This window comes from Pomacea canaliculata, linkage group LG4 (genome assembly GCF_003073045.1).
Source record: "Pomacea canaliculata isolate SZHN2017 linkage group LG4, ASM307304v1, whole genome shotgun sequence".
Taxonomy (NCBI): Eukaryota; Metazoa; Mollusca; class Gastropoda; order Architaenioglossa; family Ampullariidae; genus Pomacea; species Pomacea canaliculata.
The window spans coordinates 17,015,197-17,087,040 of NC_037593.1; the positions used below are offsets into that span (position 1 = coordinate 17,015,197).

At 41.6% G+C, this 71,844-nt stretch overlaps 4 protein-coding genes across 8 annotated transcripts; 2 read left to right on the forward strand and 2 right to left on the reverse strand.

Moving 5' to 3' along the window:
- The first annotated feature begins 1,156 nt into the window (after positions 1-1,156).
- Positions 1,157-8,351, forward strand: LOC112561792. Of its 5 annotated transcripts, none has more exons than XM_025234514.1 (4): positions 1,157-1,265; positions 2,570-3,030; positions 5,560-5,709; positions 7,261-8,351. In XM_025234514.1, exons 2-4 carry the CDS (start codon positions 2,599-2,601, stop codon positions 7,387-7,389), a joined length of 711 nt encoding a protein of 236 aa, XP_025090299.1. In that variant the 5' UTR covers positions 1,157-1,265; positions 2,570-2,598; the 3' UTR covers positions 7,390-8,351. The 5 variants fall into 5 exon arrangements, with proteins under 5 accessions (XP_025090299.1, XP_025090295.1, XP_025090297.1 ...); XM_025234510.1 differs by having other exon boundaries at positions 1,175-1,306; XM_025234512.1 differs by having other exon boundaries at positions 1,175-1,296.
- Positions 8,352-9,838: 1,487 nt separating this feature from the next.
- Positions 9,839-16,282, reverse strand: LOC112561791 (14-3-3 protein beta/alpha-A-like). Its single transcript, XM_025234509.1, has 5 exons — positions 15,875-16,282; positions 14,886-15,021; positions 13,244-13,404; positions 11,894-11,989; positions 9,839-11,685 (listed from the first exon to the last, which is right to left on the reverse strand). The coding sequence occupies exons 1-5, from the start codon at positions 16,187-16,189 to the stop codon at positions 11,626-11,628; spliced, it is 768 nt and encodes a 255-aa protein (XP_025090294.1). The 5' UTR covers positions 16,190-16,282; the 3' UTR covers positions 9,839-11,625.
- A 365-nt stretch (positions 16,283-16,647) lies between these two features.
- Positions 16,648-22,573, forward strand: LOC112561789 (mRNA turnover protein 4 homolog). The gene is made up of 8 exons (XM_025234508.1): positions 16,648-16,774; positions 17,755-17,813; positions 18,231-18,340; positions 18,874-19,023; positions 19,515-19,666; positions 21,449-21,525; positions 22,020-22,152; positions 22,345-22,573. The coding sequence occupies exons 1-8, from the start codon at positions 16,747-16,749 to the stop codon at positions 22,470-22,472; spliced, it is 837 nt and encodes a 278-aa protein (XP_025090293.1). The 5' UTR covers positions 16,648-16,746; the 3' UTR covers positions 22,473-22,573.
- A 418-nt stretch (positions 22,574-22,991) lies between these two features.
- On the reverse strand, positions 22,992-49,491 carry LOC112561807. The gene is given in 6 exon segments (XM_025234546.1): positions 22,992-27,253; positions 27,256-28,848; positions 28,851-29,494; positions 29,692-29,896; positions 30,735-31,844; positions 48,666-49,491. Coding segments are annotated over 5 exon segments (3,660 nt in total). The 5' UTR covers positions 31,612-31,844; positions 48,666-49,491; the 3' UTR covers positions 22,992-26,912.
- Between the last annotated feature and the right edge of the window lie 22,353 nt (positions 49,492-71,844).

The window sequence follows — 71,844 nt, forward strand, 5'->3', positions numbered from 1 at the left end:
GCTGTATATATTTTATTAACACGATTTATGTCTTTCTTCACATTAATTTCATTTCCTTATTTCTTATAGTGCTTATTTTGATTGTGTGGATGCAACGGGTTGCGATAGCGGTGGTGTAACTTTTTGCAAAACTTTTCATTGCACAAACGGGTCCGTGACAGTCTGGTGGTCTTTATCACATCACAGTCGCATTTAGTTCTGAGACAGACCGCCGCAATCATTACTGGTGATATTTCATCCTAGCTTTCTTGTTTGAACTGCGTCCATTGAAGACAGATTTAAACAGATTCAGGAGCACAGTGCATTATTTGGATTTCTTTATGATATCCAAAGCATTTCTGAAAAACCAAGGAAGGACATTCTACTTTAATCTACTATCTTGCGAGGTCTTGGCAAAGGCACTAGTGCACAGAGACAGCAAAGACATTGACGCGGAGGAACTCTGTTCTGAATTACAGGTTGTGGCTAGAAGACTTCCCAAGCCTAAAATGAACCCTAAAGAAGTCTTAATATTCATAATCCAACATAAGCTATTTGATATTGTGCCAAATGTTGTAGTGTCTCTCAGAATTTTATTGACCCTTCCAATTTCTGTTGCCAGTGCAGAACGAAGTTTCTCAAAATTAAAATTAATTAAAAACTATATGAGATCAACAATGTTGCAAGAGAGACTGACTGGGCTGGCCACCATGTCTATTGAGCATGACTTGGCAAATGCACTCAATCTGAAGGAACTGATAACTCGTTTTGCACAGCAAAAAGCAAGAAAAGTGAGGTTTTAAGCATCAATTTCATGAATAGGACTAAATAAATTGCAAAATAAATGATATAACATGGTTCACTTTTTGTGAGGTGGGGGGGGGGGGGGGCGCAGAATTTTCTTTCGCCTAGGGCGCAACACAGCCTAGCGCCGGCCCTGCCTACCCCTTGATTACTTATTGGAATCACTCCCTTACCAGTCCGGGACCAGCAAGGTATGTAGATAAAGACTTTCGTTTGTTTCGTAATAGATTTACCACAAATTTCCCTTATTCATTTATTTCATATAATATATACATGCGTTGTTTCTGATTCTGATATTTCGATGCATAAAAATAGATAATCTTTTCTTATCATAATTGTAAGCGCATTCGTGGGGCAGAGAAATAACAAATGCTCCCCCCATATACGACGTCATCGTAAGCCCTGCAAACGGTTGCGGCCATCTATTGGACCACGTGATTGGACTGTCTGCCGCACACTGGCACTTGTCGCTTGTCAAAATTGCGAGTGACTTACCATAACTGGTTATGCTTTGTGTGTAAAAGTAATAATTATACAGTCCTAAATTATTTTAATTTCAGATAGTGAATTTATACATCATGATGCAGCCATGCCTGAGAAATCATCTGAGACACTGAATTAGTTTCTAAAATACTCTCTGCACCTGTGCACGTCATTGAAACTGGAAGATAAAATGATTATGTCAAGCATATATTTGTAAAACTCTGGGTTAACCCCATTTGCTAATTTAATTGATTTTTCGATCAAGCGACCAATCCTATTGTGTGGGATTAAAATAGAACATATATTTTTAGAAGTGGTGACAGTCCCGTCGGCCATTAATTTGTAGATAGAATTTGCTCTGACTGTAATTATAAAACATACGGTAATTTTTTTTCTTTCCTTCAGCAGTCAGTTCATTTCTTTGATTGTCAAAATGAACGAGACACATAATTTGAGTTCTAAAATAAAGGTATTGATAGTTTTCGTGTCTGCTTGAGGTGACTCCAGAGATTGATCATCGTCCTAAAAATATGAAAGTGTCATGTTAGAAACTATTTGAGTACAGACATTTCATAATAAAGACATTTGATCAGGGGAAGGTACTAATGACCGAAATATCCTATTGTTTCAAAACCAAAGCTTGCACAGATATAATTACATTTTGAAATGCATGTACTTGCTGAGGCAGGTACTGATACAGATTATTGCTAGTAAAAGCTGCCTCAATCAGAGAGAGGATTAGGGAGGAGGCATGGTGTATAACCCGACCCCTTACACTACCTCCATCTTGATGCACAAATCAAACTATGCTATTGGAGAAAATAAAAGTATTTCTAGGATAAAACAGAATAGGAAGCAAAGACTTCAAGAGGCACTTTGATTCTACATTATAATATATTCACATCTTCAGTAATAAAAAATGCTAAATTTGTAAACTGTATACTCACACTTCTAAGGAGCATGCTATTAGCACATAACAACAATGCATGGACAACACGTGAGGAACAGAAAAATAACACATAAACTAAGAATAAACAACAATATTAATGATTATTGAAAACAAGTACAGAAAATACAAAGAGGAACCGAATAACAAGTAAACTGCTTGACTAAAATGGTGTTCTACAGCTAAGACTTTTTTTGTGCTGCAGAAACTAATTTAAAGAGTGGTCACTTTTCATGACAGCAAAGTCAGCATGAAAGAAAACTATGTTAGAAGATTTTTAAGTATTTTAGTAGGAGCTAGGTGATTCAAAAGCCTTCTAAGCGTTTACTGAAAATTATTTTTTTTCTGCCATTGCAGGCTTGTGAAACCAGTTAAATGCTTCATCCATGGTCAATAGGAGACGTGGAGTTGTTGATTCTCAGCAAGATATAAGACAGATGGAGCTTTTTCCTAACCCAGGTGATACAGAAGCATCTCATGCTGTCACGTTTTGTGCATTTTGTAAAATTTGTGGCTGTAAATTTGGCTGCTTGAAGGAGACTTTACCAGCATCCACAGTCAATAGCAAGTGGAAAGGAGGTTCTTCATGGTTTGACAGTCACTTAATCAAGCAACCAGACGACTGGTCTCCTAGCTTAGGGCCTTGCTGTGAAGACTGTTTTGAACATTTGAAGGCAAAAGTTGTGACTTATAAACACAAAAGTGGACAAGATTTGACAGACAAAAAAGATGCAGATGAAAAATCAGCTTTAAAGCATTTGTGGGAGATGGTGTGTGGACTATTGAATACTATACAAGGGGCTTTTGCTAGACGTCCGGTGAGTAAACATTGTAGCAGTATGTCTTAAAAGATGTGTTTCATCTGAAAAAAACAAATTTTCTTTATCTGGATGTATTCTTTACATCAATTCTGTTCTTATAAATATGCTAAACGGTATGATCATTCTGTGCAGATAGTGGGCTATAGTCATGTCTGAGTCTGACTGTATCAGATACAATAATTTATACAATTTTCATTTATCCATAGTAAATGCCAGAACTGAGAAATATTCCTTTAAAAAATCAGTGATATTTTCTTGAACCATCTACATCAAAAGAAAAATGCCTACAGTAGAAATGCTGCTGATGACATGAAGAATATAAACATATATTCACTCACTAGTCAAGAGGATTATTTGAAGGGAAAATAGCACATAAATAGATTATAGTTCTACCATTGCCTCCACTATGACAGACATAGCTGAGTATAGTTATATAAAGTTTGTGATATGGTGTCTGATTTAGCCAGTCTTAACATTAATCCTAAAAACAAATCCTAAACCTAAAAATCTTGGGAACCTGACTTCAGCTGACATATTGATGCTGCCACAGACAGCAACTACAATCAGATGCAACTATTGACCTTGTGCACAGAGCACCAGTTATTACAAACACATTCTAGAAATGTGATAACAGTCAGACATGGTAAAAGTGGAATGACTTCACCACAAAGTCACAGATCGATAGACCGATAGACATAATCCTGGCGAGAATTGCATTGAGATCCTAAATCAGAAATGCAAGGGCTGTACTGAATGCCTGCCTACACACAGAACTATAATCTTGTCCTACATTCTTGTCAAGCAGATTTAAGAAAAAAGCAAGCAGCTATTCAAATCAATCAAAGAAAAATGTAGCATGTTGAGTTTTGAGAAAAGGTATAAGAAGAATTGAAAAAATTATAAAATTTTCAAGTCGACAGACTGTTGAAAAAGGCCTCACAATAAAACAATCTATTTGAAAACCCTAGAAGAAATGCATGGTAAGAGAAAAATAGGAGAAGGAACTTATAGATGACCAATGGATGGAATAATAATGTGAAAGAGGTAGAGAGACTGTTTGAATGTGGGGTACATTCCAGAATGAATGAAAATTATATGAAGTACATTTTGAGAGTGATACAGACACCAAAAGGTCAGTCATGGACTACTATGAGGATAAACTATCAACTCTAAGCCAAGGATCCCCACCAGAATTTTTATAAGTGTGTCAAGGCAGTGAGACCTAGAGACAAGTCTTATCTCCCTACAATAGTTATTAGTGATAAAGATGGCAGCCCACTGAATGCAGAAAGCAAGATCAAGGAGAGGGGTTTCAAGTAGCTCCTGAATCCAGTCACATAACCAGCAAACCCATCACCTCTTCATCCCACAATACCTAGAACAAGAGGTACCCACCACAACTAAATCGGAGGTCAGGCAGGTAATTTGAACCATCATGAAGAATAAAATACCAGGTGGACATCAGAGGGGCTGGTAACCTGTGGAGAAATAAACATCACATATATGACATGGTCCCAACTGGAAAGGGATGCAAACAGTGTCACCTATCAGTTGGCTTCACTCCTTAGACATCCTAGCATTGCAATAAAGACAGCTAATCAACACAGTATTCACACCCACCCTAACAGATATATTCAAGTCCTGGGCATTGATCAATAAAAGAAAAGTAATTATATAATAGAGGATGGGTGCGAGGATTCCAGACTACCAGCACATCCAGCAACAGAGTCAACCACTCTCCAGGCCTTGTCTCCAGGTTCCCAGATGACTAGCAAGCACTGAAAGCCTGCATTTGAAGATGCTCTGGCGCCCAAGCAAAATGATGACTCCACAGACACTGGATTTAACATGTGACAGAGACCCTCTCACCACATACCCATACTGTTACCGAGGCCTCATGCCAAGCCATCAGTCGCCATCTCCACCTAACTTTTCCTGTGACACAAGACAGAGAAGCAGATGCATTTTAAATGCATGAAATAAAGTTATTGATACCTCCTACTTTTTTTTTTTTTTTGGAGGACAACAAACTTTAAAACTGTTTCTTTTTCTTAGAGCTAGGGAGCTAGTGGAGACATAAAAATTTGAGGTCACCTTAAGTGCTAAAATACTCCCCTGTCTAATGCTAACCAGTGAAAGGGAGATAAGTGAAGCCAGCGAATAAGCAGGAAAAGATCCTTCTAAAGGTGGAATAAAGATTAGTATAGCAAACATAGTACATCTACTGCCCATCAGCTAAACAGCACTTTTACACTTCAGGCCTAGAACTAATTAATGCTGTTCCCTGTCATATTTCCCAAAAAGGCAGTTGTTGAAGTCCAAGAAAATGTAAGGAGGAGGATTTAAAGCATAACTATTTCTCACAGTAAAAGCGTCAGGTGCTAAAAAATATTTTCTGCAGTTTGTAGTTGGGAAAGTTTTAAGTAGTCATCACAGTCAAACCAAACTCTTCCCCCCACCCTCTGAAAAAAATCTTGATGTCTTTTGTTTTAAGAAAATGTATTTCCTTGGTGGCAAATTCATCAGGTTTTCATGATGGATGGGGTACAGCCTGAAGCAGAGGGTTTCTTGGAGGTTCAGATTGTGATCAGCCACCATGGCTCAATGCAGCATTTAGAAATTGATTTTCCTGCAGATATACGAATTGATCTTCTAAAAGAAGAGTTGGCAGCATTGGTAAGTTGAGTTTTTTATATGATTGGCTTCATGGGTTAATTACATCATCGACTCATAGTAATTGCAGGTCAACACGAAGCAAATTTCCAGAATTGTTACTTTCAGAAGTCATTATTTATTAGTGATTGATTAACAGTTTCTTTATCTCCCTTTAGTATCTGAACTTGTAGAATCAGTTTGTAAAGTCTATAGAGATTTATAGGCAACATATCACATTCATGTAGGATTTTTGAATCAGTTTAACAGAAGTTGACAGATTGTTCTTCTGAAAGGGAAAATGAAAATAAAATTTTCTTTTAGAATATAATTATTGTATTATTCTTTGTCATAAATATCATACATGGTCTCATGTCAGAGAATGACTGTCCGTTTTGTCAGTAGTACCATTTCATCTACACTATTTTAAGCTATATCCTATAAAGTTTTACTTTAAAATTTTCATTTGTGCAGTCTTAAATCTGACAATGTTATCATGTCACTCTACATCTAGTTTACATATTAGTATCTAGATTGTCTTCCAAACAATAAAATCTAATGCAGTTGTGCATGTTCTTTTTTACATAATTATAAAGCTACATTTAAGCAAACATTATTTCCCACAAATGATTATCTCATAAACCTAGGCAAGACCTAGAAGTAAAACAATTTTCCCCTAATTATTTCAGTTATCTGAACAGGTAAATTCATGCGCTATACTATTAAATTGTTATTTAACATTTTATAAACAACCATTAGAAGCACACACTTGTAACAATATTATTTTTACCTTGATTTTATGTTGTGACCTTGTAAATATTTTCTTCCTTGCTGAGTTTCTAGGTTTGCGTGGCTTTACTGTTTTATAAATTTTTTGTTTCTTGTATTTGTAGACTTGTAAATATTTTGTGCTTAAATGAAGCTGCCAGCAAGAAGCATTTCTAAAAATCCAGGAAAATTCCTAAACTGAAAAAAAATCATAATATCTAGCAAAACAAATAGTACAAAACTTCAGTTTTTATCATTTTAAGAAACTAATTTTAAGCATGAAAAAAAATAATCTTAAAACTACTCTTATCTACTAAATAGGTGGTGTAAAATTCCCAGAACCACAGGAAATTGACAGACAACCATACTTCTTTATATTTAAAGCCAAAATAGATTCGAGTTGGTTTACTTGACAAATACCAACCTTTAAGCATCTTTGTATTCTTATGCTATTTCTTTCTTGTCCCTCTGAATTCCTTATGAGTGAGCATGTTATTTATTTGGTTGAGTGAGAGTGCAGTTGCATACTTTTGATCTTAATTTTTGTTTTTAAATTAACACTACTGGCTGAGTCCTGTGAAATTTCCCTTGTCTGATGGTGACTTTGAAGGTATTTTGCTATGCTCACCTAGGTGCCAAAACCCCTCCATAAGTGTATGTATACACATGCATTCATGCATGGGACATGCAATTATTACACAGCTGCTGCTTAAGCTGAACTACTGCTATAATAGTTTAATAAAAATATCTTGGTGAATCATCAGTCACAAAGGTGGTCCATATTGATTTTGATTTGTGTTTTCATAGATTGATGTTCCTGGACCTGCTCAGCACTGGTTCTATCTGGCAGTCGAATTAGAAGGCAGTAAAACTTTGGAAGAAGCACATGTAGATACAGGCGCTGTAATTGAGGTTAAATGCCTTGACCCAAGTTGATGAAGTGTTTTTACCACTAGTTCTTGAACATAGTAGTGCTTCTGAGTGATGCATATTCACATCCTCTCTGTAAAAGTGGAAGTATGGACTTCTTTATATTATTGTTGCTGTGATGTTCACTCTACTGTGTTTCTATTGATTAAAAACTATATTGAGGGTAAATGGTGTACAACAGAATTAGAGAACGTTGGGAAAAAACTTGCATAAGACTATTTATCAAATTGTACTATTCAGACTTCTGCTGTCATCAGATTATTTGGAAGAATTAAAATTTAAAAGAGAAACAAATGTTTTGTCCTCTTTACACGAAGACAATGCGTGCTGATTGCATAAACCTTTTATTCCAGTTTTTTTCATCCAGATCTTTACAGGGAAACTTTGGTATGTCTAATAGTAATAAGAGGAGGAATCACATTATCATCTCACAGGACAATAAAAATTAACAGGAAGAGAAAGTCTTCTGAAGTTACAAATTGTATTAATTCTTGTGATGAGCTCTATCAAGAATGCAAAATCTAAATTTTCTCACAATTTATTATCACACCATCTCTGTTACTGTGCAAATAGCTATATTGTTGTAGTAATAATAATGTAATTGATAACATTAATAATAAAAATGTCGATAATTGCTTTGTTTGGCTATTATTGTTAACAGTGAAAGAAATTATCAACATTAGGATCATGGGCAAGTGAAAAATTCTTTGTATTCTTAAAGATTTGGTATTTTTTCAACTTTTTTCCACTACTGTATTGTGTAATGTGAAAGCTTATTATTAGTATCTGAGCTCATTTTATTTTCTTCTATTATAAAATACTTATTTTATCACATACCTTTAAAAAATATTGGTACTTTAATACATAACTGTATGATCTTCACATTTTGCTGGAAAAGTGTTAATTTTAATGCAAATTGTTCATTTTTAAATGTGATTGAAGGAGCTAATTAAAACAAGGGAAAATAGTTTTGTGCCTTATTTCATATTTATTTATTATGGTAATCCATGTAATAAAAATCTTAATCCACCTTGGTCGTTACGTGTGAGTCCATCGACCGATTTCTTGCATCGAAACCCAACTGGTTTTCGCTTGTGCCCTTACCCTGTTCAGTATTCTAATTTCTATAGCTTCCAGCCTTTTTCCCCCTTTTTTGCTCGATTCTTTCATAGAACGAGGTCAGAGTTTGAAAACTTCAAGACCTTTGAATAACCGTGGATATTTTCACGTAAGCATTTCCTTTTGATTCTCGAATTTTCTAGAATCTAGAGAAAAATAACACTTCAACCACGAACTAGAAATACACGTCCATACTTCTACTGAAACCACCTTGGAAAACACGAGAAAGGTTAGGTGTCAAGAACGAAGGGTCAAGGCAAGTACAAGGCGGGAATCGATTCGTCTCCACAGTCAAGACATTACACGAATAGGTTAAACGAGTGCAATTTTGCAGCTTTCTACAACGAAAACTGGCATATCAAAATCTTAAGCATGTAAATGAAGTTCATTTCTTCGCTGCCAAATCTTGAAATAAATAAAAAAATTACATTCGAACATTACGCATGGCAGGGAAGGGAATTTTTTTTTTTTTTTTATGCATATTGATCATTGTAATGGAGTACGTGTAGTTTGTGTAGTTGCCGTTGTCTCTCCCCACACTCCTTATGGGAAGTTGGATTATTTGTATACTCGCAGTAGTAAAGGTCAAACAAACGCTCGAGTTTAGCTGAGTTCTCCATAAAATGCGCAGACCGTGCAACGTCGTTGAAGAAATATGCTGCAACGTCACGCGCCTGCGCACAGGTGAGAAAAATGTCAGCAGTGCTAGGGTTGGGAGCAGTTCGTGTGTGGGCGTGCGTGTAGGGAAAATATGTCGTCGTTTGTCATTCGCGCCGTTTATTTTTGTCACACCAAATATCTTAATTGCATCAACTTGAAATTTGGTATGCATTATTATGCTTTTAGTGCGGACCACCTACACTTCGGTACAATTCGCACACAAATAATTGCATGTTAGGAACCGATATCGGTACTATAACCGTATAACGTTTAGGTATTACCTATACATGTCCGTCGTACTATTGTGACCATTGCAGGGGGGACCACATGCGCATTACAACTCCTCTTGACAAATGGGAGAGGCCCTCTACACCCAGGCCTTTCAGCCTGCTTTTTGTGGCGGAAGCATTTACATCCGTCACACCTAGCCGATAATTTGTTGTAGTTTCACAAGGATGCATAATGCAGCATGACTAGCTGCTTCCCAAAAACTTGAGCATGGTATTTGCGCACCTCAGACACCTCTGTCACTTGTTGCAGCAGGTCATATACACATTTGTAAACAATATGGAGCCTCATCTATAAAATGTTTGTGCTGCTCAATGCATATCTTTCACATTCATTCACACAAACTACACACATGCATGACCAGAAAACATGTCCACAAAGATGCAAGCAGACTTCCAGTTCCTGTATTTATTATTTTGCCACAATATTGTACGTAATAACCATAATGATAGTAAAAGATAGCAACTCGCATTATGTGGAACATTAAGAAAAAGAAGAATTTCCTACGCAAGGAACTTTGCTACAACAAGGGGTATGAAATGGGCTGTCTCAAGGATATAAGCAATCTAAATCAAATGTTTGCTGCTAGACAAATCTAAAGGGCCAAGAGCAAAGATCAGACTCAATTCATTAAGTGGTAACAAAATCTAAAACTTTCAGATGAGCGAGCCAAGTGCCAATGCCAAGGCAAAACTAAGTAGCCAACGGTGGAACACTGTTCTCACTGAGATTTCCAGAGCGACAAGACGGACAGTACCAACATGACCTTCGATAGCTGAAGGAAAGAATAAACATGCCAACAGACAAGAAAGGACAGCATTACAGTGAGTGATAATTAAAAATAACAAAACATGGCAAAAACATACTGTTCATTCATACATACAGAAAGAGTAAACCTGACCAACAGGATACAAGTGGTGAAAGATAAAACATGGGAACTGAAAGAAGTGTTTTTAAACCTACTACTAACCCAAAACAAGGAATTAAACTTTTATGCTTCTAAAAACTCAGATGTTACATGCCTTTTCTCTGCATCCAAACAGTCTTTATAAAACCTACTACAAGCCAAGCCCCTCCAACCTCCATCCTGGCAGGACTTAATCAATGTGATGGAAAACAACCCTACAATTGATCAACAGTAGCTTCATAAAGAAAGCAATCTTATAGAAAGTCAAGAGTGAGAGGCAGCAGAACGTTTCAAGTATCAAAATGGATTTTAGCAGACAAGGATGAAACAACATAACTGCAATGAGTTAAGAAGCCACAACAACAGTAACATCATCTCGCAGAGAAAGTAACAGTTTGGCAGGCTAATCATCAAAATGACATGCATCTGATGTACGGACACACTAAATTAAACATTACATGAATACAGTAGTCACATGTCAATTTCTACAAATGTATTTGCTTTTCTGTTTTTTTTCCATTTCTTTAAAATCAAAGCTCAGTACCATATATCGGGTATGAAACAGCTTTCTGCCAACTGATAACAATGGTAAATTCTTTGACCATTACGTCATCAACGTTTCAGGCTCAACTCAGAACATCACTGCAGAGAAAGAAAATTCATCTCACTCCAACAAGAAATGAAGCGTACTTCTATCCAAGTTAAGTCATGCTGATCTGGGACACACACAAGAAAAAAAAATTAAAATAAACAAAAAAAAATTTTTTTTTGCAGCACGACTTGTTGACAAACAGTGGAGCATGCAAAATCTCCACCCTGTGTCCCGCTAACACGCACCTTGACTTCTGGAGGTGATAATCCAAAGCACCAGCAACTTATCCAACCAGTAGATCCACAGATAAACCAGGCGACTGCATGAGAGCCAGCCACTGGAAAAAGGACATCACACACCAAATGACCAGCTACAAAAATTAATCAGCCAGTCAGCTATGATGCACTTTGCCACTGCACAGGACAGAAACATGGTGCTAGATGTAGCTAAAGCGATGAGAAGGTGGGGCTGGGGGTAGTGGAATTAGGGAAGGGCTAAGGTGAAAAGCCCAGGATTGAGGCTGGGCAAGAGTGGGGGGAAGTGGGACAAGCAAGTGACGTGGCCTTGCACTTGCACTGGTCTCCATTTCTTCATTTGCTGAGGCTTGTGACAAGATGATGGTGGAGGGGAGGAGGTGTTGTGGGAGCAGGAGGTGAAGCTGGAACAGCATGCATCATCACTGCTGCTCCTGCTGCTGCTCATCAGCACACTCGCCCTGGGAGTCTGAAGTCCACAGCTGCAGCATAAAAACATGCAAGAGTGAAAGCAAAACTGTTCCTGCTAACACCATGTTCTATATTTAGGTCTTAACTTTTCTGTCATAGAAACACTTGGATTTTCAAGTTCTTGTTTTGAAAAATAATAGCAAGCATCTCTAACGATGATCCAAACCACATGAACCACAACAATCTTAGGTCAGGCAAAATGGTTTTAGAAAATCTTACTGTAAGGTTATCTCGTAACAGCTGCATTATCAATGTGCTGTCTTTGTAGGAGTCTTCATTCAACTGGTCTAAGCAAGCAATTGCATCATCGAAAGCCTGCAATAAACAGCAATAAATTATCACATGACAAGATTATAATGTCTGTTGCAAAATATTGAACAAATGCACAAATCACAAGCGACTGATGAATTACACATGCCATGGTTTCTACTTTTTTATCCATAAAATATGGGGGATTTTCATTAAAAATATTTTTGTGAATGTTGGGGAAATACTAAAAAAATTGAAGGTTTTATCAACCAGTCAGAGAGAAAATACACATCACCATTTACATGTTAATAGTAATGCTGTCCGTATCTTCACATCTGATGTCAAGAATCTGATTTATGAGTAAAATATATAATGTAAGACTCTCACAGACATTAGAGGGATTACAAAATATTTTACACAATGGCACATAACTCTTTTTACATGTTCAAATTTTTAACATCAAATTATTTACTCTTTCACATGCTGCCAATTTTCACATAATTTGGATTTTTTTGTGTTGCATGATTTATACAGGTTATGCTATGGAAAACATTTAACAGTCCCCAAGAAGCAGCCAAAGGTTATCTCTGTATACCCCAGAAAGCTCCTATATGTATGCCATGGCCTACTCCCATTTACTTTAGTTCTTCGCAGACACCCTACTATTACTTGTGATGTGTGTTGGATACCAATGTGAATGCTAATGAAGCATGGACTGCTTTTCCATAAAATATTTCTTCAAAAATTAAGCTGTAAGCCATTAGTTACTGATGAGGGAAAAGATTCCAAGATTCCAATTTTTTATTGAGGGGGGGGGCATTGGTGTTTTACACGACAAAGGCTATATTACGGCAAGCAGCCAGCCCTGTAAACAGATGTCACGTGCAGAGAAAGAACAGCGTGCCGAGACGAGAAATAACTGGGCAGCCAACCTTCACTGCATTGGTGACAGGCGCTAACCGTTGCGCCACCGGGCCGCTATGAGTAGGTCTGAGCCCATCTCAAGGGGAACAACAGCAGCCATCATAATTAACATTTTCATAAACTGTACTGTGGAAAAAACATACAACCAACTTTCGACAGTACAAGTATATAAGATACACAGCAACATTATTACTTTACATCCCAACATGGACAGTATTTGAGATTATGTTCACATAACCACATAAACTAAAAGGAAAAAAATGCAGAATTCAGGGAAAATGAAAATCTACAATGCAAGATGAGGGGAAAGAATGGGAGAAGACACAAGCTAAAGGTTAAAAAAAAAATGTACCAACTTTCCCCTTTTTAAAAGAGTTCGAATACTCTAATACTCACTTGCTTAGCAAGTTTGCATGCTTGGTCAGGATCATTCTTTATTTCATAATAAAATACAGAGAAGTTCAATGCCAGCCCAAGCCGGATAGGATGGGTAGAAGGCAGCTTAACAGCAGTGGCTGTTGCTTCCTCATAAGCAGCAGCAGAATTTTCCACATGTTCTGAAACAGTTAACGCAACAGAAGATTAAGTACTCTTTTAACTTGCACACATTTCTCCAACTACTATTCTGTTTCTTTTTGTATACCTCTGTGACTTTATGCTAGCAAATAACCATTTTAAGGTATTAAGCCAAGATATTCCTAAACTGAAAATACTAGTGTCTTATTAAAAAACATGTAGCCGCAATGATGCTTCATCATTATATCTGGTCATTTACTGATCAAGTATAAATATTACGTTACAGTGATTATTTGACAAATCTAAACACTGGAAAAAAAATTCTGCAACTCATCTTTATCCCTAAGCAACCATATTTAGCTGCCTTAGCCTAACTAGTTGGTTTTAATCAAATCAGCCATCAATATTAAACATTTTCAGTCATCACTCATCTATGCTGCTTTTTAAAATAAAGAGAATAACCTTTGGCTCTACACAGAAATTTATCTTTCAAAATGGCACAAAAAGTAACATCCTTACCCTAAAAATCTTCATCTAAACCAAGCCAAAATCTCTTTTTCGGCACATCTTTTCCACAACATTGGGTTCTAGTATTATTTTAATATACCCTTATAACTGCAGCTCTTCAGGATTAAATGGCTCACACCTCTAATAAAAAATATTATCAGTTTTATATCTATATAAAATGTGAATATTATTACAGCTAAATATATCATTAAAACCCAAAACAGGATGCTACTGAGTCACTTTTAAGGGGTAGCTCCAGAGTGTACTTATCTGCCAATGAGTGTACACCAGACTAATCCTCTGTAGCAGAGCAAACATTATAAAACCCAAGCCTTTAAAGATGGGATTTTATTTTATAACCCTTGTGTTATGGAAACAGGTTAAAGCCCGAGTATGTGTGGCAGCATATCCCTATTGATAACGTGCTCAGTGATGATCTCAGCACAAAATTATGACAACAGATTATATTAACCTGCAATTGTGGACTAAGTTTGTGCTTGATTAGATCAATCCTAACATATATCACAATAAGAAACAGAATCAGTTCTGTTATCTTAACATTCAGGTCAGGTTACTATGTGCTAAAATCACCTACAATGGCCAACGGTCACTGACCTTTCGAAATGTGTAAACAAAATACATGCACCACATTGAGCTACAGGTACAGTATTATCACATAGTTTGACAAATGAAAGGGGACATTTTAGTGAGGGGCAACCAGTTTTGTATATTGTTTCAGCATGTTATTCTCAAATTTAATTCATTCACATAAAATTGAGCTTATCTAAACATTTTTTACAAAACAAAACCCTTCATAAACATGTAGTCAATCTTACCCCTAGTAGCAAAGTCAAAAAGCAAGGCAAAGGAATATAAAGAGATAAAAAGTATACGTAAAACAAAATCCAATACTTCACATAACCTACAATATGTCCTCAAAATGTATATCACTGGTTACTTTAAAAACAATAAGAATGAACTTAAAACATTTTTAAACGAAGTGTACTAAACCTACCTGCTCTCTGTTCACCCAGTGAAACTTCAGACAAATAACGATAGTAGTCTCCTTTCATCTTCAAATAGAACACTTTACTTTCGCACTGGACTGTGTCGGCTTTTGCAGTTGGTATGAGGTACAGTGTCAGCAACTCCTGTAACAAATTCTTTCATGCTACTGTTCTTGGTGACATCTACTGATTACTGTAGAACCAGATAATCAATTTTGTGCCAGCATGATACAATGTCTTGCCAATTTAAAAAGTAAAATTATTAGTCTCCCAGTATGTTTTAATTGCTGCTAGTACTTTTTTGGAGATGTCGGTGGCAGTTAAGGGGTGCTTTATAACAGGACCCTAACGAAATCCACTTTAGGATGTAATATCATAATGTGTTAATTAATCCCCTTTTCATTATCATGATTTTGGGCAATATTAAATGGCGAATATAACTGTTACAATCCTGGCAGTATATCTCAAAGATCACATTATACTCTGTTTAAATAACGAACTCAGCATGGGGTGCATTTATGAATTCAGCTCCTATCATTTATCTAGCTGGCTTCGTGAATGCTTAGATATTCGTGTTATATATTTATCAATGCTGCTGTCTTTATTGTCCACTGTAAAGTGTTTAAATGTCGATGGAAATATAATCGAATCTGAGCTTAAATCAATTAACGCACCACCCATCTGCTCTGAACCCATTTTAATTCTTGTCAAGTAAAGAAAATTCACTAAAACCACATTCCGCTGTGTCTGTAAAATATCCGTAGTCGAAAATTGGCAACCATTTTGAATGTCATTGTGGGCGACAAAGGTTATAGTAATATATTATTTATTATGCGATCAACTATAAACCGGGTTTTAGAAAAGGTTTGATTTATATTTATCTGAGTCCCTAGCTCTGATCAGCAACAGTAACACAAAGCGACACATTCATTTTTTACTTCCTGAAAAGGGAAAGGCGTCAGCTACTAAACATGATCGGATGACATGTTATACATACCAACACCTCGTTGCAGATTTTTTTAAGCTCCTCTTCAATTTTTTCTCTGTATTTTCTCGCCATTTCGAGTTTCTTGTCATTTGCTTCGGTTTTTTGCTCGATACTTGAGACAACTCTCCAGGCCGAACGTCGAGCGCCGACGACGTTTTTGTAGGCAACCGACAGCAGGTTCCTCTCCTCGTTGTCGAGTGGAGTTTTTGGATCAGCGGTATAGCCCCCCGTTACGCATTGATTCATAAACCCCGACATGTCATCATATCGTTCAGCTTGCTCTGCAAGCTTTGCTTTTTGCACGCACTTGGTTTTAGGCAACATACTTGTGTGAGAATCCTAGCACTTCACACGCAAACGGACTCACCGGAATAAGCAGAATGTATCCAAAATGGCGGAGCCGTGCCCTATTTTCCAGTCCAGTCCCCTTTAGTAGACCTAAGATAAAGAAATCAGTATAGTACAATCTAGATCAATAAACAGCATCAGTTTATCATATTAAACTGACTTTGTGATCATAAATTAAATATGTCCCTAAAATATAGCAAACTTTGTTTATTTAAGCAGCGAACTATATTTTTCGTGCAGTTTTTCATTCAATAAGAACCGAATCGCAATATTAATTCGCGAACTGAGGGACTGCACGAACTCTAGCGATCTTGACGTCATGGTTTCTATGACGATGCCGTTCCCGACCGATCATTTCTTTTTCAACAATTTTCCTAACCTTTTACTATTAAAAAGTTTCTCATAATATACAAAGTGGTAATTTTTATATTATTATGTATTTTAAAAATGCTTATATAAACCCATCAACCCTAAAACCCGATAGCTTCCTGTTTTGATGTCCACGTGCATCAACTTACTCTGTATCACTGAAAATGCCTAAGTCTAAACGTGATAAGAAAGGTAAACGTAGGAAGCATTTTGATAACTTTGAGTAAATAATTTTTTTATTTATAAGATTGTATTTGCGTTTTGTTTTTTTTCAAGAGCCCATGCATAAAAGCGCTGATTCTAGTGTACAAGTTAAGGTCTAATCCAATTCGTTTACAATTGCAATCTGAAGCAGCATCTACCAGTCACAGTACTAAACAATATGTTCTCTTTTTTCAAATCTCTTGCATAAAACCAGTTACTCTCAGTTTCCATCAGTAGCACATATATCATGAGTCAAATGTAAAATTGAACTGAAAATGCTAATTGAGTACTGAGTTAATTTCTCATTTAAATGTGTAATGACAATTCTTTATTAACGAGAGATAAAATAAGCAAGAAGATGCTTTTTTCCATGAATAAAAATGCAATTTACACAGAGATGTCACATGGTTAGACACGCATGTTTAAAACTTCCTCCTTCCACCCGACATGTGCAAAACGAGTACTGATAAAAATGTTGTCATAGCTCTCATTACTTTTTTCCAATGTGTATAATTTGATTGATGGGATGGAGTTATGTGGAATACAAAAGCTTCAAAGCCACAAGAGAGACATGGCTTTTACATAATACATAGCCTTTCTATCCACACACACACACACAAAATGAACAAATTCTTCCTAATGTGTATCCTGCATGAGGACAAGTACAACTATGAGCACATACCTTTGAAAAGGCATCACACTAAAATAAGCTGGATAATTCCCATGTATTAAAAAAGAAAATAAAGGTTAGAATGGTTGTTTAAAATTCTTGTAGACTGGCAAATGCTGATGTACTGTGAATTGTCTTCCTTTATATCTTATTAATCAGTGTAAAGGCCAGCAGTGTACAGTGCTCATTGATTGATATATCAGAAATGCAGTTGATTATTTGTAATACCATTTATCAGAAAGGTTCATGTATGCTGAAGATTCAATCTTAACAGAGACCTTTTTTTTTTTTTTGGCAGTGTCCTTGACACAGACAAAAAAGAAAGGTCTTGCTCTGAAACAGAAACTGATTGAGGATGTAAGTTTTTCCAGAAGTTTTCTGTCTTAGATTAGAACTTTAAGACATGTTTTTTTAATATATTAGTATATTTGCTTCTTCACATATTTAAAAAAAATGAAAGAGGAGGGAGAAAAATGTTAAGAAAAGCTCTTGATATCATGTTATCTAGTATTTTTCTTGCAGTGTTAAATTCACTAATTTCTATGTTTTTTGTTTTCCATAACTGTAATAAATTTTTTCACAGTTGTGGGTCATATGGTTTGGCAGACCTACAAACTAGCCAGGAATAATAAACTTGAAGTCAAATCACATAGCAAAAATATGAGATTGGGGTGTGTGCATATGTGCATGCACGATGTGTGAGTGGGGAGAGAGAAGTACATGGAGGATATAGGTTTCAGATTTAAAGCATTTTAAAATTGCTTCTTTTTCTAGATTCGAAATTGTGCTGGTAAATATGCAAGAATCTTCACTTTCTCTGTGAAGAATATGCGCAGTGTCTTTATGAAGGACATTCGAACTAATCCTGAATGGCGCGACAGTCGGTCAGTAGCATCTTTGAATCTTTTTTTTCCTGCGCCCATATCTTAGAAAGTAGTTGTAAGTTTTTTTTTAGAAAATAGCTTCCCTTTCACTTTTAGGATTTTGAAGCCATAGCAGTAGAATATTTGGTTTTGCTGTCATCAAGGCTACAGGTAGTAGCAGAGTTTAAAACATGCTGATGATTTACACATTGCAACTGCCTCAGTTTTTTGAACCAAATAAAAACATTCAGGGCTTCTGGTAAGGCTAAATTCTTTGGGGTCCCAGGGACCCCTTCTTCAGATTTTTAAGGGGTCCTTGTTCTTCGCCCAACTTTGAATGGGACCCCATCGACGAAAATTGAAGGGGTCCTCTGAACTTTTAATGCATACTGTACGCAATTTTTTTCATAAGCAGAAGCCCTGTTATTAGAGGTTATTGTGAAAACATATCTTACATAGAACCATTCATTTGAACAATTATAAAGTAACAGCAATCTGAATCCTTAAGGTGCCCATAGATTTTCATAGTGGAAAATACAATTTTATTTCTGCAGATTCTTCTTTGGCAAAAATAAAGTAATGCAACTTGCCTTGGGTAAAACAGTTGAAGATGAGCAACTTCCCAATCTTCACTTACTGAGCATGCACATGCAAGGAGAAACTGGTCTTCTCTTTACAGATAAGAAACAAGATGATGTTTTGAAGTAAGTGGGAGTTTTTGTTTTTTAGTTCGTGCAGCAGTGTAACTCGTCCTGTCTGTGCATGCGTGTGCGCTTGTGCACATGACATAAGAAAGTGGGAAAGCTAAAAGGTAGCATAATGTGACAAAAATGAAATCTGAAGTTCCCTCAAAAAGACATAAAGAAGCTCAGTAAATGTATTGAAAAATGCATAGTGTTTTAGGTGTTTTACTTGTACAAATATGAACAGGTAGTTTTATGTTAAGTAACTGGTACATTGTCTTTGTATATCACAAATACTTTACCATGGCTAAGAACAGCCATAACAAAAATCCCATGCTGTCGACCATCTGTCCATCACATTAGCCATAAGGAAATCCATGCTTGGGTTGACAAACAGTGAATCATGTTTATCAAATATATAGTTTAGTATACTAGAACTAAATGGTACCCTGACAATGAATTTTCGCGAACAAAAGGGAACAGTTCTGTTACGTGGTTACTTTTGCTTTCAGGTTTTTTAAAACTCACAAAGTTCAAGACTTTGCACGACCAGGCAACAAAGCTACTGAAACGGTGGTGATTAAGGAAGGTCCCCTGCCTTCCATAAGCTATGTTAGTGAAGATCAGCTGAGAAAACTTGGGCTGCCTATTGAACTGAAGCGAGGTTTGTATGATAAAATATAAATAGTATGAAGTAGCATTCTGCTTTAAGATGTTACATGTAACATAATCAATCAGAAACGACTTGAAAAAGAAGAGTAGAAGGCGAGGCAAAAGCACATCGGAACCACATGGGCCCAACGGACGAGTGTTGCCCAAAACCGGGTCTGCTGGCGAGGTGGTGTTGCGCCGTTATGATCCTCGAGGAGTAACAAGGACTTAAACTAATTAATCAGAAAATGTGCACGTCTTTGTAAGAATGCATCACCTTTCTTAGCATTTGTGTTCTGATAATTCTAGTCACCTGCTAACCGTTTGATAATAGCGTGTTTGTTTGTTTGTATATCACTCTACCACAACATAGGCTTATGCTGTAAACACCAATCAAGTACACAAAAAGTATAAGAGCTAGATATTGCACGAAGGTAAAAAGTGAAAGAGATCATATGGAACAATATTAAGACTCAGGGCTTCTGCTAAGGCTAAATTCTTTGGGGTCCCAGGGACCCCTTCGTCAGATTTTTAAGGGGTCTCTGTTCTTCGCCCAAATTTGAATGGGAACCCATTGACGAAAATTGAAGGGGTCCTCCGAACTTTTAATGCGTACTGTACGCAATTTTTTGCGTAAGCAGAAGCCCTCAGACTAGATTCACCACTCCGTATATTTCTTGGACAAGTGTATTTTGTTGGGAAATCATAATTTAGCAAAGGATTTTGGCTGTGGATAGATGCAGATTTTCAGCATTAAAGTGAGCATGACAGTCATGTTATGGTGTAAAATTAATGTTCTGTGTATTGTTATATCATGTTGCTGCATTTCCTGATTTTGTGTATTAATCAAGATTATATTATATTTGTTTGTTAGAGCCTTCGATTTCTTTTTTAAGAATTTTTATTTACAGGTCACTGGCGTTAATCCTTCATCTTAACTCGGCCCCAAATGGCTGCTTTCATCCGCCACAAAACACATGAGAACTTATAAAAGCATTCATCTTAACTTGAAACCACAGTCAGGACTTTTTTCCCAGCACTACAAAAGAAAAATCAATTATCCCCTACCCCACCAATCTTGAGCATGGACACCATGCTGATAATGAATTGCATTAAGGTATTATAAAAACCAGGTGCTTGAACAGCAGAATTGGGTACAGTCCCTTTAAACACGGGAAAGTAAGGAATTAAGCTGTGTGCTGTTGATGAGCTGGGGGATAGAGATATTTAACTTTTCTTCATGTTGGTTAAAATTAGGCTGATCCTTTCTAAAGATTTCAGGGAATTCTGAGAACTTACCTTTTCAGCAGTTTTTTCAATGCAATTAAATAATATCTTTAGCTTCTCATTATAAGTTACAGAAGCTACAATCATTTCTTCTGTGGGGAGGTGCAGAATTTGAATATCTTCTTCTCAATCATTTAAAAATCATGTGACTAAATTTGATTGGATAATGGTGGTAACCATGCTACCCTACTAATACTATCACATCATCTACCCTCAAGTTATAGTTTTGTTTAAAAAATATAATTACCTGACACAATAGCTTTTACACATATTTTTAGGCGTACTTAAATATTAATGTGTTGCATTGCTGCCCACAACATGTGACAATGGAAGTTTAAATGTCGTGTTTCAGAGTGTAGATGTGTGACTGAAGATAGTTCTTTGATTTTGAATTATTTCTGTTTGTACTTCATCCATTAAGTAACATTATCAGTAAGTTTTTATTATTTTCTGAGCTGATTTTTGTTTTTGAGTATGACTAACTCAAGTCTGGTTTGATATTGTGCAGGTGTTATCCATCTTTTGCATGATTATCCAGTCTGCAAAAAAGGTGAAATTCTTAATCCACAGCAAACCCGCCTTGTGGTAGGTATCTTTTATGTCATTAAAACTGTTGTTTCTCACCAGTCTCTCTCCTCCATTTGGCTCCTCTTTCTTCGATCCCAACAGCTAAATAAATTGTTCCTTTCTTTACAGTTGTCAGTATATTGTGGGCATCAAGACTCTACAGCTAGGTTCTTAAAGTTTGTAGCAAAATGTATGCACATTGTAAAATGTGTATTGATAAATGCATTAAAATGTCGCCAGTTCTTTCCACTGTTCATTGTCAAATATTAACACTGGCTGGGTCGGGGAGGGCAGTGTCATACTCCATAAAGATAATTCAGTCAAGCATAATTGTATTTTCTTTCCCCTCCCCTTTCAAGTAGAGTCTTTCTGTATAGCAAAGCTCAGTATAAGAAGAAAAGATTTTAAATGTTACTGGTGTTTGAAGCAGGGATATTTTGGAGGCTTCCTACTTCACTTTATGTTTCCCTCCCTCTCTTTTCCATTTTTTATTTATTTATTTTTTTTTGCAGAAACTTTTAGGGAAAAAGATGGCCAACTTTCATGTTATTCTGAGCGGTGTGTGGACAAAAGATAATGGTTGGCAAGAACTGACAAGAACTGTTAACAAGTCAAATGCTCAAAAGAAACACAAGCCTGGAAAAGGTATGAAGTAATATGTAACTCTGCAACATTTTTTTGGTTTGTTTTATTTTGTCCATGTTTTTATTTTGAATTTAACGTGACAGTCTTTTTCACATGTTATTCTTGGTTGCCATGAAGTAAAAAACTTGTGATTTTGAATTTTGGCATAGCATTATGTCTGCTGATGCACTCGATTTTTTTCTCTCTCTTTAGCAAAGGCCAAAAAGAGTTCAAAATTGAAAGAAGAGAGCATGGAACTTGATGCTGAAGCCAGTGATCAAGAGGAGGGTGTTGAGGAGGATGGTGTGGATGAACAGGAGGAAAATGATGAAAGCTCGTGATTCATCTTGAACGCTGAATGTATGTTAGTGAATTTGTGTGAAGAGAGAGGATACTGCATCTGGCATGCTTGTTATGATTAAAAAAAGTGTCTGAATTGAAATTTATGTTAGTTATGATTGTTCGCTTGTGTGTTTTCAAGAAGGGTTAGAAATCGGGTTCTTCATAAATCATGATGGAAACTCTTCTTTCAACAAATAAAAATTTTTCTTTTGCTATGTTTACCCATAGTGGCATTGGCTGTCCCCATTTTTCCCTCCCCTTCTGACATGCACACTTTCTTTATCAAGGCAGTGAGAATCTGGGCTCATGTCTTGTCGAACTAGTGGTTGTGGCTTCTCATGACAGCTAGACACCTACAATATAATGCAGCTTTATTGATCCCCAGGGGCAATATTGATTGCTGTCTTTGTCACCTTTTTCTCTTGCACTCTTTCTCCCTTTAATTTGTGTGTGTGTAAAGACATGCTCATCCAGTTGTTAAAGCAACAAAGGTGGAGGTAGACAACCAAAAGACTGGATTCATGACACCATTTATTTTCAGAGTAGAGAATAATTATGACTTCAGGTAATTGGAAAAACGGGAACTAAACAGATGTATATTATTTTACAAACACAAAAGTTAAAAGCAAATACATTATGAATAAGTTAAAATACAGCAAAAAGACATGCATCTTGGGCACAAGTTGCCAACATCTGGACCAGCTTAACTTCAGTTAGATCGCAAGAGTCTGTGGAGGTGAAAACGGATCCAAAGTGAAATGATGTTTGTAAAATTTGAAGATCAAATACTGTTCAGGAAGCTCTTAGATAACTTGAAACAATACAATGTTTTAGTCTGGTGACTAAAGTGTTAAGCATGCTTTGGTAATTGCTTGAAAGGTGGTGGTGTTGCAACTTAATGTTGATTGACCATGTGCAGCAGTCTTTAACATTAGCCTACCCCTTTCCTACAGAAACAAGGCAATAAGAGTTGTTAGTACTGTGAGCAGACGATAGTGGAAAGGTCCATGTAATCACCGGTTTCATTCCAGACGCGAGCTTATCGCATAATTTAAATAGTTTGTGGATTTTTGTTCTTAGGTGGAAAAAGTGTTTCCGGTATTATCCAAGCGTTCATGAGATTGACAAGTTTTTGAAATTAAAGTAGAATAATAGTGTTCTTGTGTAGGTAAGAAAAGTACCTCCATATGAGATTTTTTTCTGGATACAAATTACCATTCATAAAATAGTATGATTGCTTTGAATGAATCAGCGGCAGTTATTTGTGGAACAAAATTCTCATTGGTGTTGAATATACCAAAATTGCAGATAAGTACATAAAATTCACTTAAATCTTTATTCAATTTTCGTTTGCTCTTTTGACATACAAGTAGAGAAATGCATATACAATACACGTAATGTTGTTTAAATGAAGGCATAAAGAATTAAAAGAATACGGGTAGAACATTCGCTCCACTGTGCCTAACGAGACCTGGGTGAGCACTGCATGCATGGCTGCATGCTTATTTTTAGGTTGTTGCTGATCTTCAGGGCTGAACAAAATATTCGGGTATCAAAGAGCGATACGCTTCATGTTTCTGCACGCATCTGAGACATACAGGTACACACAGGTATGCAGATATCAGTTTCAATCTTGTAAAGCAAGTTTCTACACAGACCTCCAGCTTTCCGACCGCCTTACGAAGCAATAACCGAACTAAAAGATGTATATGGGTTACACAGTTTCTTTGGCAACATGAAATGGACAAAAACACGAAGATCAGACACTTTCATGTGAGTATCTCTCATGGGGAAGGGAGAACAGGAGGGCAAGAGCGGGGTAGGGAGGGAACGAGGAGACAGCCCCGTCCACAAGTCGACGCGCTCGGATAAAGAGGTACATCGAAAGAGTTCAAATGCGATGATTTTGTTAGGGTTTGAAATCGATGCAGGGTTTTTAGTAATGTGAGCTGGCTTTCAGATATCACCAACCTATTTGAGCAAATTGTATAGAGAGAGCACTTCTGCTGCTTGAGGGAGATTTTTAGAGTCGGGGCCTTTAACTCTAGTCATACCAATAGCACCCACACGTGTCGGAGTATAGTTTTAAAACTTTACAAAATAGATCTTTCTAAGTATGTTGAGGTAGATTATGGCAACACAATAGTACAGCGCAGCTTTTCGTAAAAGGAATGTGTCTGGAAACATTCCGCTTGCATTGTTCTTTTCCATAAAAATGACTAGACATCCACATAACAAATACTTGCCGAGAGCATTGACCTCGTAGTCAAAACTCCCATTCAGAAAGGTACAATGTAAACAGACGATAACTAAGTGCAATGGAAATTGTTCTCAACACTTACCGATAGCGATAACATTTTATCTTTTCCTGTCCAAATTTTGGAGCAAAAAAAAAAAAAAAGCCGCTTGGAGGCGAGAGAATTTGCCTCAAAAACCGTCCCAAGTGCTTCTTGCTTGCATTAAAAAAAAAACCGCTGTCGAATTTACTGGTTTTTACTTTTTAAAATTCCATTCATAAAAATAATAATAATTTAAATTAAACCAACTGTAAAAGCGAAAAAGTGGAATCAGACTAGACAGAGAATGAGACAAAATAGTGGTGTAAATTAATTATAAATTAAAAACTGACATGAACATTTATTTTCATTCGTTATATATTCTTTACACACGTGTACAATCCTGCCCCACAAGCACACAGATTGATGATCATAAAAACATACGAATTAAAAAAAAAAAAAAAAAAGCTACTACAGTACCAGCAAGTTGCCCTTAGGTAAAGGGCAAAGTCTAAGCTGTCGTATTTTGGAATAAAAATTGGTGAACCCAGTTTTACTGCATCCATGTGTTATTGCAGGAGGAACACAGGATTCAAAAACTGAAACCTATGCAATGACTAGAGACTTGAGCACTTCCATCTTCGACACACAAGCTCATGTTTCAATATCAGCTTCATGATATTTCATGAAACTATATAGTTTTCATTACATTTTTTTTTTAAGAAAACAAGCAGTGCCTTGTAGAATGTATGCAACACAATGTAAAATGAGCACAAACATTATCGAATGTAAAACTTTAAAGTGTACTTGAAAATGCTTCATGTTTTACAATTTTGTCAGGTGATGTAGACGATAATGACGATGAGGCCCTTAATTTGTGTAGACTGACGATAAAAGTAATTTCACCCAACGACAAGGCGCTCAGCTTGCAAACAGAAAACAACTGACAAAAAGAGAAAAAAAAAGAAAGAAAAAAAAATCATCTTTTTGGCACAGTCGTAATCCAAATAATTTGTACACCGTCACTTTCAAAGGTAAAATAATACTTCGTTAGCAGCTTTACATGTCAGTCGGCTTGACATTGCCGCATTCCACAAATTTGTAAACAATACAAGAACATCAATTTGCATCTACATGGAAGCTGACTCACACACGTTTGAGATCTTTGAATACCACAATCTACCTGGTTGATGTTGGAGAAATATTACTGAACACAGACATCAACACCCATGTTATTTTATACTGAACGGGGTAGTGGAATAATTAAAAGAATATCAACGTTTATCTAAAGTGTACAAAGCGATAATTCATTGGAATTCAATGAAGTCAGGAATGAGATCAACAAAGGGAGACAGACGAGGACGTGGTTCTGCTGAAATAATTCAGTTAGCATTATCTGTCGTGAGTTCATGATAAGAGTTCAGTGCAATTATTTCGATGATACAACGATATGCTTGAATATTATAAGCATGAGATGATAGTTATCCAATAATGTCTACACAGGTCCGTCAAATGTTAAAAATGTCCAGCAACATTAGGGGAGAGAACCCCGAGAGTTGTTTACGAGTGACGGCCCTTTATCAGTAGCCTTCTCGCTGTGTTTGTAGATGGGTTTCCTGTGGACAATAAATCGTGAGCTATTGAAGTGAACATTTAGCGCTTTACTTTTCAGATTCTTGGTCTCGGGGAGTTTCAGATGTGTTTATCTAAAGTTCAGTTCCACCGAGATTAGATTTGGACATGACCTTTTGACCCGCTTCGCGCACAGCAAAAATTGTTTCTCGGAGTCTTATGGATCACCCGTAGTCATCGCTCCACATCGTTGCATTAACAATACATTTCCAGACTAGTTTGAAGTCCAGTTTTTGTTATTGCTTTTTTTTTTCTTTTTTGTCTTTATATTTTCGACTAGATTTTTGCATTTTGCGGCAAAACACAGATTGTCAGTTTAAAGCATCGTTTTACCCAGCCACCTCATTGATAAGGCTTTTGAAGTTCTCGTCATTTTCAAAGTTATCTCCTGCTTCGTACCGCCTGTCACACACGACATCCTTAACGTAAGTACGTATGTGTGTGTGTTTAGATCGAGAATGGTGGGGGCATGGGTGAATGAAAGAAAAAGTGTGAAACAGAGCCAGGGGTGAGTACTGATCTCCTATAACATCAGTTGTGTGCCGTGCGTGCAATGTGCAGGAAGAACTCAAACTTGTCTTTGCAGACCTCCCCACACATGTTGCACTTAAACGGGTCCTGGTAGCCATGGAAACCCATGTGCACGGCGTGCATGACGCTCTCTCTGAAGGAGATGTCACAGAAGCTGCATTCGTACGACTTCTCCGCAGGGACCGCGTGCAGAGCTTTGTGCCTGGGTTCGCTTGTGCAGGATGGACCCTGCTGAACTGTCTGCGCGTGCGTGGACAGCCTCTGCGGGACTGCAGACAGTAGAGGAGGACGACTCCCAACGCCGTTACCACTCATCCTGCCAGAGGACGTGGGGTTGTCGTTCAGCCCACAAGGAGATTCGGTGGAAGGAGGAGAGATCGGGGTGATGGTTCGTCGGCCTTGACCTCTACTGGCAGGCCGTTGGCTGGGTCATGAAGGATCTTCCATGCTACTTCCGCTCCTCTCCTCATGGCGGGTGTCACAAGCTTGCGACGGTGGTGGTAGATCTCGTTGAGAAGGATAGTGTTCCCTCTTTCCGGTTCCTCTCGATACACAGAGGTGCTAGCTGTCGGACTGGTCGGTGTCGAACCGGAAGCGTCCGGCCTGGACATGACTGGCGGTCGAGGCGGCGAGAAAGGCGGGTTGCCGAGATTGAATTTTTCTAGAGCCGCCACTCGTTGGTGTGTAGCACCGGCATCATCGTTCAGGTTCTGTCGTAGTCCTTCGTATTCGTCGCCGTCTGGCGGATCATCAGCGGCACCAAAACCACAGTTACCGTCGTAATCAGCCTCCTCCGGCTTGTCCTGTAAATTGGAACTTTCTTTCTTGACCGCGACCTCCAGGCCACCGTTTCTTACTGATGCAGCGGGTGCAGGTGTCGGTGTTGAAGGCGCAGCGAGTGCCTGGATATCAGCTGGGTCTGACTCGTTGCTGTCGCTCTGATACGGCGACGATGACGTCTGCTTCTCCTGCAGCTTCAAGCACAGCGCCTCCAGCTTGTACGCCTTGCCCTTGCGCGAGCGTTTCCGGGGACTGCTTCCGTGCACCTCACCGCCATTGCAAGAGTTCTCCTCGCTAGACGCTACCAAGGGCTCCGCAAAGCCGCGTTTGAGGTGTACGGCAGGTTCAAGGGTCGAGGTTGTCGGGGGCGAGGGAGAACCAGGGTAAGGAGGTGATGCCGACTTGGGTTTGTTGGTCAAGTCGAGCGGCGATTCCTTTAGAGCGGCTGGCTCGCTGGGCGGACTTGCGATGGACGTCATCGATGACATATAGGGCGGTAGCGAAGCTGCAAGTGGTAGTTGCTGTTGTTGCTGCAACGACGGTGGGGGTGAAGACTGTGGCAAGGGGCCAAACTTTAAGGTCATTTGTCGGATGATGTCAGCGCCGTCTTCTTGCGGTGGTCCATCACGTCCCTGCTCACCTGCCATTGGAATCTGGCTTTTGGGGAAGATGTTATAGTCGTTCAGCGGACTCCTGATCTTTGGACTGCTTTGATCGTAAGCATTTCGTGAAAGGGAGTTAACCCTGGAGTGGCTTGCCTCGCTGGAATGGCTTGCCAGGCTGTTCTGCTGAGCAGGAGAAGGGCTGGCTTCTGAGACGCTGCTTCGGCGGTACATGGTGTCCGCCTGCACCGCCAAGGAAGTTGAGGTTGGCGGGTGAGATGGTGGGGGTGCTGACATCCGACGTGCTTGAAGCTTCGTCGCTTGATCCTCCAGCGCGGCAGGCGGTGGCTGCAGCGTGTTGTTTGTGGGTGGCTTGCACAGTCCCTCATTTGCCTTCAGTTCATGGACATTCTTCAAGTGAAACTCCAGCTGCTCTATGGTGTCGCTGAGAAAGTTGCAAAAGTTGCACTTGAACCCACCAGCAGCGCCTTCTTTCTCCGCACCGGATCCCTCCCTCTCTAACAACTCCCTACTTTTAAGATTATGCCTGGCGTCAAGCCTGTCCATGCTGGGTAGCATCGGGTGGGAAGGATGCCCCGGACTGCCCAGCGCGCTAACAGGGATAAGGGGCGGCGGTGGGTGTATGGTGTTGGGTAGCAAGGGCCAGTAACCTGCTGCTGCCATAATTGCGCCGTTGAGCACGGGTAGGCCCCCGTGTGATGTAGAGGGTGGCGCATAGGAAACAAGCCAGACATCATGGACTCGGGTGCGACGTTGTTGTCCTTCTCCTTCCTCAGCCCTCGGGGTCCGCGAGGTGGACCCCTCTTGGCGACGAGAGTGAGGCCGGACATCTTGGCGTCGATACCTTGGGGGAGACTACCGTCGCTGTTGAGTACGGCAGCTGGCTGGTGGCGGTGCTTCCTCAGGTGCAACTTGAGGCTGTGGCAGTACTTGGTGGCGTAGGTGCAGTCGGCGCAGCGGTACTGGTACACGTTAGTGTGGGACTTCATGTGTGAATTCAGCATGGACCTGTTCACGCACGAGTAGTTGCACTTGCCGCACTTGTAGGGCTTGGACCCGAAGTGGTTGCGCAGGTGGTACTCGAGGTGGTGGCGGTACTCGGTGACGAACGGGCAGTTGGGGCACTGCAGGAGCTTGTCTTCTTTGATATGTGTGCGTGCATGATCCCAGAAACTCGACCTGCAGCACAGATAAGCTATGTCTCAAAAGCGATCAAAAAAAATAAATAAATAAAAATTTTTAAAAAATTAAAAAGAAAAGAAAAAAAAGGACGGAAAGACAGGATTTTTCTGTAATTTGTACACAGACAAACGCGCGCGCACAGAGACATTACTACTAGGAGTGAATCACTGACAAAGTAGAAGTATTTGATCACCTTGTTTGTACAGGAGAAATCGCACTGTTTGCACCTGTAGACCTTAGGCCGTCCAGGAACTGCCCTTTGCTTGTTCTCAGTGTCTGTGTGGAAGTCCTTGATGTGCCGCTTTAGTCGCCCTTCCGTTCGTGAAGTGTAATCACAGTGAGGGCAGCGATACCCGAAGTGCACAACCATGTGTTGATCAAACTCTTCTTTTGTTGGCCCTGAAGCGTGGAATTGGTTAAGTTGATGGTCATCTTTGTAGTTAAAACATTCGTGTCAAAAATACTGCTTCTTTTTAAATAGCATACACGCATTCCGGGTTTTAATGAATACACAAAAAAAAAATCAAATCCTATAAATGGTATTTTTGAACAAACAATCGTCGACTTTGTCCTTTGCTTCGTGGTCTACAAAAATAAGTATTATTTTAACTAACTCTGATTAGGGAGGGTAGCACTATGCTTCACTCGTCAGCTCGTTATATAAATAAAGAGCTTTAGTTTGGTTTCTTTACTATAACTTTCAAGACCAACCTGAATGGTTTACGTTTCTTGCAGATATCGGTAGATACTGGTGATTTAAAACCTACTGTAAATTTCAGCTTCTAAAACCCATTAATTAACTATCCGCTAGCAAAGAACACGATTCAGTAGACATAGGCGACATAAAACTAATTTCACCCTACAAAACCCATCCGTTAATTAATTATTCGCTACATTTCGCACATTTGATCAACGAGCGCAGGTTACGGTGTACTTCGTCACGTTGGTGCGCCATTAGACAGAGAGAGAGAGAAAGGAAAATGAGCGACAGTTCGGGATATTCGTATGTTCAGTCTGCATTTCTTGTGCTAAAGTAGCAGATTTTCAGAACCACGAGAAATGCAGACTGTCAACGTCCGAATAATCCGAACTGTCGCTCATTCTTTCTTTCTCTGAGATAGTTGTTGATTAATTATTAATATACCTATGCGCACATATATACACGCTGACAAAAGATTACTCACAAGCGTACTTTGGGCTCATTTGCACAGGCATGCACACACACAGTCTCTCTTACCTGAGTATTCACATATGTGACAGAAGTAGAGATGGCTATCGTTTGAGTTGAGCATAGCAGAAGGCTGCACCCCGGGTGCCAACCGATTCAGAAACGGTGGTTGCGGTAAGCCTGAAGTCGGCGATAAAATCATTCCTCCGCCTGCTCCACCGAACCCACCCGGCATGGGAGGGAAGGGAGGCAGCCTGTTTGAGGTCAGCGGAAATTTCATGGCCGGGGGGTGCAGCGGCATGGACCCCACGTCCGGCTCCCTGGCGGAAGAACCTTCCGGGGCTGGCGCTTCATTCTTGTATCCTGGGGGGTATCTCGCGTTAAGATGACCAATGTCCGTCGAAGAACAGCTGCCGTTATTGTTGTTTCCATGGCTACCATCCGCGGACCCTGGCGACGCGGGTTTGTCGCGCTCTTGCTTCACCGATGGTTGGCCGCCCAAAGGGGGCGCAACTCTTGACTGACTGTACGTGTACATGTTCTCGCTGCTCCCCCTTGAACCGTGGAAGCCGGCGCGAATAAAGTCTGGCTGCGATGTCAAGCCTGGCATGAGGCCATTGGTGTCCGGAAAGTACTGACTGCCGTACATGGCATACGGGTGTGGGAGCCTGGCATCCCTCAACATGCCACCCTCCTTCTCACCGTCTGAAAACTCCCCGTCGGAGCCTTTGAAGTACACCTGGTGTGACCGCGGAAGGAAATCGTTTGGACAGCGGCCCAGCCCCATTCCGCCGCTGCTGTTCATCTGTCGCCGGCCGACAAAGACGTCGTCGTCGTTGTAGTCGAGCTCGGCGTCTGAGCTGCTCAGCGAGTCGTTACGGTCCGACCGTAAGTAGTGGATGTTGTCACCGGAATCCTTGTCGTGAGCCGGCGCGGAGGTGACCATCTCCAGGTGCGTCTTGTGGACAAGTGAGTCTCCTGCGTCTGCCAGGTGGCAGTGGTGGTCACTTCGCCACAACGGTTGTCGGTGTTGGCGGCGGCGGGGACGTATGTTGTTGCAGCAGCTGTGACTTGGGCAGAAGATGTTGCGGCGATTCTTGGTGGCGGACTGTCTGTTCTCCCGCGTCCTGCGACATCACTTTGTCCAGAACATCGGCCACTTTCATCAGAACATCGCTCCTGTAACAAAACAAGCAGCCATCCTCAAATCTGTGTGGATAGAAATCAAACATTTTACAAGCACACGCTGTGTCTCCTGGTCACGGTCCACTATATCTTTTCTCCCTACAAAATCTTCCATTTTACAACGAAAGTGCTAGTAATCTGTACGAACCAAATAAACCTTAAAAAGAAAGGCTTTCTCGTAAAATAAACTTCCTAGCGAGTAGTAAGTGCAGTAAGAAGATGACCAACACCGTAGTCATTCACCTACACACGAGGGGACAAGAAATTGCCCCAGGCCACGAATCTCGCTATGTCATGGAAGTAAGAGTGTTGGGGGGAAAAACAAGTTGAGGCTTTTGCCTGGGTCTCTCCCAGGACAAACATAACCCTTCGACCTCACTTCACTTGTTATCGCTGCCTAAGAGGCCGGGCTGGCGGGGTGACCGTTGGTCGCCCTGTCGATGTCGCTGGTCGTGAGATACGTGGGCACAATAAACGATTTCAATTTGCTGACCAGCCCTGATAAGGCGGCGGGCTGTGAACAGGGTATGACGACCACACGGGTGGGGTAGGAGAGCTAAAGCGGATGGACACAGATGAAGTAGGCGGAGCACAAACCTAAAATACGATAAGGGCGATAGGAGAGAAAGAGGAAACAAATCTCACGAAAAAAGTAAAGAAGAAACAGGGTTGACTATAAAGAACCTTGTCGCTTAATGCGAATAGAGCAAATAAATGTGAAATTATAATAATGGATGTAATGTGTTGGCTATCTGTAGATTTGTCTGTTCGATTATTGTCATGTTGTTTCCATTTAATTCAGTTTTCCGACTTGGTAAATGCACGTCGAGATACTTAAAGATTTGTAACAACTCCAGATGTTGTAGCCATGCATAAAGATAAACGACCTTTAGAGAATGTAGTAAAATGTTTTACCTTTGTGAAAAAACAGACTAAGTTTATATTTTTTTAGTGGTCGGTTTTGCCATCTGAACTCCCTAGAAACATTAACTGGTGGATAAGGGTATGTCACATATACACGTGATAAATGCTACTAAAAATTAACTTCACATCGTGTGTGTATATATATATGTGGAGATTGTGTGTATGTGTGAAGAAGAGAGGGAGAGAGCATGTGCCAATACCACCAAAAGCAACTAACCGTCACTCAGTTCAAAAGCTAAGCCAGGATAGCATGGAGCACGTTTATGTAGATGAGAGGTGTTCATGCACCATCTCTTTCTCTCTCCTTGTCATCATCGTCGCCAACAGCTTACTTGACTGGACGATGACTCACTACAAGTTTCAAACCAATTTCACGAGAGGCTTGAGTGCAGATAAGTCGTCAGGTCGTCAAGCTCTGCTACCTCCGTCACCGCCGTTGTTTGGTAGTTGGCGGTGGTGGTAATGGTGATGGTGGTTGGTTTGGTGGGGTGGAAATACTACTGGGGCAGAGTGCGCGAGGCCGTAAACTGGACGTCCAGCAAGACCAAGGTTACCGAGGCATGGAAATCACAGGGTGCGTCAAATAGCAAGTAGGGAGGGTGGGACTAGAAAGATATTACAGTCACACCGAGAAGGGGGTTCGAGATAATGCTGGGTGGTGGTAAACAGTAATAATTCTACAGCAAACGCTCTCCGCGCAAGCCTGTGGGAAACTATGAGGCGAAACATGATTGGTTGGTTGTTCGGTTTTTCCAGCACGCACACACACATTTACACTGCTACACGTAACACACACACACACGCCCTAACCAACGTCATGGTCAGTGCAAGCGGGAACCGACCTTCAGCAGAAGAGGGATTGAAGGATGGATGGTGGGTGTGGGAGCGGGGATGCGGGTAGTATAAGGGTCAGCGTGGTGTGGAGTCAGGAAGAAAAATGGTTGCACAGAAACGGCCTTGAGCTCGTCATCTTGTGTACACACGCGGCTGTAGTGAAAAACCCACACCGCGCTCATTGTGTATGAGAGAGAGAGAGAAAGAAAGAATGGTGGGCGCATGTCTCGGTGCCCAGTTGTCTCCCCTACCCCCAGCTCCCACCCAGCCCCCACCGCCCCCTCAAGTTCGGGCGTCTTCCAGGGTTCTTTTCCGCTTGACTGATGTCTGAGCCGACAGTCTGATTATAACCATAGAAGCTTTTGTCGCGGACTAAGAGGTTTACCGAAGCCTAAAAATTGTCATTTCGGAGTAAACGTTTGTGACGATGTGTAATTTTTAGTCCAGACGACCGCGGCCATGAGGATCATCATAATAGCAGTTAAAACTGATTAAAGGGCCATTTATAATAAGTACTGGTCGTAAGGAAAATCACAATAAGCAGACTAATCTTGAGCTGGAAGACGTGATCAAGTATGCAAACGAAAGGAGGCATTATAATGGATTACTAGACATCTCTATATGTATAATTCTAAATGCGCTTTGAGACAAATAAAATTGCATTGTATGACTGCAGTCATCAATCTGTCGAGATTTACTTATCGTGGCTATCGTGTTTACTCCACCCACTTACCCACCCGCATCTCTTTCTCTCCCTGCAGGGTTAGTAAAGCTCAAGACCACATGCCCTTCCTGTCTTCCTTCAGAATGCAAATCGTTTAGAATATGAATCCATTGGTTGGCTGCCTGGTTTGGCGGGAAAGTGTTTCCACCCAGAGGTGATTTTGCACTACACGGGGAAAAGGAGGGGAGAAAAACCCAGAGTACCCGACGGCAGTCCTGCAAATAGATGACACGTCCCGAGGCTAGAATTGAACTCGGGGCCTTTCTTTGCAGGGGTGACAAGCGAGTGTTTTAGCCACTACACAACATCGTGCCTAATGTCAAGCCATTCGCCCTGAAGGGTGGATAGTCTCTCCGAAACATGCTTGAACATGGTTACTTCACATGCCACCAGGTCACCTGACCGCCTAGATAAAAACCATCACGGGATCTAAGCTGACGAGCCTGAACCGAGAAGGAACACCCTCCATAAACTCCCCCTGCCAGCCACCTCTTGTCACCGAACCCCTGTCTTTCGCTGGAAGATAAAGTGTTTTATAAATCTTTGTCTGGTCGTACATTGAAATGCTCAGAAAAACCAAATAACGGAAAATAATAACAGAAAGAAAGGCAAGATTACATCTCACAGAAATAAACCAAAATACGTAAAGGATGAAACTCTGTCATGTGTAAAAACAGTAAGAAGTCCACTCATATAGGTATGAAGGATTTTTGAAGAAGCCCTGGAAAGTTTTGGTTGGTTGGATGGTCGACTAGGTGAGTTTGGAGTTGAAAAGAAAGTGCTTTCACCTACTAACGATTGTGTATTATTGGGAGAAGAGGGTGATAATACAGCATGTGTGGACTTACACAAAAACAGAGACCGGAAGCTGGGGAGCGACAAGGAGCGGCGATTATCGGGGTGAAAAGTTCACGTTACAACCGATGAATCAACATCCGGGGACATGAAGTTTCCTCCCCTGACCGAGCGAATTCCGAAAAGCGCACAAAAAAAGGTTGTGCAAACCCAAAATATAACGCTAGGAACAAATGTAATGTCAAAACCTCCTACTGTCAGTCACCCAAACACTCCCATGATGACGTGGTGCTTCAGGAGTCAAGCCATCGGGAATTCAGTGGAAAGTATGAGGAGTACCCAGGGGCTTGGATGTGTGTGACCCTAACGTTACTTGCCTTTTTTTTTTTTTTTTTTTTTATTTCTGCTTTTAACAAAGGAAGGAGTGAACTGACCTGGTCCGGAAAAAAGCAACAAATGATTAAGGAAGTGCGTTGGTGCCTTACGAAAGTGTATTCCTCGCGGAACAATAAAAACATATTTAAAAAATATTTTATTAGTGCGGTTTACCGGGACAATGTGCACAAAACTTGTATCTAGCTGATGAAGACTTGATCATGCTTTTATGCCTTTATATATGGGAAAAGGGGAAGCAAATATTTTCCAAGGCTCAGTACTTTATGAGATGCATGAACTCGATCAAACTTGACTATCAAATATATTGTTTTGTTAAAAAAAAAAAATTGGAAACCAAACGGCTTAGGTGCATGCGCCAAACTTTTTCCCGAAAGAACGCGCGTACACACACACATATCCCAAACTTGAGTAAATGATACTGCATGAGAATTCCAGTTATTGTTTTTTTTTTATAGTTATGTATTTATTTAGTTCCCCTGAAAGTTACTCGCATCTTTCTGAGGTAAAACACACCCGACAAAAATGAGCCCCTACACAATCAAGAGCGCCTGAGAGCAAGCTGAACAGACATGTTCTCGCCATTCCCAACTCATCGTAAATTGATCCGTAAATTGCGAAGAGCCTAAGGGCGGTGTGCTAAGTTTACGGACACTTTTATGGAACAGGAGATAAAGAGTCCTCAAGCAGCCAAGCCCCGAGTCGCGCGGTCAAAGTGATGTAGACTTTATGGACTCTTCTTTCTTCCACCCAGCAGTCCCCCCTACCCCTACTCGTCCGTCTTCCGTACCTACGTTGTTTTGTGACCGCTTTTTGTGAACTTTTCGTGACCTTAGGCCCGTTGTCCGGTCGTGACGTGTGGTGGCACGGCTCTGACGACAGAGGCACAAAGTTCAAGTGCACAACTACGGTTTCAAGTCATCCTCCCCGCGCTAACGGCCGAGCAACTGCCTTGGTGCTGATAGCAGTTATCAGACTTTCCGAAGAACTTGTGTGTTACACACGACATGTCAGGGCCACTGGCTTTGACTTGACTGGACTCGGGGTCTGATAAGTGCACTCATTTACCTTGCAATGTTTATGAGGGGTGAGGGGGTGTTTACACGGAAATGGGAAAGTATTGCCTTCTTTATTCGGAATAAGTATGTTTGAACCGAAAATATTTGATGGAGGAAGCGAAACAAGGGCAGTCCCCAAAACAGTGCCCTGACCATGAGAATTTAAAAAAAAAAAAAAATTGAGGCGAATTATCATTTCATTAATACAGGCATCTTCATTTCATGCTTCACTCTTTTTTTTTTTTTGTAAGCCAGGATGAGTTCGATTACATTGACTACCGAGTCGGTCATTGTGACTACAGCTTACAATTATTTTAAAAAGTTACTTAATAATTCTAGGTACTCTGTGTTATGCACTGAACACGCAAATCACTTAGTTACTGAAGATGGCACATGGGACAAGCTTCAGTGAGTGTTATTTTTATCTAGAGTGTAAGTTTTAGTTTTCCTTCTGCCTTAGTATTAACTCAAATGACTTATAAATAGACTTATCTTTCACGTCTTCAAAAAATTATGTTGAATGTTCGGCAAGTCCCGAAGTTTGAACTAGCCACTCATCTCATTATAGTTAGTCCATTCTTAATTTGTTATTTTCTATGTATACATACAAGAAAAAATGACTTTTTGTGCACAAATATAGTGTACATGAAAACAATTTACAAACACTAATCACTAAGGCATCATCGATCTTTCTGATAATAAAACATATTCTCTATAATATTTTAATTAATGAAATAGTCGCATGTGCTTTTTTTCTGTGATGACTGAATGATTGAGTAAAACATCGCATTTAATGTTAATGCATTTCTATATTCTTAGTTTCATCAGCGTCTACCTCTTGTATTAACGAACACACGCACGCACGCGCTGACACTAAGCTGTTTGTCTCCTCTTACCTCAAATCTCACTCCCACGCTCACCCACAGACTTCCATCATCTCTTCGCTCGCCATTTTCGCCAGAACAAATGTGAGACTACAAAGTGTGGACGAAAAATCACAATCTAACCCTGCCTTGTGGCCAGGGCCGAGAAACTGGAAATAAACAAACGATAACCACAAAATGTCAACTGTTTATTTTGCGTAACCCATTTATCTTTTTACTCTCGCCATCTGGAGCTACTTCCCCTGCCGCGCGCGCGGGTTCCACCTACTGGGCGGCGCCTGATCGGCGGGCTATTTGTAGTGACATGACAGACACTCGCGCGCCGGCGCACTCGCTGCCGTATGCTAATCACCGCCCGCCCACTTTTGTAAATGGACGAAACAAGTGGCGTCGGCGTCGTGCAATCCCACTGCGAGATAAAACACTGCCTCCATACTTTCAAACGATCAAAGAAAAACCCCTTTTCAGTCGCTCAGTTGACTGTCAGACCCAAAAAGGGAAAAAGGGATGGGATTTGGGGTGGGGCCCTGCAGACAGGGTGGTGAGAGCGGACTACGTTAGTGTTTGATTAATCATGCAATCCTCGATTGCGTCCTTGAACTTTCCTTCAACCCTGAGCACTAACGGCTTACGTGTCGCTGTTGGCACTGGCATGGCAACGCCTGCCTGCTCTGTAACTGTTAATATGTGAATGATTAAAGAAGCTTTTAAGATATCTGAAATTAAGACGAAAGCTCGCCACAACACCGAAAGGCTGAGACACTGCCAGCCATCTTGAACGAATCGTTGAAGAGATGAGTATAATAATTTTGAGTACAACCACCCGGGGAACTTCACTCACCCCTCCAGCCAAACATAAGCTCAAACAATATTGTGTTTTACAGCAGTATAAGCTGAACTGTAATCAGCCTTCAGCAATGTCATCAATGACCGAATTTGTTTGTTTGAACTCTGTCAGCATGAGGTTCACCCGGCGACATTTCCCACCCGACCCCACCTCTCCCTCCCACCCAGACCCCTCCACTAGCATCCACGTGGGCCTAAACTAAAGGGCAACTTAGTCCTGGGGGTGATCAGTGATACAAGAACACATCTCTTCTCCCTTTCTCGTGATTAGCGTGGCTTTGACGACTAAAATAGCCTCTGGTCCCTGCCTGCTTCCCATCCACCCGTCCTACCCAGCTCCGCTCTGTTGGAAATCTGTCACCGCAATCCGATAGAAATTTGTCGTGGAGTTGCTCAACTGGGGGCGTGCATTGCATCGTCTGATGCCCCTGTACATGAACATTAGTGGAGAAGCTATTTTTAATGCTAAAAACCAAGATCCAAAATAATTATTAAAAAGAACAAGAAGTTGTTTTACAAGAGCAGCATCCTGCTTTTTGAGAAATGCAGCAAGACCTAGTCCCAAATCTGTCCTTTCCTTCCGTTGCTGTTCTCATTGTTTGGACAGGGCAAAACAACCTACCACAACAAAAAAAAGTATAACCGCAGTGTACTCAGAGGAAAGATAACGGAGCTAAAAGGCAGTTCATCCTCTTTTTCGGAGATTCATGCATGCACACGACCTTTAAGTGCTGATTTGTAAGAAAATTGTTAACAAGCACTTCAAATGTCAATCAAGGCATTATTATTTTCTAAGTGCACCTTTTCCTGTCATTTTTACAGTTTGTCACTGTTATGTTAATAGTTTGACAAATGTTTCGTTTTTCAAATTCTGTCAAAGAAATAAAGTTATGAATATATTTAAAGTGAACATTTTGTGTGCAGTACAAATTTCACAAAATATACCATTTTTGCTGCCAGAGTTGGTTTAGAAAAATCACAAACTTGACGAATCTTTCAAATCCTTTAAAAATTAATATCTATGCTTTGCTTTTCATTATTCTTGCTTTATTTGTCAAAATTATGAGGGAGATTTAAGACGAGTCTTCCAAATCAACCTAATTTTTAAAAATCATTTTTCTTTACCGATAAAGACATGTACACCTATTTTAAACTGTCGTTTTTATCGTTAAACTAGTGAAATAAAACCAGTGCTTATGCTTTAAAAGAAAGAGCACAAGAAACTGTGAATTAAACATTACTTTCTCATGTGACCAAAGAAATACTTGCAATCCCCTCCTCCACTCTCAATCCACTCTGCAATTTTTAAACTCTCGACCAGCTTTAAATGTATATTTTAACAGGCTTGGCCTGATTTTACAGAAATAACAAAATTTTCTGGTTTAGCAAGTTTAAAAAAAAATCTAAAATGCATATAATATCAATAATGAACATGAATAACAATAGCAGACCATTTTGTTTCACATACTGGGCGAGTTTTCACTGCCTCTTAATTGTTTTTTGTGTCAAGATGCTTTTTGCACACACGAGATCTGGTTAATGCTCATATTTATTTTAATTTGTTGTGTCTTTATTGAAGTAGTTTTACTAACACTGTACAGTGTGCGTACCCTGGAGAAAAGCTGATGCTGTCAGATTACAGTGTCAGTATTAAATTCAAGTATTAAATATGTGAATGGCCGTTCGCTCTTGAATTCGTTTCAGCACATTCTGAAGCAAGATGGCTGCTCTGAAAGGAATATTCAGGACAGATTGTCAACTGTATCAAGCTGCAATCGCCTGCTGTCTGTGCGAGGACCGCACGTGAATAATCAGGAAGGGCCTTAAACGATAAAGCTTTCTCGTAACTAATTATGAAAAGCTCTAAAAGTCTGGCTCAAGATTTATGCTAAAGAGAAGATTGCATATTCGGTCGTGATTGTTGAGTTCATACAGAACAGCATGTTATAACTACTCATCAAGTAAGAACGGAGATTTACGAAAATTTCAGCCGACAGAAAGCGTCCGTCCCAAAAACCAGCAATGCTTTAGGAGAGTTTTATTGGTTCGACGGTGATGAAAGTGGCTAAACAATCAGCAAAGTTTGTTTAAATGAAAATTACCGTCTTGTCTTTGATTTCTCAACGCACCTTGTCATTTATATATATGTGTATGTCTGTCATTTGTTTTGTTAAAGAATTCCGACATTTGAAGTCAATTCTTTGGTCGGGTTATCTTTCATGTGCTCCAGTGAACCCAAGCATCATTTTAGTGTGTTGAGGTTGGTTTTAGTAGGGAAGTGCTTCTATCTGGAGCTGTTTTCGCGGTACTGGGGAGAGGAAGAAGGAGAGGAAAAGTACCTATAGAACTCTTGATGTCCAGCCTTGCGAACAGATGTTGCATACAGAAGTGTTCTGAGACGAGGACTGAACCCAGGGCCTCTCATGGCAGCAAGCGAGTTTACACTTCCTGGCACCCCATTCTAGTGTGTGTTTGCGGGAGGTAGGGGTAGAGACCCAGAAAAGGGAGACTATGCAACAGGAAAAGACCGTGATGTAACGTAGAAGATCAGAAAGGACGTTTGACATGTGGATGTCTTAACAAGAGGACCATTGGGAACCAGTCAGTCTTGTTTTGTTTCACCCTTCCCCGTCCTCATCAAAGAAGGTACCTCTGGTCAGTCTTGCCTGGCAGGCCTGAGCAACCACATAATCGTGCACCTCGCGAGAAAAAGAATATTCTGACTCAAACTGAATACTAGCACAACAGGGCTTCCATACAAATACTTTCCCTCTCAACGAGCACAACTGTTTCCTCGATTAGATTTCCGTTGCAGATGAAATCTTCTCAGTTGACGACAGTTGCAATATTCCATCGCATTTAAGAGAGAATTTTATACTCCCGGGAGTCCCCACATCCGAAAAAAAAAGAGAGATAGCATCGGACAACAAAGAACGAACTGTGAAGAACACAATGGCTACTGTACAGAGATATCCACAGAGCATGTCCTGTGCATGTTCGCAAAGATATGACGGACTTTTTTTAAGCATCTCGACTAGACAACATTGACTAGTTTCCGCTTGTATTGTTACAGGAATGTTAACTATAAGAGAATCATTGTATAACCTATCCCAAAAGTTGAAATGCGCAATTCTTTTAGCGCCAGTAAGTTATTAAAAAAAAAAAAAACCTCTCTGCAGACTAACGTCTGCAACGACTGACGAGTGGGTGTGTGCGGGGTCCAGGGGGTGAGTGGAGAGTGAGACAGATCAGTGGAAGTGTAGAGAAGCATAAGAAGCTCTCGCTGAAATAACAATGAAATAACAATGCCAGTCCTCGTCTTTCCATTCACGTCAAGTGAGATCTCAGTGTCGCTCCAAGTGGTATCGTCCTGCCCTCCACCTTCACACTCCTCCCCGTACCACTTATTTCTTGCCACTCTTCTCAGACGCTCCAAGTTCATAGTCCGAAGCGAAACAATTTGTGACATATTGAAACGGCCAATCCTTCCTCACTCACTTAACGCCTTAGCGAAAATATTTTTTAAAAAAAAAACAACCAAACAAATAAAGTTTCCAAGGCGCATAGGAAAAAAACCGAAAACGCTTAATTTCTGCCTTTCATTGCATCCATTGCCATACCCTCTCCCTCTCCTTTCTTTAAAGGGTCCTGATGAAATAGACGGAAGGACTGACTGACCAGAAGAATAACTTTTATGAGGAAGCCATGACTTGAAAAAAAAGTTGGTTTATTAACGGATTCCTGGGTTCAAAAACCAGCGGTATGGCAAAGATTCAGGAGGGGTGGTGTCCTTTCACCCTGCCCCACCCCTATTCAACAAATTCAGAAAAGGAACCGGCCATCAGGTACCTGTAACCGTCGACTTCGCACCTGATTCACCAGGAAGCTGCGGTTTACTTGTATTGCACCCTGGTGTACTGTTTGGTGTAGCGCTCTGCCAGCACCCAGCTTCATATACCACACCGTAGATATTCACACAGTTGTACACTAACCTTTGTCGAAACAATTTCATATCGAGGAAGAATCACTCCCCTCCAAAAATCAATCAAAAAGAAAAAAAACAACAACAAACAAACCAAGAAATTTCATCCAAACTACATTTCTTTACCGAAGGCAATAAAAAATAATAATTGTCTTGGTTGTCCTCCTTTCTTGTATTATTTCCTTTTTTTTCTGCTTTCTATCTATTTTTTTTAAAGATTTTAGAAATGATATACTTTAGAAATAAAGAAAGATATAATAAGTAAAGAAGAAAGAAAGTTCGATGAGTAGAAAATAACTGATCAGAGCCCAAGATTATCATGCAACGCTTCAGAAGAAATATAATGGTAGTTCATTACGAAAATTAAAAGAAACCCTCTTTATTGTTTCTTTTTAAAGAGAAAACCAGAGTTTAGTTTTAACAGTTACCTGAGTGCGTTCCCCGATGTTTGTTTACCGAATGGTAAGTTCTGCTGAGAGCCATCTGTTGGTTTCCAGCCTCACGACAAGACAAAAGCCCTGCAGCTGATGCCCACGACAGGTCGCAGGTTACAAAGCAACGACTGAGAAAAGCGATACCCTGAGACCTGTCACCACGACGACACTTCCTGCAGCGGCGCACAAACCACACACACGGATGTGGCGGGAGGAAAGGACGGTTGCCCTGTGGAACCACAAACAGCACAGGATGCGGTCCATCAGCCAGGACGACCTTGTTGTTCTCGGATTGTTACTTTGACTGGCAGGTCCCCAGCCACCGTCTTGGGTTCCGCTGTTGGGCGGCGAACCTCTATCAGTGGGAAGCACTCTCCTTGGCTCTCGGATGGGAAGTAGCTCTTCCTCAGCGTGAGGAAGAAATCTCGCGACCTCAAGACCCAGACGACCGGTGGCGGTGGGCGACTTTGCAATTTTTGAGGGCACAAAATTTAAACGATCGTCCTCGGTGGTCCAGTGATCGACGGTCATTTTTTTAAAACCCCACAAAAGTAAAAGGTAATCGCCAAGAAAATATTTAAAATTCGATCTTTAAGAGTTAGTTTCTCATAAAAGTTATAATAATTTAAAAAAAAAAACGAGAATCAAGGAGTCATGGACAGACTGAATGAAAGGAAAATAATCCAGGATATACGGAAAGCTGTTCTGACCTTTTGTCTAGTTATTGTTTATTATTTAATCACTTAACGCTAAGTTGGATCATACTTAACCTCCCGATCGCTTGTCCCTGGCTTCTGTCTGTTGCACTCAGTAGCCGGGATTCTTTTTCCCAATCCCAAGCATCCTTTTTTTTTTTTTTTTTTTTTTGTCTGGCTTCCTACAATAACTACTGAGTTTCTTTCCCCTTCTCTCGGCTGCCGATGACCAGGATTTCGATTAACCCACCGCATGGAACGGATGCTGCCATCTTCCGGCCTCCTTTCCGTTGCAAGTAGCTTTTTGTGTCAAGTGTTACCATGGAGGCGAATCACACCCTTTCTCTCTCCACACCATCCCACTTCCGGTGAGAGAGCTTTGGCATTCCCGGAAAACCGCGCAGGGACGTGGGGACATGTTGTGGGTGTCTATCGTCTCGTCAATCTTCTCACAATGAATTGGAGGGTAGCGTCCGACCGGAGAAAGGCAATACGAGAACAACAGACAGATGGACAGAGAAAGTCAGCCCCTTAGAAGAATGCAGAATATGCAACAGCTACTCACCTACTTCTTTTCCCCCTTTTCGAATGTGAGCAGATAACAAAAACAACAAACATTAATTTGAATATTAAACAGTAGGACCTGACAGACGCATGACCCTCAGTTGATCTGGGTTTTTTTTTGGGGGGGGGGGGTGGGGGATTGAAGTCAGCCATGCGTGTTCGACCGCTGTACATGCTCGTTGAGAAAAACTCTCTCGAAAGGTTCTCGCCAAAGGAATTCCCGCCACCCCCAAACCCCCAGTCGGGTGGGAGAGGGAAGGGTGCTGCCCACGTGTTTTCTCAGGTCGCCAGTCTTGCATAACTGCCAAATGTAGGTCAGCCTGCTCGCCACGGGTCGGCGGTTTTCGATAAGACCAGTCAGTGTGGCTAGCGCCTAGCACCTTGAGGGATTCGGGTTTCACTGGGCTGTGAAGGGGTGGCGAGTGGATATGGGTCAGACTGATGGAGCGGCCTCTGGGGTGGGTGGGAGTGACTGCGGGGTAGGTGAATCAAGCAAAGCTGGGCAAGCTTTTACGATGTGACCCAGTTCTCTCACCCTCCACCCTTCCCCACCACACACACCTGCCACAAAGCTGTTGATGATACAGCGGATGGAATCCACGAGTCAGAGTGCCCCCCGTCGTGTTCTCGAAAATCCTCAAAGAAGCATTGTGTGTCGAACGCCGTCTCTCAGTCTTGCGCCTGCCCTCTCCTTCCTCCCACCCCCTCCCCCATCTCACCAACCTTCCCTCATCGCCACTCATAAACTCTTAGGTCCCTCTCCTCCCACCTCTCACCCAGGCTAAAGGATGCCGTGTCCTTCTGAGTGTTTTCAAAGAGGTTCAACGTCATTGGAGGTGGGCTCGCATCAGCCTCAGGCCAGAACCGGGTATGGGCCACTGACTCGTTCGTTCCCCAGGTTACGCCCCGAGAAAATAAGACATGGAACTGCATCCTACCCCCCCCCCTCACTTCCATCACCACCACCTATTGCACAACGGGCTGGAGCAGGGAGGGAGGAAAATTCCCCTCGCCTACCCCCCGTCGGTTCTGTCTTCTCCTCCCTCACCCTGCTAGACCAAACAAGCAGGGAAATGATTCACAACGCCCCCCTCATTCATTCTGCCACCCTCACCCCCATTTACACCACCAGTGACTGCGGCACGAGTCGGGTTCGACTCCCTCCCAGCATCTCCCATCTTTATCTCTGCAGCCAATCGGCGGGTGCCGTTTCTCTGGCGTCCCTCGCATGGCCTATCATTGTCGCCTCCGGCACCCGGTGGCTGAGCGATTAGCAGGCTAGTGGGCGGGCGGTGTGGGTGCGACGGAGGCTGACTACCGAACAGTTTGTGGAACTCGTGGTATCCAACATGTTTTCTGGACCATGTTACCCGTACTTCTTCCGTTCCCTGCATCCTCTCTATCTCTCTGAGTTAAGGAATCCCCATAGTAAAGTAGTAAAACACCCGCTTGTCACCATTGAACTGATAACTAAGATGATCTGGGTTCAGATCTCGCCTTGGGGCGTTCTGTGTGGCACTAACTTGCTGTTGAGGTTTTTTTTTTTTTTTTTTTTCTTTCAGATTTTCTACCCACCCACCCGTTACGTCATCGTTTTCCCTCGTGGAAAATCGCCTCTAGGCAAACACAAGTCACAATCAGCCTTCATGCCCCACAGGTGGACAGTTTTGAGACTGGTTGTTTTTCACAGTGAAAATCTTTTATTTACTTCTGGGAACAAGAATCGCTAAGCGTGTTTACCAGGCATACGCTGTTTAACTTGAACAGAACTTGCGGTCATGAGAGCACTGAAAACAAAATTAACAAGCTACACGACTTAAAACTAAAGCATAAAACAAATGAAGACAAGGTCTCACCGTTATGATATGGCAAAACATCCTGCTATTTCTGGGGCTCTTGAAATATGAATAACTTATAGACGATTTTTTTTTTCTTTGCTACTTTCGGTTTCTGTGAAGCTGATTTGTTTTTACATGTTGGTGATCGCAGTAAATGGAAACAGACGATAAGATATTTGGATCCCCACTCAAAAACTTTTGACATTTAAATAACAAGAAAAAATAATTGAGAAGAGATTAATTTCGAAACTACTGCTTGTCGACGATACATGACACTTCAAGATTGTGAAATAAAGATTGAGTTGGCTCATAAATCAACGTTTTTTTTTAAAAGAGTGGAGACGTGTTTTCTATGTCAGCCATAAAAATATGAGGATGTGAACAGTCTTTCCGACCCCCATATCCTTGAGCAATAAAGACTATTTCAACGCTCGACGTGTTCGCGGCCAAGAACCATCATGGATGGTTGGGGGGAAAGTGCTTCTACCGAGAAGAGATTTTGTACTAAGAGGGGAGAGGAGAGAACAGAAGTACCCAGAGAAAATTCTCGAAGGCCGGTGTTACATACTGAGAGTGTCTCTGAACTCAAGTCCTTTGTCTTCAGTGGTGACAAGCGAATGTTTTAACCACTACACTGCCAAACGCCCCTAACCGTCATGTACAGATGGTGATGTTAATTTATAGTTTACCACGGGTATGATCGTGTATGACCGACAGCGACACTTTGCCGGCTTTACAAACAAACAAACAAACAAACAAACAAACAAACAAACAAACAAACAAACAAACAAACAAACAAACAAACGTAGTCATAAAACCACAACCTTTTTCATTAAAAACTAATTCATGAACTGAAAAGTCGAAGAGTTAAGGTAATGATGAAAATACATCAAAAAAACATTTTCACAACCTTTGCAGCAACAGCAAGAAATTTCAACGCGTTAGATAATTTTTTTGAGTGCGTACATGTCATGCTAATATTTACTGTCAATTTATTGCATTTTTGTTGATTTATTTATTTCTCATTTGGATGAAGCAGGCAGGGCCCTCTGGCGATATCAACTCTTTCCTCAAGGGTGTTCTTTATGCAGCCTCGCCAGTGCCCTTTCTCTGAACCAGATGACCTATGACCCATTTCATATCCACGATACGTTGATTTGAATCAGTTTATCTCGACGTGGGCTGCAAGCAGCTTTAGTCAGAGAAAGTTTTTCTCTCTCCCGCGCTAGTCATAGTTATGTTGAGAGAAATGTTATTCCACTTACTGTCTGAGTCAGATTTGTGTCCAGCTCGTGTCAGAGAAAAAGGATGTGGGTGGTAGTCGGATTACAACCGGGGTGGAAGGAAGGGAGGAGTGCTAGGATGGAAAGAAGGATAAAGGACTGCACTAGCACTAACACTGGATGGGTGAGAAGAAAGGTGACATCACTATTGTTGTTGACTTTGATCACTAATGATCACTTTGGAACACAGGTTTAATGATTTCTCCTGTCTTTTCTCCTTCGAGCCTTTCGTTTCTTTTCGAAACAGACAGTCACAGCCTCCAGTAAATAGATTTTAGGGGCCCACGTTAACCTTGCCTTTTGTTCCCTTTAAAAAAGGATTAAAGTTTTTTTTTCATTCGTTGGAAATAAATTTCAACTCATCGTGTCAGCTCAGAATACCCTGTAGCTAGCGCAGGAGGAGAAGCTTTAATGATTAATACAGTGACTGACATCACTTCCAAAACATTTTTCAAAATTCTTCTTCACTGATTCAGTCATGCCCTCCTCCACAGGACAGACACATAAAACATCTTTACATACAGGGCGCGGCAGTCAGACGAAACGGAAGAAGATGTTACGCGCATGCGCAAAACCGTGTTACGTGTAGCCTCATTACTGCCTTTTGTACCAAACGAATCTGCCGGGCTGTGGCTAATTACCTGTCAGTTTGAGATGTTACATTCTGTCGTTTTGATGCTGAAGAGAGGTCCTCCCTTAGGCACCGACGGAAGGTAGGAACGGATGAAGCTTAGCGGAAGCAGTTACATGGTTGTCCGTTCATTAAAGCGACCATAAATGTTCACATAGCCTGTGTGAATCACAGGGGAGCTTTGACAATGAAAGGCAAGTTAACGACGCTCAGCTGGTTGTAGTTGTGGTTAATGTGATTCAAAACTCTATCACGCGACACTAACTGATGCTACATGGCGCCGCTTGATGTTGATGAAAATGGAGGAAAAAAAAAAACCTCCTAAAATTCGACAAACGACAAAGTGCAAGGTACATAATGAAGGAATAAAGTGGGAAAATATATGAAGGTAAGATATGAAAAACTGTGAAGATAGCAGTTATAATAGATTTTATCGCTTCTTTTTTTTTTATCTATAGACATATAGATGTCAAGATCATAGACAGCCGGACTAACACAGAAACTCATTCTGTACAGTTATGGACACACAACACAGTCACAAAACACATGTATCCTCCCAGAAGTACGTGTGTCTGTGTGTGTGTGTGGGGGGGGGGGGTCCACGAGGGTGTATGCGTGCGCTAGTGAATGGGTGTTCACACAAATGTTCGGTTCTGTTAAACACAAACGCACAAACAAACACGATTAACTTGTAGAGTATGAGACGAGAAGAGAGATCCTTTTGTATGAAGCACACATTTACAGATATTCTCCAACTTTTTCACAGATACACAAGTGCACACACACACACACCTAAATACACGCACATTAGAGATACACATCAGCTGCTGTTTGAATGCACGAGAATGTCTTTCAACACTAAAACAACACGGCGGGGAGGAGATAAACAAACAAACAAACAAACAAAAAAAAAAAGCAGAGACTACTCACTGTTTCTCTATCATCGCTCCCTTGCCGTCAGCGCAGGAAGGTGCCAGAGATCTGATGTCGAGGCGATGACATGGAGGAGTATGTCTCACTCCCCAGATGCTGACGAGGCTCCCCGAGTCTGACGGATCCGTCCTGGTAAAGAATCAAGTCCCTTCGTAGCAGCAAAGCAAATAATTTTTTTTTTAAGTTGTGCAATGCACGAAGCAAGTCTGAAGTGAACGGCCTTGGCGCTAAGTAACGGAAAGCGATGGTAAACAAGGATGTCAATCAAGGGGCTGGCTGGCTGGCTGGCTGGCTCGCTGGCTGGCCGGCCGGCCGCATTGACTGGGGGGACGGAGGAAAAGTTTTGGGCTGGCAACTGGTTAGCCGGCTGGTCAGTCAGTCGACGAAGGAAGGACCAAGCGACGCGTGGAGCTCAAGCGACGGGGAACAACTGAGGAGCAGACCGCTGGCTAGTTCTGTCCCCTGGCTCACCCCCTCCCCTACTACACCCTCACCCACCATCCCGCTGGCAGCTCGCGGCGCGCGCTTCTCTCTCTCTTAGTGACCACTCCTTCCCTTGAGCGATTTGCATCAGCAGATGATACATTTTACAAAGCAGTAACCAGCAGGTTTCATCATTTTTTCTTTCTCCCTCCTTTCTCTCTTTCTAACACACACACACAGTCACTCGCGCCAATCCTCACCCCTCACCTCCCACACACATACACACACCTACCCCATCAATCGACCTGAGGTAGGAGCCACCTGAGTACATAAAAACCAATCTGTCCCTCCTTCCTTCAGCCTGTTTCTATATGAATACGTTAGTCCGCCAGCCCCTCCGGCCGAAAGTTCTACTATCAATTACACCCACCACTTCCCGCCCCACAGTTTCGACAGCTACCAGTCGGTTGTAAACGTCAATCATCGACGATAGGCAGATAAGATTGGAAATGTCAATGGTTGTAAAAATTTCGCTTTTTGTGCACTGGCTTTTTACAACCGTGAGAAATTGGGGCTGACCCATCTTTATTCCTTGCAGAGTATGTTATAACGTTTATTACATATTAACATGCAAGTGCGAATGTGCTTCTAGTTATTTAAATAGTACAGGATCAGACAGAGCGAGTCAGGGGAGGGGGAGAGAGAGCGAGCATGAAGTAAGTTTTTTAGAAATTATTTAGTAAACCATGACCAACGTTTCTACTTCAACTCTGTAAGTACTGAATGCACTGGATATTGCTAGTTGCTGGCTTCTGTTCTTATGGGCGAGTTTAGAATTTGAGGAAAAACTAGAAGTTTAATTTTGTTAAATAAAATCTGCTTTAAAATTACAGAATTTTTTTTTGTTCTGTTAATATAATAATGCGGAGGAATATCTAATGTATATTTATATATATCATGTACAATATTATTTATAGGGCTTTTCTTATTTCTTGCAGAATACAAGATGTGTATAACGAGATTAAACTAATATTTCCCATCTGTTACAGTCTTGTTAACTAAAACAAATAAACTTGTAACTTATTTTTAGGGCTCATAAATTTTTTTTTAATTTTTGGGGTCCTGTATAAGCTAAATGCTGAGACATGATCGAAAGAAAAACAAAACAGTTAAAATATAAAATAAAATAAACCACACAAGAAATATATCAAATTGAATATAAAAAATGAAAATTGAAAAAATGGAAAATAACTGTTGATGCCAGTTTACATACACCTTTTAGTTTTCCAGATTTTTTGATTAAATAAATTATCAGTTTTGCCTGTCTGGGACCAGCCAGGATTACACGAAGAAGCGGTCAGCGTTCCGGTTGGCAGACCCGCGGCCTTGATCTACTTGTCACGGACGTGGACTTGTACACACGATACAGGTTGACAACATCGTTTGAACATGATATGTAACTTTCGAGCTCTGCCGTGAGATAACAAACCGGTATTGGAATCTAGGGTCATTTCCGACTTATTTTTCTGATCCTCTTGTTTGTTTGTTTGTTTGTTTGTTTGTTTGTTTGTTTGTTTGTTTGTTTGTTTGTTTGTTTGTTTGTTCGTCCGTTTATTCGTTCGTTTGTTTGTTCGTTGGCTGGTTGGTTGGTTGGTTGGTTGGTTTGTTGTTTGTTTGTTTGTTCATTCGTCTGTTTGTTCGTCTGTTCGTTCGTTCGTTCGTTTGTTGGTTGGTTGGTCGGTTGGTTGGTTTGTTTGTTTGTTTGTTTGTTTGTTTGAGGTGACAGTCCTTACGCAGTCACAGGCTCACTAACATGGGACGTTGCACAGGTCGCAAGTTCATCTCCTCGTTAGGAAATGCACGCTCGTCTCTCTATGCAAGCTGGGCAACGTTTCCATCAGTGGGCAACAACAGGAAACGATGAAAAGCTGCAGGAGGGTAGGGCCGTGAATGCACACAACGCTGGGGTCTGTAAAAGGTTGCCAACTGTCTGCTGCACCCTGCTGTACACGTCTGAAGTGGGCTTTAGGCGAATTATTAAAAGCTTGCTTTTCACCTTCTTTTCGTTCAAATTTTGACTGCAGCTCGCCAGCCGCTCTTCAAGTCTCAGCCCGAATGTCGGACCTCTCATTGTGAGATTAAAGGAGGATTTTCGTCAACAAGAACCGACCACCGACAGGACTCCATTGATAGGCTGCGAATATGCTGCCGTAGAGTTAATGTTTTGTCGACTACACTATCGAAATACTGTCGACAATACCGATGACATACTGTCCACAGACGGTTAAAAAACACTAGAAAATAACTATTAAAAAGTTATCGAAAAACTATCGATTTACTATCAACATAGTCGAAAATATCTTGATATATTGTTGACACAGATTCGACGTGAAGTCGAAACCAGTCGACTTGCACGTAACTGTGATCACTGGTCATTTTTACAACCGTTATTCTCTCGCCACACGGTCATCTGTCATCTTTCTACCATAGAAATGAGAGTTTAAAAAAAGAAGGAAATTGCTCTTCATGCTGTTGAGTTTGATGAGGGTGATGACAACAGCGCGTTTCTTATTAGATTTTTTTCTCACACTCCATACATAGAGGTTTACAGGCGCACGTGTTGACGCCCAACCATCGAAACACAGGAAAGATCCCAGTGTTTTGCACGATGGTAAGAGGATAAACTTTAGTGATTGAATTCTTAAATTTTACTGACTTGAAAAGACATCTCGGAAGAAGGGAGGCTTATGATTAAAGGGGCGAGTGAAACTGCAATGGCAGATTTCCTGAACAACGGGAAGGCTTTCCCCCATCTTACCGAGCTGTGGAGTTTCTGTTCTTTCTTGTGAAAAGCTTCTTGATATCATTTCGACTGCAAGGAAATCGAAACTTTGGCTTCACGCAGCCAGCAAACCTCATACCTCCCCTTCCCCGCTCACTGCCCACTACAATGCCTCAACTTCAGCGGAGCTAAAATACATGTAGTACAATAAATATTTTAGTGGGCGACTCCGCTAAAACAGGGAGCATCGAGTTAGTATGACAGTCGATTTATTTGTCTCTGTCACCCTGGGAACTGAGACTAAGCAATATGTAGAAATGAACCCCACATCCTTAACCGCAGACACGTTCTTTTTAACCCCCGCGCTGGGTCGCCTTAACCTCGAACCTACGTCACCTTTAACCCCATCGCTAGTCTGGCTTTAGTACTAACTACGTTTTTACCACGTACTAACCACGTTTTCACCACAGTACTAACCGCGTTTTCACCACAGCACTAGGTTCACTCTTCACCACAGCACAACACAATATCGTCTCATGTAGCAAAAAAATTTTCAAAACCTGCCTTGGACTATCAACTATTTACTTTATCATCATCTTCTTCAGATGTTTTCATCGTCTTATTCTGAAGATATTGTCATTATCCATGTTTAGCGTTATTGCTATTATCTTCACGTGATCTTACTATCCCCGAGTAAAGTTCTTGTCATTTTTTTTTCTTTTTGTCATTTTGTCTGGATTGTCATCATTATCTCATCACCAGCTGATTTTCTCTTTCTCCTTATTCTCTCTGTCTTGTTGCTCGCCCTTTCATGTACATTTTAAATTTATATCTCTAGATATTTATATTTCCTCTTTTGGAAAAAAGTGGAGTGAGTCACTTAATTACTACTAAAAAGCGGAAGAGGAAACTAAATCTGGTCTTATGATCAATTGGAAAAACTGGAAAATTCATCCATCCTTTATGCAATTTCAATCGTTTGTTCTCCTTTTGTTCAATTGTTCCTTTGTTTATTTGTTTTTCTTTACTATTTTAATGACGATTTTCATACCATGATGTCATAGGTTGTATTGTGACCTTTTTATTATGCCGTTAGGGAGTGAGGTGCTTGGTCTTTTCTCGGGGATAGCTATACGAAAGACAGTTTGAGAGGAAGAGAAAGAGAGATTTTTACGCAAAGTGGAAAATGCAAGTGGAAAAGAGAGCGAGAGGGATGGTCGCAAGGGCTGCTGGGATGGCACTTTCGCGGTCAAGAAGAGCCTATTAGCCAAGTGGCAATGAATGGCAAAAACAACAAGTCCTTTTCCTCGGGGTTGGCCAAGGCCCGCCCCGTCACTCCCATTGAAACCAGACGAGGACAAGATGTCGCCTCCAGTAGCTGGGAGGGTACTCAAAAGGGGCAAAGGAGGGGGAAGGTGTAGTGGTATTGTGGAAAAATAAAAACAAACAAAACAATTCACGCCTTGTTTCTCCGGCCACTGAACGCTTTCCAGAGACTGGTACAGATGGGTGTTAACTTCCTTCGGGTTTCCGACTGCTCTCAGCACACAGGACAAGCGATCAAGTGCAATGTAGTCAATTTTGCGTCTTCTGTTTAGATAAAAATTTGCCATGAAATAGATTTATCACTTTTATTCTATGTGTGTATGTGTCCTTCCCACCCTTTGTCCATTTTTTTTTTCACTCGACCTTCCTTACTCTTTATCACAAAGTTAATAGACAATTTTTTTTGAAATTGTGGGTTTGTGTATTCATAACTTGTAAAATTTAAGGCCTGAAAGAATGATGTACTAGAAACGTGGTGCATTAGGAGAATAATGCAGGGACCCTAGGTCTGTTAACTTTATCACCATCATCATCCCCTACACCAGGGCATTGCACACTAGCAGCTAAAGGTTGTGTTTAGACCAGGGCAAAGGGTAGACTTCATGGGGTCTGGCGATGTCCAAGGTCTGTGTTTTGTGCCTAGAAGAGTCCGTTTGAGCTCGGGTTAGTAAATATGGTCTCTGGAAATCACAACATGGCATAAGAGAGTCGAGCGGTGGGATGGGAGAGATGAGTGGGGGAGAGATGAGTGGGGGAGAGAAGTGGTTATTCTAGGGATTCCCTCCAGTTTAACAATCGCAGGCAATTTTGTAGATGTAGGAGCTAGGACGGAAACCCGAAGACCATCTGCTTTAGAAGACTGAAGACTTCTCACCCAAACAGTTTGTGTCAAGGTACCTGTTGGATTTAGGGGTGTACAAAGTTGTGCGTGTCTTGCTGTCGCTTTGTTTCTCCTCCCACCCTCGCCCAGGAATGTTTAGGATCAGTCCCAAACACCCCTATCACTTATTCTAAAAGCATCCAGCAGGTAAATAGCGGTTGTGTCCAGGGTATGATCACCGCGGTAACCACCATACCAGTTCCGATACTCTTCGCCGCAGCACCTTTGACCTTTGTCTCCAGGTAGCGACGACAGACTTGTAGACGCAGAGTGGAGTGCAAGGTCTAACAGACTAACGGGCATGTTCCTCCTCCTCTCCACCCGAAGTTTAGGACTGGGCAGGCAAGAAAAGCAAAGGAGGTACAGTGGGTACATTTTGTTGACAATCAAAGCTGCTGATCCCGCTTCGCTTCAGGTCCTTCTGACCTCTTCACCGACTTGCTTCGTTACGCTGCGCGTAGTTCCTCGGGGGCGGAGGTCACAAGCTGCGTCACACAATGACAAAATGCGTTTTCAAAACCATTTGACGCAGCTTCCATGACGCTGCTTTGACGTAAGCCTCGCAGGATGACGACAATCACGTTTGAAAAATGACTCGTGAAAAATGCAACAACTTGTAATACTTCGCGCATGCGCTGAACTTGCACGTAAAGTGGCGAGAAAAGTGTGTGGAAGTGAGCGAGAGAGAGAGACAGTAAGAGAGCGTGAGAGAGAAGGAGCAAGAGTGGAAGGGGGGAGGGGACAGGGGCTTATATCCGTGATCGTCTGCTCGTGTGTCGCTTCCTTTCTTTGAAGTTAAAGGATGTAACGCACGTCTTTACAGCGCCACACGGCGGATGTGCCGAGCCATCGCCGTTGGAAACTGTGGCTTTGCACGCAGAGGAAACCCGCTTATCGCGCGGACAGTGTGCAGGCAGTGTCAGCATTTACGAAATTATGCTTTTCCTTTCTGTGGACAAGCATGCATAATTAATTCCTCTCAGGTCCCGTCATCGTGGTACTTATGATTGTCCGCTATGCAGTAACAGCCCATCATGTCCAGCCCCTTATTCCCAGACACACACACACCCTACCTTCCCTTTCCTTTCTGTCTTCTCTCCTTCTCTAAAAACATCGATGAACATTTCTATATTTTCATCTGACTTTCAGTTAGATGTTCTTGGCAACGCACATGCAAACCTAATTCTGAAGGAAAATTTTCTTCTTCTCCACTTTCTGTCTCCTCTTCCTCCTAATCTTTGTCAATGGTCATCGCTGCTTGTAGTCTGCTGACGTCGATGTTTTCATCACAAACAGTAGCACGGGTCAGCGTTCCAACTTCTGCAAGCGACCCTGTTATGCTATGGACCCTTGTCTCCGGATGCCCTAACACTACATTCACCCGACTGCGAGATCCCTCCGCATCCCTGTCCTCCCCCTACAGGGCCACCACTTGCCTCTGTTTTTGCAAAGTGCACGAGCGCTTGATTGAGAAGTTTGGAGGTTTGTCGTCTTGAAGAAGTTAATCCGTCGACGCATGGCCTGATCAGAGACGGGCAGAAACAAAAGGAAACCAGAGGCTGCCTGCAGGAAGCTGCGTGGACAGCAAGTTACGAGGAGATAACCGCACAGCTTCCGTCACCCCTACCGACAGACAACCTTCCCAGCCCCAGCTCAGGGGACGTCACATGCCAAGTCTGAAGCTGTTTTTGCCGTTTGTGGTCCCTGTCCCTGTGTGGTGTGAGAGGGTTAGGGTAGGATGGGAGGACGTTCGTGCACATGCGCATGGGTGTGTGTGTGAGAGAGAGACTACTGAACTCATATCGGTGAGTACACTCCCCTGCGAGCAGTTGTCACCTCTGATCCCAGCAACAGCTCCTGATAAAGTGCCAAAGGATGAGAGCATGGATGCTTATTCTATATAATATAGAAACATGTCTATTGAAATATGTCAATCTAAAGTATGGCTGGGTCAGTCTGAAGAGTTTTAGGATTAGGTCAGGATGATGGTGGTGACCCCCTCCTCATGTGGAATGTGTGTGTCAAATACATGCTTCAGAGTGATACAACAACAACAACCACAAGAAGTACATTGTTACTTCTGCTGATTGCTTCTGAGGGGCTTCTGAAGTGTAACATACCATTAATTTCCTTTTGGAGAGTCTATGCCATGAGTCAGCTTCTGAAACGAGGCCAACATATGAAATAGGTCGTTTCGTAAAATGGAAACAAAATAATTAATTGACTTAATTCAACCACAAATGACTATCGCTAATGGAAAGAAATAAATATTGGAGAGAATGAACATCGAAACATTGATTTGTAAAAGGATTGTCAGATTGAAGATACCATTCCCCCCTCTCTCTCTCCCTCCCTCCTTGCTTCTTCACTCTCACTCTCTCCTCTCTCGTTAGTCATCACAGACAAGCGGTACAGTCTGCAGGGATTCTCAATGTACTGGTGCAAGACACAGAAGAACTGCGCATGCGAGCCACACAGCCCTCTGGGGACGAGTTGGCTGCAAGCTCGGGTCGTTTGGAGTAAATTAATAACTGAGCCCGCGACGACTGAGAAAAAATTATGGCATCCATTTCTTCCGCTTGATCCCTGGACTGCTGTCCTTGAACTCTCTAACAACCATCGTTGACATTGCCTTCTTTTCTGTCACCCAGAAAATAAAAGACGAGAAAAGCTGTGCCAAATGTCGAGAGATTATTTATATAAGTCAGAGATGTTTGTCTGGCATGTGAGATGGTCGAATCAAGGAGACTGGCAGAGCAAAAAGTTTGTTTGTTTGTTTGTTTGTTTGTTTGTTTGTTTGTTTGTTTGTTTGTTTAGTTGCTTGCTTGCTTGCTTGTTTGCTTGTTTGGTTGGTTGGTTGGTTGGTTGGTTGGTTGGTTGGTTGGTTGGTTGGTTGGTTGGTTGGTTGGTTGGTTGGTTGGTTGTTTGTTTGTTTGTTTGTTTTGTTTTGTTTTGTTTTTTTGTTTTGTTTATTAGGTTTTGAGCTCTCTTTCGGCTCACTCGTATTAGACTTTTGCTCATGAAGAGACCAAGTGCATTATCGCACGTGAACGAGGAGAGAGCACGTGAGAAAGACGATGTCACAGACGAGAGGCATACCCATGAAGTCGTCGATTCGGGTAAACCAAGGGCAGAACTCTTGTTTCCGTAGTTATCAAGTGGTGTCCAAGCTTGGCGGACGTTGCTTTACCCACGAGACCGTAGTTATAAATCAGTGGCAAAGATACCCTAGGGGTAGAGTAACAAAATGCAATATCCAGGGGGTCTGGTCAGTGTGTCGTAACTAGGAGACAAGACGGTTTTCCTTGATTTCCCCATTTCGCCCACGGTTAGACCCAACCTTGACACGTTATTTGATATTTGAAATAAGAAAGAAACGACCATCGATGAATACAGCTAGGAGTGACTGTGTTCACTTTAAAAAAAAAAAAAAAGACGAGAAAGTGGCGATTGTTCATCTTTCTTCCTGGATTTCCACACTGTGTGTTTGGTGTTTTAAACGGGTTTGTAGTCGGGAATTGACTGTTCAGAAGGATGCTTCATGATGTCCTGTCTACAGTCTTTCGTCCAGAAAATGAATACATCACGAGTGGACATCCACAAAGAGAATCGTTTTATTGTTGTTGGAAGACTGCACGTGTGTACTAAGAGTGTACTTTATCGAAACCTATACCAGACAGACATAAAAGATGGTAAACATAAAATCCCGTCCAACTGGATCCTCTCTGATATAACCATGTGATCGCTGGGGGAAAAACCAGATCCCACTTAGCTTCCCTCATAACTTGAAACCCTGTTTCTTAAAATCTCCAAGCCCACGTTTTAACGTTTTAATGACAGGATAATTACCAATAGGCTTTTAAATAAATATTATTCGCTAATTTTTTCCTCGTCAGTATACTGCACAATTCTGGTTGCAATCTGATCGCACATTTAATCTCGTTTCAGTACTTTTTCAGAGTTAACACTGAAAGTGTGTGCGTTGAGGGATGTGCACGGGTGGAGGTGGGTAGGTATTCAGTCAGATGAACTTGTATTACTGTATACCCTCTGGAGGCCCACCCTGTAGAATAGTAAATAAATAACCGTATCAGTATATGTGGCTGAGTGTGTACATACATCAGTCTTGCTCAGCCGTATCAGCCTCGCTGCCGTCGTCATCGTCTACGAGGAGACGTTAACGTCGGCCGGTCTCGCGACTGGGTGAGAAACGGGCCGCAAGAGACACACATTGTGTGGGCGCAACATTAATCTTCAAATGTCTCTCACCCTCGGAACACCGCCGACACCACTTCTCTCGCACACACGAGACAAAAGTTCAGGCTGTGACTGTCATCTGTAGGCCCTGAGATTGTGAGTCACCTATTGTCAGTTGTCATCACAGAGTATGTCATCATCCACTCAGGAGAAGAGGATTCTGCTAGGGTGGGATTAGAGTAATAACAATAATAGTTTCTTTATATAGTCCAAAATCCCAGATTAAAGTACATCGCAGTCGAAACAAACAAATCAAAGATTAAACATAAGCATGTCACAAATACACATCAGCAAAAGACAACTAGTCGTGGGAGGCGAGTGTTGAATTATTTCAGAGGACACAGAGCAGGTATAGTGAGCACAACTCACCATTTTCGGCTTGCACACAGATTACTGGTAGATATGTTGCATCAGTGTAGACACAAAATACCAAAGGGTTACAATCCATGTTCTTCGACGATTTTCTTTTTTAAAAAGTATAAAAATTTCAGTGAAGTGGAGACAATGACACAGATGGCTGGAAAACCCATTTGTTGACGAAGAAGAAATCCACTTAGCTCAGGCATGAAAATCTCCTGAACAACAGGCAGGCGACGAAACAAAAACAAAATTGGTTTATAAATATGAAGTCTTAACTAATATAAAAACTGACGAAACACTGTGAACCCAAAGCACTGTATAATCATGTTAGGGAAAAGGTGGGCGCAGACCTAGAAAGTCGATAGATGACCTCGAGGTTCGATTTTCCATCGAGGGACACATTTGCGTTTTCTCTCTCTCTTTGTGTGTGTGTGTGTGTGAATGAGAGATGTAAAATTGCAAAAATAAATAAATAAATAAAAATAAAATAAAAAAAATAATAAAAAAAAGGTACACAGAGACCAAGCAGAGTAAGAGATGTACAATAATATAACTAAGTTTGCGACAGGAAAGAAGCGACCAACTGTCCTCGAAAAAGATTTTGACATAAAACTTGTTTAGCTGCTGATTGAATCATGGTTTTACTGTCGAGCTCTTTCTTGAGTTCCAAGTATTGCATCGCTGGCCCCTTTAGGGAATAAGTTTAGCGCCCATCAGTCTCTCTAGGTTGTATCCAAGCAGCCTAAAGTTTTCTGTCAATTTGTATTCATCCCCAGCTTTAAAAAAAATTGTTTTAGAAAGATCGTGAATAGATTGAATCTGCTGTCTTTCCTGTTTCCTCACAATGAAGCCCATCGCACATCTACCCACACCCCCACCCACAACCGCCATACACCCCTTCCCTTGCTGCTTGTAAGCTTTGTCAATAAGTCTTGACGCCGATTTTTTTTTTAACCACCATTGGGTTTGTTTCGGGGCATTCACAAGAAATTCAAAACGACAAAAATCGGAAACGGAAGTATCTGACCTATTTTTATTGGTCCAGCTCAGGACGTGTCAACGACAACTCCCCCTTCCTATCTTAGACAGTTCAGCACGGGTTTGAAGAATAGGAAGGGGTGAATGCAAGAAAGATTTTTTGTTCAGTTTGTGAATCTATAGGCTGGTTGTGTAAAGCCATGTAAGCCTGAATTTAGCTGGAGGGCAACACTTTACAAAATTTTTTTTTGATGATGATGATGTGTCTATCCGTGCCACGCGTCTAATTCAATTTCACATTGAAACAGTTATTTCAAAAAACTATCTCTTTGTTCGGAATGGCAGAGGGTAGGGGGAGGAGAAGAAAGGAGTAGGGGGAAGACGAGCTGACCGATGTCCAGCCGTCCAACGTTTGACCCCCGTACCCCCTGTTGACGTTAACCCTTTAACCCCCCGCGTTAGCCGGGTCATCAAAAAACCCCAAAGCCGCACGCGCGCCAGATTGAGAGGGCAACCCCTGCCTGCCCTTAGAGAAAAAAAAAAGCTGCCACCCTCACTTCCCTTGCCGCGCTCTTGTTTTTCACAGGGAGCCCTAGGGAGGGTCACTTAGGCGTCAGATCAGCGGAACAAATCAGTTGGTGCGGTCAGCTGAAAGTCTGCAAACAATATCTGAGCGTGACCATGAAAATCACTATTGGAGGGGTCAACCTGGGAACCCCATTCGGCAAAAAGGCAGAAAAACGGTTTCCTCGACAGGCTAGCTGTCATTTGACGTCACTTCCGCGAACCATACATGCCTTCACATCAAGAGTTGAAGAAGTCTTATGTTACTAATTTTGATCCCTTTCTAAAAAAATAATAATAATAATAATAAATAAAATAAATAAATAAATAAAAATATAAAAATAAATTTTCGTCAATTGTAATTAAAATATTCCATATATAGCCATGATATAACATTCTCCCCCAACCCCGCACCAAGAAATATTTCGTGACGATGCTGCACGCTTTCTTGACAACGACAGACTCGTCCATGTGACAGGTCTGCCCCAGGCTGTGATCGACCTCATTGTCAGTCGTTGGCAGGAGTGTACCTCCCAATCACGTGACCGACTACCTCGATGGATTTGTTGTCTGGACGCGCGGTGAGATCGATCGTCCACCAGACAGCCCCTTCCTTTTCTCAATATAAACGTATCGATACTTTTTAATGAACACGCTTCGCCCAATCAATCAGCTTCAGATTGTGACATCGTCGGAACTACTCAACAGAAAGTCCATCTCAACCGCCGTCAACAAAAAAAAGACCAAAAGTCAAATAGATTATCGAGTAAGATCAGTAAAAGTCAATGATACGGGGACAGGTCGTTATTTGTTTTAAGTACAGACCTCATATACACTGTAAACTCGGATCTCTACTCTTCTCTGAGGAGGTTTAACACTGTTCACTTAAGATGTTCATCAGGTTGTCAAAATGTCATTAATCCGCAAAGCACATGAATTATTGTGTTCACAAAGCGAGAAAAACTTTGTAAATACTAACAAAAGCTACAATTATTAGCCAAAAACAACAAAACAAAAACGAAAGAACAGGAAAGCAGACATTTTTTTCCTTAAAGAAGCGACATAAAATAAATAATAACAAAACATATACGTCTTTAAAAAAAAAACAGCAATGACTGATGAAACTTAGAGATGCTCCAGCTGATATCCAACAACTACGAGGCTGGAAAAGTGAAGAATGAAGAAGATTCGACATGAAAAGTGTGAGTAAAGCAAAGAGAAAGACAGCGAATGTAAATAATACAACATCTGCACAAACACTTACCAAACCATGTTCAGGCCTTCAGCAGAGGCGGTGCCAGGACTCCCTATCTCTATTCTCAAAGACTACGAGATGGATCTTGCTGTTCCAGGAAGAACACCGAGGGTTGGACGTGTACACGGCAAAACCTACTTTGGTCCTCCACTCTCACCCGTCATGCGCGCGCTGCGACCTCTGAATACCGCCGGGGCAAAGAGAGAAAGAGAGAGAAAGAGAAGGAGAGGGAAAAAATGAGGTCCTGGGAGACCGGGTCGTCCAGATTTACGCCTCACTGTGGCATCACGCCCGCGTGGTCAACGGAAAAACTGACCGCTCGGGGAAAAACCAGGGCTGACGCACCTGTCTCAGCGGGTCGCGTGGCCAGGAAATGAATGGGCAGACAGGACCGGGGGTGATGGGGAGGAGGGAGGAGAATGAAGAAAAGGAAGGGCAAAAGGAATAGGGAGTGTGGGGGAAAAGCGAGGTTTTTGAAACCGTGGAAACGTCAGAGAATGAGGGTGGTCGGAGAAATCAGAGGAAGGGTAGGTCAGGTGGAAGGGTGGTGGAGGAAGAAATGGGATGAATGAAGGGTGGGTGGTGGGGAGGGTTGTTTACTAGGAAATGCCAGTTTTGGGGGGTAGTGGTAGAGATCTTTTTACGGGACAGCCGCTTGACAATGGTCGGTTTAATCCATGAGCCAACAAAGAGCAAAAATGGAAGGGTCGGATCCAAAAAGCTCCGTGACCCTTCAAAACAGCGAGCACCACAATGCCGACCGTTTGACCACCGACCACAGACCACCACCACTACCACCACCACTACCGTCGTCTACCAGTGGCTGGCCCTTGCTGGGATCAGGGGCGAGTAATCAATTTTTAATCAGTGGTACTTTGGTTCTTAGCTAAAACAAACCAGACTCCAGCCAACGATGGCTTGGTATCTAGAAAGCTCAACGATTTTTTTTTCTTCTGGTTTATCATCATCGGTTTGGTGACTGACTGTTACAATAGTCTGGGAGGATAAATCTTGTGTCGAATTGTTATTCCAGCATAACGAACGATAATCCTAACTGCAAAAGTCAGTAGCTGCAACAAAAGAACCATTGCTGAAACAAACAAACCGACGAAGCACAACAAAACTAAGTGTACGGACAATTTATTTGTCACGTGACCTTCCATGTAGGTCCTGCAGCGCACAGCATTCATCCAAGGAGCTGGTGTGTCTGTCTTAAAGTCATTATTAACTGAACAAAAACGGATGAATGTTTGATCACGCTTGACAAAGTTTCGATATACTTATCCAAACCTGGTTAAAGTAATTGTCCAGTTAAGAAAAACCTTTAAGAGAGAAATGAATAAAACATTGCCTCATACGCACATGCATGCACACAAACAAACACACAAAGATTCTAATTCTTTTCAGCCGGTTACTTTGTTTTTCTTTTCCTCACACAGTTACAAATATACAGTCATTCATATTCATATCTGCGGCTGAAATAGAAATAACCGCAGCATAAAAAAAAGATGAAATTAATTTCTTTAAACAAAAAAAAATAATAAAAAAATAAACCCCGATTGACAAACAGCGCTCTAACATCAAAGGCTGTTCGTGCGCGATGTGAAGCACACCGGACAAACGGTTGGTGACGTGCGTGACCATGCGTGACGCTTTTGTGTCCGGCACTGGCGGCTGGGGCACGCTGACCCAGAGTCAAGTTGCGGTCGCCTGCCCCTGACCGCCACACGCGTGCGCTTTGCTCATGGCGCACGTGCCAGTCCTGTCCTTTGTGTTGGCCGTCTCACTTCTAAAAAGACATTTTATGGCTGATAGGTGAGCTAAAATATCAAGGGTCTGATTACCTTGGCACAAGCTGTCGAATGTGCGTGTGTGTGTGTGTGCATCGTGATTGTATTGGGTGTAGATGACCCGAACACACGTGTAAAGCTTTACACTACACTGGGCAAAGTTTTTATGTATAATGAGGTTTCTCTTTTAGAAAGTTTTCGGTTTGTAAGAATCTCACATAATTTTAATGTAATTGTTGAATTCGACTTTTTTAACTGGTGCGGGACTGAAACAGAAAGAGGTGTGTCTAAGAAAACTAATGTGACACTAATCTTTCTTTGTCTTTTCCAGAGCAGCACAGACCCGGATGTTACTTGAAAACCAATCATCTGAGAAAAACGAGGTCATCTCGCCGACATGTTTGGGACTGCCGAGAATTAGAACTCACATCAACTACGTCTTTACGTGGACGACGACGTCGAGGTATTCACTGAACCTACATCTAATGATTCAAGAAGCTTGCTGTGTCGAGACGATGATCGGCAAGGAGAGACGATATGATGACGTCAGAGTTCTCACTGTCGGATAAAGGCATCAATACAGAACGTTTGACGTCACTGCCATCATACACTGACGACTATAGAACGTTTGACGTCACTGGCTGTGATAGCTACAGAACGTTTGACGTCATAGCATAGAGATATTAGTGATAGCTACAGAACGTTTGACGTCACTGCCTAGCTACAGAACGTTTGACGTCACTGCCTAGCATAGAGATATTAGTGATAGCTACAGAACGTTTGACGTCACTGCCTAGTATAGAGATATTAGTGATAGCTACAGAACGTTTGACGTCACTGCCTAGCATAGAGATATTAGTGATAGCTACAGAACGTTTGACGTCACTGCCTAGTATAGAGATATTAGTGATAGCTACAGAACGTTTGACGTCACTGCCTAGCATAGAGATATTACTATCGGCTACAGAACGTTCGACGTCTCGCGATCTTCACGTCTCCTGACGGAGGTCCGGTGTGAGCGCCACCTGGGAGTCTTCACCTGGTTACGTGACGTTACAAGAGCCAGACAAACAGGGGGAGGGGTAGGAAGGGGAAGACAATCGAGTCAGTGAGCTATCGATCAGTCTCGACGGGAGGGTGAGGGATCGCATACAGCCGTGCGCTGACAGATCATAAAAATAAGAAACACGCCAGGGGAGCGAGAGAAGCCTCGCGAGGCCGCTCGTACATGCATCAGCAGCCGACTGAGATTTGCGATCGGTGGCCAGGGGAGACGACTACGAACTGATAATTTTTATGGGCAGATGTTTGTTGTATGGAAGTACGAAAAATGATCGCCTGCAACCTAAAAAAAATAAATGTTTATTTCTAGAGCCTCCTTCCTTAGCAATGAGCGTAGGTTTAAAGCTTTTAAAGTATCCAAACATTCACGAGCATCAAATGTACCTTATAAAATCACTATCGTTCAAGCCCCAACCTAACCCCAACACACAGAAGGTTACCCGACAATAAAAACTTGTCACTACCTTCTTTTTCTCAAAATATTTCAATCAGGGTATGTCCCTATCCACATCTTCCAACAAACATCTTCTCCTGCAGAAACGACTAAAAAACAAAAAAAATTAAAGACGACCAGATGTCTTCCACTTTCCCTCTTTTTTCTGCGGTCCAATAGGCAGGCGGTGGAGGATGCTGCTGATTCTCCATTATCAAAACGGTCGTCTGTTGGGCGCAGGACCAAAGAGCCACGCGTCTCCCAAGCCATTCTTGCGTTTCGTCACAAGCAGTGGGGCTGGGGAGGTGAAGGAGGAGGAGGAGAAGGAGGCATGATGATGGTCCACATGGCTGTTATTGACACTCAGGAGACCCATTTTCGGACCGTCCTCTCGCCACGAGCCAGCATGCCGGCCTTCAGCTGATCCGACTGCACAATGGTCGAAAATTGTCCTGGGGGGGATCCTATTTTTCCTTCTGTCTCATCTTTTCCTGCTGGGGTCAGTCCCTTCTTTGACCTCCAGCTGCCCACTGGTCAGTCCTGGCCATCATCCCCCCTCCTTTCCCTCCTTCACCCAAAAGCTCTGATTAACAAAAAGCTTCCGCGCACAGCCACGTAGTCCGCCCAGCTCCTAAAAATAGAATTCATTAATTTTCATTTCAAAGAGTCCGGAGGTGTGAGCCTGGAGTCTGAAAAGGGAGCTGGACACTGTCCATGAAGCATCCTTTTGGCCGAAGACCGACCGCGACCCTGACCACCGGTCAGGATGAGCTTGAAATTGACAATTCATTATCACTACAACCACCCATCCTCCCATCCACCTCTCTTCTTTCCCCCCCCCCTGCCACGACTGTTGTTGACGGTCCCACCCGCTTTGTGCGGCCGTGGGGTTTTCTGGCAATTAAAATGGATGGTCTTCGGAAGACAAAAGCAAGCAGCGTGCTCACGAGCCAGTAATGTCCGGCACAAATAAAAGTTGACAAGATACCATTACCCGCCAGCGGACAGTGGCGGTCAGTCCAGACGACTCCGCCGCCCGAGACCCCCACGACCCCGTGAAGGCGGCAAGAAACACATCCTGGCAGATGTGGGGGTTGAAAACCGTCTTCAGAGCCGGGTACGCACACAGACTCACACAATCGGGGTGCGCCTAAGGTGAGAGAGGGTCAGGCGCATCACCAGCTGTTGCAGGGGGAGTCCTCCCTTTGGCTGCGAGCGGCTCGATCAAAAGGAGTTGATGACAAAAGGAAGGAAAGCATCATCATCCTTCTGTTCCATCTTCTTTCACCGTCTTCTATCGGACCGATGCCACATGTGGCCGTCATGACAAAGCATACTTTCGAATGTCCAGATTTCTTTTTTTTTTTTTTTTTATTTAAAATTATTTGTTCTTCCCTTCCCCCTAATCTCAATAAAACTATCGAAATCTTTTACCGAACGCCCTTTGTGTTTGGTACTGTGTCCAGGAGCTTCATAGAGAGCTTAAAATTCTAGGTTGTTTATATTTAATATTAATGGACTTTTGATGTAATCAGGGTTAAACAAAAGTTGGGAGAGGGCAGGCATGGATATAGTTCTGGAAACAAAAGTCAAATTGGAAGATTAATTCTGTTAACATGTGAGACAGAGAGATCAGCCCATTACTGTCCACGTGATCAAAGACACCGCCATCCATCCCACCGACTACTGCGTTTGGATCTCAAAAATGATTCCCTCCCCTCCCCTCCCCTCCGAAAGGCGTCTGGCCGATGCCAGGAGAGAAGACCTCTGCCACCATCTTCGCTCTCCGGTCAGGGAGGCTGCGATCTGCAGGGACCGGTGACTGTCAGGTCGTATTGACCTCTCCACCCGTCCTGCAGAAGGTTCTGTGACCTAGGCATCTCCTCCCATCATCCAAAATATCATTAGTCACATGCCTCCCTCCGATCGGCCTTCACGACCCGCTTTGTAATTATGTGGCCATGATACCTATTGCCACCGATTCTGTAGAGTAACTAACAGAACTGCAGGAAGTCAACAAACCAAAGACCTCTCATTAGTTTGTTACAAAAAATTCTTAGTAATTAAATAATTATCAATTATTTTAAGCAAAGCTTAACCTCCCTTATTGACCTCACCACTAGCTAATGACTAGTTGAAGGAGGCGAGATCTCTGGTTGCCCAGTAAGCCAGCGCACCTTTGTTTAAATCATGGGAACTACATCTTGACCTCTTGAGAGACGTGACCCCGGGATATGTCAGCCTATAAAACACTAAGCATAAAAACGAGCAAAAAAATCGGAAATAAAAGTGTATTGCGGAGAAGAAATGTGTGATTATCAATCACTCCGTGTCAAATTAAACATGATGCTTTCCCTGAGGTCATACAGTCAGCCGCAACCATGTCCGACTGCGCCTGGTCGTGGGAGTCGTTAAAAGTAAGAAGGAAGGTGAATGTCCGCCGCCATTGTGGCCATCATGTCCTCTCCTTTCACATCTGTCGCTGTCGTTGTCGCGCGTGCGCTTGTGTGTGAGTGAGAGAGAGAGAGAAAGAAAGAGATTTGCATGAGCTTGCACGTGTTATGTAAAAGTACCCAGGTGCGGAAATGGTTTTTATTATTTAATCCATCAACCCATCGGTTGAACAAAAAAAGGAGCTGGAGAGGAGAGACTCCACAACACGCATCTGCTGCATACAGCAAGAGGAAACTAATTAAAATTAAATCGTGACATGAGCAAGATAAAACATGTTGCCTGCCAGGCAGCATAAAAGTTGGAAGAATAAAATGTTTTTATGTGTTTTAGTTGAATAATTTAATGACGATGGTTCATGTTTCCAAACTGATCAACGTTTTCTCACACAAACATTCACTCCCGACAGGCAACAGCAGGCTGTCATCTCCAGCTGCTGATGCTGTTGAAACCACTCCTCTCCCGAGGATGAGCGGCGTCTATATTTATCCCTTGTTTATCTGCGATTAATATAGATTGTGAATTTTGCCAGTTAAGAAACGTAATAAACAAAGACAAGAAAAGTTAAGGATCTCGTATTTGCATAACTTACCTACTGTCCTGTGACTGTGTACAGTTGAGACTCCGTCAGGATTTCTTCCTGGCAAGTAATGAATGTTTTCTTTCTCTTTCTCTCTGTCTCTCTCTCTCTTTCTCTCTCTCTTTCTCTCTGTCTCTCTCTGTCTCTCTCTCTTTCTTTCTCTCTTTCTCTCTCTCTCTCCCCCTCTCTCTCTCTCTCTCACGTATCAGGAAATTGTCGGCTATGAGCATAAAAAACACATTAATCCATAAACTCTGCGGACGACGGACGACAAACCCAGAAACCTGTCACCACGCATGTCTGTACAGCAAAGGTCAGAGTGTCATGATTAAAACCCATTAAAATGTGCCGACCTTATTTTGCCCCAGGTGTTAATTTGTGACATTTATGTCTTCGCCACATCTTTTTGCATCCATGTCATCGATAATTTGGAGAAGACTTGACGAGAAGGCTGCTAACCCTTATGTACTGTATGTATATATAGATATATATTTCATACAGTTGTACAGCTACACCGTGTCTTACTACACTTCATGTGTATGGACATACATAGGATTACCCTATTGAATCAGTTCCTCTTTAACCTCAGACTCACACAAACTGGTTCAACTTTGTGAGGAGTTAGAAAAATCTCAGTAAACCCAGTAAAGCAGTTGGGGGTAGGTAGTGTCTTCCTGTTGGCCGCGTGGAGTGTCCTCCAGTGCACTTGTACTCCAGTTTGCGAAAAATCACGGTCCAGGCATCTGATGGCAAGCAAGCCGCTGGACCCATAACTGTTGCAGCATTACCAAAAAGAAAAACGGAAACGATCTCAAGACGAAGAACGAGCAAAATTATCTCCAGTGTCCAAGTCATTGCATTTGAATAAGCAGGAAGAGATTAAGATTTTCCATTTTCGTTGCATTCGTGGCGATCTTTTCCGTTGTTCGCAAAAGTGAGCAGCTTCTAGCAGAATCGTATCCTGACAGCTGTGTCGTCTGAAGATGATCAGGGTTTTATTCGCATCTGTAATGTTCGTAACACCACTTTATTGCCAAGGTATCAGGTGGAGTTCTCTGGTACCTAAAACATCTCACCCTACACCGCTGACCTTTTCAGTCAGGGACAATTGTGATTTTGAAATACTTTTTAAAACTACCTTGAGGTATATATATATAAAAAAAAAAAAGCCGAAGAGGAAAATAAATTTTAAAACTGAACACCATTACGGTTTTGACGGACCAGCAAGAATTGAACCTTGAAATACTTCGTGGAATTGTCGTGGAACTCCCTTCTTGAATTGGAACTTTTTTGTGGATATTTTCGTTCATTATTTGTTGCGGGAGAACTTGAAAATGCACAAATGACCCTAACACTTCTGCCAATGTTAATTTCTTTCCTATCTGGTCGAATTTTGATCGAACGTTGCGAATAAAGACAAATTATTTCAACAAGAAACAAACTTAGGAAATTTATTATGAAGGGCCTGAATTGCTTAGTAGTTGTTTGTTTGTTTGTTTGTTTGTTTGTTTGTTTGTTTGTTTGTTTGTTTGTTTGTTTGTTCATTCGTTCGTTCGTATGTTTTTCAAGCAACAGTTGACATGGTCTTAACGGAAATCTGGATGCGTGCACAAATACTTGGTACCCTAGTGCAGGTGTCCATGTGTCACTGTCTACACAACACTGGATGCGTTTACATTAGCTGACATAAGTCCTGACATTTTCGACAAAAAGAATATAAAAGTGTAAATCTGTAAATCTGTAATGTCAAGAAGTGTTTTCTCTGTACTTAATGGAGAGGGTAATAGGGTGGAGGGGGAAGTCAAGGATCGCACCGGGTAAACTGTCGAAAACGAGATTATTTTTGAGAAGATTTTCAACTTACGGCAGAACGAATTTTTAAAAACTGCCAAGTATATTCAAGTATTCGTCAATGTATGTGTCCTGCTAAGTAAAATCCTTAAAGAGCTTAAAAGGAAAGTTGCGACACAGGACATGCCCGCCCTAAGACGGGATGAAAAAGTAGAGTCGGGCTAACACTGACGAGCATCCTGTTTTAATTAAGAAGGATTCGAAAGACGTTTAGGGAAGGGAGGAGCTGTTGAAGCTGAGACCTGCGCGAGCAAAATGCAACAGGGAGTTTGCAACGAGGAGAGGATGCAGCTGTCAACATCCGACAAAACATCCTCGTCCACATCTCACCCACCAACCAACCCACCCACCTCCACACGACGACAACATGGCTGACAACTGGAGGCAAGCAGCAGCCTGTAGGTTATCGTCAGCTGTCACAGTCTCAAACACTGAACAGGACCTAGGTGCTTAGTACTAATCGAGAATCGCACACTTCTTGTCGGAAATGACGTCACGCAGCAACTTGTCGAGCTGTGTGCGCGCGCAGGTGGGCTTTGCTCTGCGCGTGTTTTCACGATGTTTTCATCCAATCCTGACAGCGTGCCTGCTGACAACGAACACGAACTGTGTGTACGCATGTAGGTACGATAACCACTCTCGTCACTTTGACATTTGCACTTTTCAAATAAAAGCGGAAGTAGTTCAGTGCAAGGAGCGAACGGGGTCAACTAGGTACAGATTATATGTCGAGAGTATGATATAAAATATATTTAAAAATAATTATTCCCTTCGACATCGCCAGTCAAAAACATCAGTCACAGTCGTATCCTAATCTGTCTGTCTTTTGACCAGTCGTTCGATCCCTATCTCTCTCTTTTTTATCCTTCTTTCATTCATCTTTTTCTTTCATTTGGTCTATTTTTAATTTTTTTCTTTCCTTTCTTCTTTACTTTGTTTTATTCACATTGACGACATTAATATCCTCCCCTCCTCTCTCTCTCTCTCTCTCTCTCTCTCTCTCTCTCTCGCACACACACACTTGATTTTTTTATTAAAAATTTTTTTCTTCCTTTACATGACTTCATTATTAATCAGTTCTTCTCATCCCTTTTATATGCCATACAACCTCAGCTACATTTAGCAGGTCAACGGTCACAGTTTTGCCTCCCATCATCCTCTGGTGAAAATAATTACTCTGGCAAAAAAGTGAATTCAAATAATTTGATCAAAGTTTCACCGGAAGCAGATAAGGATCTGCTGCAGGAACCAAGGAGAAGCAACCCACGTTGCCTTTTCCTTCCGGTTGAGACCCTGCTTCTTGCGATGACGGGGGAGGAAAGATGGGGGTTTAGTTCAGTAGGCACTTGCTTCCCAAACCCATTTTCCCCAAGTCATTGTGTTACTAGGATTTTTCTCAACTATCCACATAAGTAGCGGGGGCTCTATGCTCCTCGAGGAGGAACAAGGATTGAACTAAACATCAGTAACGATGAAAATGCAGGGTAGGGAATTGAACAGTCAAAATTCTTCTTTTCAATTTTTCTTTCTGTCTATCTATTTATCTACGATTTTTTTTTTCCTTTTAGTTTGTTTGACACTGTCGACTTGAAGATTAGCGGCCATAAGGACCTGGGTTTTCAAACAGGGTACGCGAGCACCATGCTCCCAAATAAATCACTGTCACTAAATCATTTACTAAATACCGGCGAACCTAAGACTAAGTCCTAGACTAGTATACATATTCATAGGGGGTAGGGTTGTGAGGTGGTATACTCGGTCAATTCGAATTTTCGAAAGTGGTACTCGTCTGGAAAAGTAGGAAAACCTGGTCTGTAGGAGATCAAAGTGGCTACAGCAAACTTTTCTGAATGTTCCCCACAATGCCCTACGAGTCGACCTTTCACCCAGAACTGTAAACAAACAGACTAACATTTACCTTCGAAGCATTGAACACACCTTGGCTTGAACTGGGGTATAATAAACAAGAAGGAAACGGTTTAATGGGCTCTTAAAATGTAGACATCTCATTGTTATATTTACTATTCATACCGTGTGTGGACACAGCTACTCACATCAAACAGAAAGTTAACCTCAGCGTGAGAGGAAAAAAAAGAAGAAAAAAGTTTATTTATCTGATGGTTGAATCGTTTCTCGTTATAATCATTGTCAGCAACTCATGCTAAGGTGTGTCATATGACTGAC

Coding starts and splice junctions, on each gene's coding strand:
- LOC112561792 (XM_025234514.1), top strand. CDS start 2,599: ATGGTCAATAGGAGACGTGGAGTTGTTGATTCTCAGCAAGATATAAGA. Junction 3,031..5,559: donor GGGCTTTTGCTAGACGTCCG/GTGAGTAAACAT, acceptor CAAATTCATCAG/GTTTTCATGATGGATGGGGT. Junction 5,710..7,260: donor AAGAAGAGTTGGCAGCATTG/GTAAGTTGAGTT, acceptor GTGTTTTCATAG/ATTGATGTTCCTGGACCTGC.
- LOC112561791 (XM_025234509.1), bottom strand. CDS start 16,189: ATGTTGCCTAAAACCAAGTGCGTGCAAAAAGCAAAGCTTGCAGAGCAA. Junction 15,022..15,874: donor AAATCTGCAACGAGGTGTTG/GTATGTATAACA, acceptor AATTTGTTACAG/GAGTTGCTGACACTGTACCT. Junction 13,405..14,885: donor ACTGGGTGAACAGAGAGCAG/GTAGGTTTAGTA, acceptor TAACTGTTTCAG/AACATGTGGAAAATTCTGCT.
- LOC112561789 (XM_025234508.1), top strand. CDS start 16,747: ATGCCTAAGTCTAAACGTGATAAGAAAG. Junction 18,341..18,873: donor CCTGAATGGCGCGACAGTCG/GTCAGTAGCATC, acceptor TTATTTCTGCAG/ATTCTTCTTTGGCAAAAATA. Junction 19,667..21,448: donor GCCTATTGAACTGAAGCGAG/GTTTGTATGATA, acceptor GATATTGTGCAG/GTGTTATCCATCTTTTGCAT.